Here is a 52481-nt window from a genome sequence, read left to right on the forward strand (position 1 = left end):
CTGTGTGAGGCAGGGTCGTACTCTGCGAATGTTGTAGAGGATGAACCTACAGGATCGGGTCACCGCCTTGATGTTAGTGGAGAATGACAAGGTGTTGTCCAGGGTCACGCCCAACTTTGGAAGTATGCTGGGGTCATTGTCAGTTTGGAAGACCCATTTGCGACCAAGCATTAACTTCCTGACTGATGTTTTGAGATGTTGCTTCAATATATCTACATAATTTTCCTTCCTCATAATGCCATCCATTTTGTGAAGTGCACCAGTCCCTCCTGCAGCAAAGCACCCCCACAACATGATGCTGCCACCCCCGTGCTTCACGGTTGGGATGGTGTTCTTCGGCTTGCAAGCTTCCCCCTTTTTCCTCCAAACATAACGATGGTCATTATGGCCAAACAGTTCTATTTTTGTTTCATCAGACCAGAGGACATTTCTCCAAAAAGTATGATCTTTGTCCCCATGTGCAGTTGCAAACCGTAGTCTGGCTTTTTTATAGCGGTTTTGAAGCAGTGGCTTCTTCCTTGCTGAGCGGCCTTTCAGGTTATGTCGATATAGGACTCGTTTCACTGTGGATATAGATACTTTTGTACCTGTTTCCTCCAGCATCTTCACAAGATCCTTTGCTGTTGTTCTGGGATTGATTTGCACTTTTCGCACCAAAGTACGTTCATCTCTAGGAGACAGAACGCGTCTCCTTCCTGAGCGGTATGACGCTGCGTGGTCCCATGGTGTTTATACTTGCGTACTATTGTCTGTGCAGATGAATGTGGTACCGTCAGGCCTTTGGAAATTGCTCCCAAGGATGAACCAGACTTGTGGAGGTCTACAATTCTTTTTCTGAGGCCCTGGCTGATTTCTTTTGATTTTCCCATGATGTCAAGCAAAGAGGCACTGAGTTTGAAGGTAGGCATTGAAATACATCCACAGGTACACCTCCAATTGACTCAAATTATGTCAACTAGCCTATCAGAAGCTTCTAAAGCCATTACATAATTTTCTGGAATTTTCCAAGCTGTTTAAAGGCAGTCAACTTCATGTATGTAAACTTCTGACTCACTGGAATTGTGATACAATTAATTATAAGTGAAATACTCTGTAAACAATTGTTGGAAAAATTACTTGTGTCATGCAGAAAATAGATGTCCTAACCGACTTGCCAAAACTATAGTTTGTTAACAAGAAATTTGTGGAGTGGTTGAAAAACGAGTTTTAATGACTCCAACCTAAGTGTATGTAAACATCTGACTTCAACTGTACATAGTCATTGAACACTGGTCATTTTAATAATGTTTACATACAGTTTTACCCACTTTACATGTATATACTGTATTCTTGTCATGGATCATCCTATATAACTATTGCTGTACAGACATTTTATATTCACCATTCACATACACACAGCCCCTTCATAAAGTATTCAGACCCCTTGACTTTTTCCACATTTTGTTACGTTACAGCCTTATTCTAAAATGGATTCATTAAATAAAAATCGTCAGCAATCTTCACACAATACCCCACAATGGCAAAGTGAAAACAGGTTTTTACCTTATTTACTTAAGTATTCATACCCTTTGCTATGAGACTGTAAATTGAGCTCCTGTTTCCATTGATCATCCTTGAGATGTTTCTACAACTTGAATGGAGTCCACCTGTGGTAAATTCAATTGATTGGACATGATTTGAAAAGGCACACAGCTGTCTATATAAGGTCCCACAGTTGACAATGCATGTCAGAGTAAAAACCAAGCCATGAGGTCGAAGGAATTGTCCGTAGAGCTCAGAGACAGGATTGTGTCGAGGCACAGATCTGGGGAAGGGTACCAAAAAGTGTCTGCAGCATTGAAGGTCCCCAAAAACACAGTGGCCTCCATCATTCTTAAATGGAATAAATTTGGAAGCACCAAGACTCTTCCTAGAGCTGGCCGCCTGGCCAAACTGAGCATTCGGGGGAGAAGGACCTTGGTCAGGGAGGTGACCAAGAACCCGATGGTCATCTGACAGAGCTCTAGAGTTCCTCTGTGGAGATGGGAGAACCTTCCAGAAGGACAACCATCTCTGCAGCACTCCACCAATCAGGACTTTATGGTAGAGCAGGCAAACGGAAGCCACTCCTCAGTAAAAGGCACGGCAGCCTGCTTGGAGTTTGCCAAAAGGCACCTAAAGGACTCTCAAACCATGAGAAACAAGATTCTCTGGTCTGATGTAACCAAGATTGAACTCTTTGGCCTGAATGCCAAGCGTCACGTCTGGAGGAAACCTGGCACCATTCCTACGGTGAAGCATGGTGGTGGCATCTTGTCTATGCCACTGGGTCATCCATAGATTTATATGTACATATTCTTATTCCATCCCTTTAGATTTGTGTGTATTAGGTACAGTGGGGGGGAAAAAGTATTTGATCCCCTGCTGATTTTGTACGTTTGCCCACTTACAAAGAAATTATCAGTCTATAATTTTAATGGTAGGTTTATTTGAACAGTGAGAGACAGAATAACAACCAAAAAAATCCAGAAAAACGCATTTTAATGAGGGAAATAAGTATTTGACCCCTCTGCAAAACATGCCTTAGTACTTGGTGGCAAAACTCTTGTTGGCAATCACAGAGGTCAGACGTTTCTTGTAGTTGGCCACCAGGTTTGCACACATCTCAGGAGGGATTTCGTCCCACTCCTCTTTGCAGATCTTCTCCAAGTCATTAAGGTTTTGAGACTGACGTTTGGCAACTCGAACCTTCAGCTCCCTCCACAGATTTTCTATGGGATGAAGGTCTGGAGACTGGCAAGGCCACTCCAGGACCTTAATGTGCTTCTTCTTGAGCCACTCCTTTGTTGCCTTGGCCGTGTGTTTTGGGTCATTGTCATGCTGGAATCCCCATCCACGACCCATTTTCAATGCCCTGGCTGAGGGAAGGAGGTTCTCACCCAAGATTTGACAGTACATGGCCCCGTCAAATGATGTGGTGAAGTTGTCCTGTCCCCTTAGCAGAAAAACACCCCCAAAGCATAATGTTTCCACCTCCATGTTTGATGGTGGGGATGGTGTTCTTGGGGTCATAGGCAGCATTCCTCCTCCTCCAAACACGGTGAGTTGAGTTGACGTCAAAGAGCTCCATTTTGGTCTCATCTGACCACAACACTTTCACCAGTTGTCCTCTGAGTCATTCAGATGTTCATTGGCAAATTTCAGATGGGCATGTATATGTATTCTTGAGCAGGGGGACCTTGCGGGCGCTGCAGGATTTCAGTCCTTCACGGCGTAGTGTGTTACCAATTGTTTTCTTGGTGACTATGGTCCCAGCTGCCTTGAGATCATTGACAAGATCCTCCCGTGTAGTTCTGGGCTGATTCCTCACCGTTCTCATGATCATTGCAATTCCACGAGGTGAGATCTTGCACGGAGCCCCAGGCCGAGGGATATCGACAGTTATTTTGTGTTTCTTCCATTTGCGAATAATCGCACCAAATGTTGTCACCTTCTCACCAAGCTGCTTGGCGATGGTCTTGTAACCCATTCCAGCCTTGTGTAGGTCTACAATCTTCTCCTTGACATTCTTGGAGAGCTCTTTGGTCTTGGCCATGGTGGAGAGTTTGGAATCTGATTGATTGATTGCTTCTGTGGACAGGTGTCTTTTTTACAGGTAACAAGCTGCGGTTAGGAGCACTCCCTTTAAGAGTGTGCTCCTAATCTCAGCTCGTTACCTGTATAAAAGACACCTGGGAGCCAGACATCTTTTTGATTGAGAGGGGGTCAAATACTTATTTCCCTCATTAAAATGCAAATCAATTTATAACATTTCTGACATGCGTTTTTCTGGATATTTTTGATATTATTCTGTCTCTCACTGTTCAAATAAACCTACCTTTAAAATTATAGACTGATCATTTCTTTGTCAGTGGGCAAACGTACAAAATCAGCAGGGGATCAAATACTTTTTTCCCCCACTGTAGTTGTTGTGGAATTGTTAGATTACTTGTTGATTTTTCTGCACTGTCGGAACTAGAAGCACAAGCATTTCGCTACACTCGCAATAACATCTGCTAACCATGTGTATGTGACCAATTTGATTTGAGGTTCACCTTCCAACAGGACAATGACCGTAAGCACACAGCCAAGTCAATTTGTTTATATATTTTTTATTCAAACTTTATTTAACTAGGCAAGTCAGTTAAGAACAAATTCTTATTTACAATGACGGCCTACACCGGCAAAACCCGTACAATGCTGGGTCAAATGTGCGCCACACTATGGGACTCCCAATCACGACCGGTTGTGATACAGACTGGATTTGAACCAGGGTGTCTGTAGTGACACCTCTAGCACTGAGATGGAGTGCCTTAAACCTCTGTGCCACTCGGGAGCCCATTGGACAATGCAGTGGCCCAGCCAGAGCCTGAACTTCAACCTGATCGAACATCTCTGGAGAGACATGAAAATAGCTGTTCAGCAATACTCCCCATCCAACCTGATAGAGCTTGAGAGAATCTGCAGAGAAGGATGAGAGAAACTCCACAAATACAGGTGTGCCAAGCTTGTAGCATCATACCCAAGACTCAAGACTGTAATCACTGCCAAATGTGCTTCAACAAAGTACTGAGTAAAGGGTCTGAATACTTATGTAAATTTGATATTTCATTATTTTATTTTTTATAAATTTGAAAAAATATAACTTTTGCCTTGTCATTATGGGGTATTGTGTGTAGATTGGTGAGGGGGAAAAACTATTTAATCCATTTCAGAATAAAGCTGTAACCTAAAAAAATGTGGGGGAAAAAATCAAGGGGTCTGAATACTTTACGAAGGCACAGTATATATTTTTATTACGGATTGTGGTCCGGAAACTAACTTCCTGCAATTCTATCCAATTTGCCATGGTGTTTTGGTACTGCGTATTTGAAAACTGTATACTTAACATAGCTCATTCTATTATTTATACTACTGTACATTGCATTTATTTATTTTACCAGGTAAGATAACTGAGAACACATTCTCATTTTCAGCAACAACCTAGGGAATAGTTACAGGGGGATGAATGAGCCAATTGGATGCTGGGGATGATTAGGTGGCCATGATAGTATGAGGGCCAAATTGGGAATTTAGCCAGGACACCAGGGTTAACACCACTAGAGTCCACAGGGAGTCAGGATACTCGTTTATCCTTCCATCGGAAAGACGGGACTCTACACAGAGCAATGTCCCCAATCACTGCCCTGGGTCATTGGGATATTTTTTTATTTTAGACCAGGAGGAAAGAGGGCCTCCTATTGGCACTCCAACAGCATCTGGTCTCCCATCCAGGGACTAACCCTGCTTAGTTTCAGAGGCAAGCCAGCAGTGGGATGCAGGGTGGTACTTTCTAAGAATGTTATTTAAAAACATACATTCTGTCCTCAGACTGTTAAGAAAACGTTGGTTAAGTTCAGTGTACATTCTTAAAATGTTATTTAAAAACATATACATTCCATTCTCAGCATCAACAAAACATTCTGTATCTTGTTAAGTGGTTTCAGGTGTGTTGGCCTCACCCACTAAATGGCCACACCTGATCTTAATAAGTTCTAGTTTTCTTTGAAATTAGGTTTGTTTGGACAGACTAAAATGAACAACTTTGTATGGGTAAAGAAATAAGGCATGTTAGCTCAATATTGGTGGCGCAGTGGACTAATTCCCAGTAGTGTAAAGTACTTAAGTAAAAATACTTTAAAGTACTACATAAGTCATTTTGGGGGGTATCTGTACTTTACTATAGGTTCAAATCTCACTGATGCTGTCACAATACAAAATGTGTTTGCATGATTCACGCCTAAGCAAACGAATTTCCATGTGTCCTATATGTGCTTGGAGTTCAAAAAAGTTAACCCAAAATATGCTAGCAGTGTTATTAAAAGTGTTATTGAAACATTCAGTGTAAGTTAAGAAATTATTCAAAAACTCCAAATAACCTATAATTTCTGTTCTCCGTGTTAATAAAACCTCCCAGGAAAACTTTAATAGAACCAGAGTAAAACATTCTCACAACCTCCCTGCAACCTAAAAATAAACATTACCAGAACAGGCGAAATGTTCACTTCCGTTCTCAGAACATTTAAAAAACGTTCAGAAAAACGTACATTCCCACAACTTCCAAGGAATTGAAGGGGTTAAACCAAGGCCTCATACCTTTTAAAGGGTTAATAAATTGTGTTATGATAAACTGTAAGGTCTTCTCTTAGGAGACCTCTGTGTGGTGTGTGTGTGTGTGTGTGTGTGTGTGTGTGTGTGTGTGTGTGTGTGTGTGTGTGTGTGTGTGTTTGTGTGTTTACACAAGTTTTGAGTGGTGCCCTGTAGACACTATCAGAAGGCAGAAACCGCCTACGCTCATACTCCTCCTGTCTGGGTGCCACTATGACTGTCTGAGGTTCTGAGAATACAAGGCCAAGGCAGGCTTGATGGAACCCACCACCTGGCAGAAGATGCTTAGACTTATCTGTTGTGAAATGTCACCTTGTTATGAACCTATACCTATATAAGCTGCAGGATGTCTTAGACACCTCGCAGAACCTGGGGAGAGCGATCATATACGGTACTCTGTACCAGCAGTTGTATTACTAAAGGAGAATCTTAATACTTCAGAGTCTGTGTTTCCTTTCTACTACCAATATATATGTTTGATAATTATATAGACCTGATCATCTGTTGAAGAAATTAACCAACTGAATCAAATCTGCTAGCTGGGTATCTTTTCAAGTTATTGTTTTAGAACTCAAGCTGTGGAAGGTATAACTTGTTCACAGTAAAAGGTATTTATATTCTGATCCTTACAAAATAACACCTGTTTTAGTGACTGATGGCACTTTTCGAAAATTCGATGACATGTCCCATGATCAGAAACTTTCTTATCCAAATAGTATATTAAAACACATATCTGCACCGAAACAAATTACAGAAAGCATTGTGTCCTACATATGATAAGGACAGACATACACAAGTAATATAATAATAATTAAAAATAACGTTATTGAAAGAATAAGGTTAGGGAAATATATTTTCATTCAAACCTTAAAACAAAGTGCAAGTTAGAGCCTACATTACTATCATAACCGTAACATCCTAAACAACCGCTTGCCCTCGCATTCAGGTGACAAACAAGCAAACCACATCTTGTTCTCCTTTCTATCTTCCCTGTAACAAAGTAAATAATTGCTCAAGTCGTCCTCAAGTACACTGAAGTTTCACTCTTTCTGTTCTGACAATCAGCCAAATGTTAGCTTGTTCTTTGATCTGTTTGTGCTATATTAGCCAACTCCTATGGTAACATGGCATGACAACTATCATATATAAGAAATGGGATCATGAATGGAAGGAAATTGTGCAGTTATCAACCTGTTTGCAAGGTGACAAAGTTACATTTTACAATCCCATTTTTATAATTTTTTTTAAATATGTAACAATGTAATATATGATAGTCCATAACTGAAATATGTATGATCATGTATTCCTGTAAGTAGTGAGGTCACAAACCAGCTAGACCAGGCAGGATGATTTAATTCAGTAATCCGATCTATTATCATAAGGTTAGGCAATTCAAAGACAAAATACCTAAAGTGCTGCTTGTTCATCCTCGTTGATTCACTTGTGTAGGAGAGGCAGGTTCTTTCTATGCTGAAAGACAAATTCCAGAAAAATAGGTTCGAGTTAAACATGTATTCATTCATCTCCTATAGCTAGTTATTGCCTGTTGACTGCTGCAACTGTACTTCAATTGAGTACAGGCTTGGTATCCCGAGTGGCGCAGCGGTGTCGCCTCAGTGCAAGAGGCGACACGACAGTCCCTGGTTCAACTCCAGGCTGTATCACATCCAGCCGTGATTGGAAGTCCCAAAGGCACACCATTGGCCCAGCGTCGTCTGGGTTTGGCAGTGGTTGTAAATAACAATTTGTTCTTCTGACTTGCCAAGTTAAATAAAGGATCAATAAAAAATAAAAAACGTGAATTAACAAGAGACATAATACAATATGGAAATGACTTAATCGGGTATGGCATCTCCGATGAATGCTAATGACATATGCCGGTACCCTTTTGCTGGGAAAGTTAAACGAGCATTCAGACCAGTCTTCCTGATTGAACTTTCGTAAACTACATTAGAATTCACGAGCTAAAAAACAAGTCACAGAGGTTGCCTGCCCAATACTTAACCCGCTTGCTTTCAGTCAAACCAAGCACTAGCAATGCAAACACAAGGTAACTAGCTAGATTAAAAAACAACATTTAACTTCAGAATTACCAGCTACTGGAGCTGGATGCGAGTTGACTCACTGAGTATCGTGAATACGGCATTAGCGTAACTATGCGTTCAAACAGGGCTGCAATGAAAACGAATGGGCTTACAACTAATCTGTTAGTGTCAAACTTTGATTGACAAGACAATGGACAAATAGTATTTGAGAAAAGTTGAAAAAACAGACCCCTTCTGGCGCAATCTTTACTTTGTTCCGTGTTACGACGTATCGTACGTAGTTGAATGTACAAACAACGACCTAGCTATACGTACTGTGTAGCCAATTTAGATAGCTACAATAATAACAGCCAGTGTGTACCACTGACGTATATGTTTCGATTAGCAGTCGAACCACATTGATTATGAAACATTGAGAATAATGACAAAGATGATGGTAACAAACGCATGAGCAATCAACATTAACCCAGCTAACGTAAGGCTAACTAGCTAGTATGCAGGGTCGTCACTAGTTACCACAGCTGTAAACCCTGCCTATTTCTTCAAATGTTCTTATTAAAATGTTATTTTAAACCTAACCTTATGCCTAACCTTAAATTCATTTTAAGTTTTCATGAATTCTTATAGCCAATTTTGACTGTTTGTGCTATCTAGTGGAAACCAGTATAGTATGCAGCTGCCTGTCAGCTAGCTAACTAACCAATAATATGCAACTATAAAGCTGCCTCTGCTCCATCTGTGAATCAACGAGGGTGAACAAAAAGTTTCAAGTTTTAAAGTCACGTGCACAAGTACAGTGAAATGTTTTTCTTGCTAGTTCTAAACCCAACAATGCAGTATCCAATATCAACGTAGTACTGAAATAACATAAGGTAGAACAAAAACACGACAAATATAAATAAGATGGACATGAGAAAGTAAGAGGCTATGATACAGGGTCAGTTCCTATACCATATTTACAATGTGCAGGGAGACTGGAGTGATAGAGGTAGATATGTATAGGGGTAAGGTGACTAGGCATGGTGTATGATAAACAGTAGCAGCAGCGTAAATGAAGATTGTGTGTGAGTGTAGAGTCAATATAAATGTGTGTGTTGGAGTGTGAGTGTGCATAGAAAGTGTTTTTTAATATTTTTTTATACAAGGGTCAACTCATATGGTCTGTGTAGGCATTTTGTTCGCCATTTAGCAGTATTATGGCTTGGGGATTGAAGCTGTTCAGGAGCCTGTTGTTGTCAGACTTGATGCACCGGTACCGCTTGCCGTGCGGAAGCAGAGAGAAAGGTCTATGGCTTGGGTGGCTGGAGTCTAACGATGTTCGTTAAAGCTAGCAAAGCAAACAACTTGATACAGTTGAACAAAAAATGTATGCAAATGTAGCAACAACAAAAAAGTGTCACATACAGCGGATAGGTGCAGTGAAATATAACGTTAGTCTTTTTACCTGTGTATGAATGAATGATTCACAGCAAAAGACTGGAAGTAAGTTAAACTATCATTCTCACTCGGCATTAACTTTTTTTTTCTGACTTTCTTGACTGAGCTCTGTGTCGTCGATGGCACCAGGTGAATTCAAGGCAACACATTATTGAAAGCTGTAGCTTCACTTTGCATGGTGTCCAGATGAAAATATGAGTAATCAAAAGATCTGTCATTATTTTTTATATCCACACAGTACTGTTAGCCAGCTAACGTTAGTAGCTTAGGACAAGAGGTGTTTTTGACAGAAGAAGTCCCTCTCTCATTCTAGAGTAGGAGGGTACATATGCAAATATGAAATGAATAGGCAAATGCAAGATGAACGATTATTGGTCCATTATAATCAGATCGCTATGTGACGTAATGTGGCGGCCTAAACCTCCATCCCAAATCCGGTGCCAATGCTAAAATTAAACTTTTTAAAGGCCCAGTGCAGTCAAAAAGGTGATATTCTTGTGTTTTATATATATATTTCCACACTGTAAGGTTGGCATAATACTGTGAAATTGTGAACAATTATGATAATGCCCTTTTAGTGGTGGGCTGTTGCGGTGGGATGGAGTTTTGGCAGTAAATTATTTAGTAGACCAACAAGAGAGAGATTTCCAAACCTCTTTGCCAAAAACAGCTAGTTTTCCGTTTTCCACTCCACTCTAAGAACACCCCTAGACAGTCCTAGTTAAATTCTTGCTTGAGAAATTTCTCTTTGATAGCAAGGCACTTTGTTACCCAGAAATGAGTTGATATTGAGATAAAAACGTCTGCATTGTACCTTTAAATCAACTTTGAAATTCGCACGCTTTTATACACGTGAGCCTCGGCGTGCATGTGCAGAAGTAGGAAAGATGGCTGCTTGTGCAATACGACGAGGCTTTCTGACTGTTGTCAGTAAATACAACAAGAAACACACACATAGAATATTGGGTGTTATTGAAGGGAGTAGTGGACTTGAGGTGAAGAGACCCCGGTTACCGTGTTTAGCATGTGGATTGCCCAACATTCAGCAGACGAGGTTCATGTCGTCACGGTAAGGGGTACCTTCTAAGCTAATGTGTCCTAGCTAGCTAGCTAATGTAATTTAGAAAGTTTGTCCACTGTCTTGAATGCTGCATCATTGATGCTGCCATGCCTCCACTACTTTAGCTGCCGTCGCTAACTATAAGATTGACAGCTAGTTAACTAGTTATAACTACCTGGTTGAGCGTACAAGCAATGCACTTCAGTTCTCTCTCATACAGTACCAGTCAAAAGTTTGGACACCTTCTCACTCAAGGGTTTTTATTACTATTTCTACATTGTAGAATAATAGTGAAGACATCAACTATGAAATAATACATATGGAATCATTAGTAGCCAAAAAAAAGTGTTAAACCAATCCAAATATATGTTTTATATTTGGGATTCTTCAAAGTAGCCACCCTTTGCCTTGATGACAGCATTGCACACTCTTGGCATTATCTCAATCAGCTTCACCTGGAATGCTTTTCCAACAGTCTTGAAGGAGTGATTGTGGAGGCCAGGTATTCTGATGCAGCACTCCATCACTCTCCTTCTTGGTCAAATAGCCCTTACACAGTCTGGAGGTGTGTTGGGTCATTGTAGTGTTGAAAAACAGATTATAGTCCCACTAAGCGCAAACCAGATAGGATGCCGTATTGGTGCAGAATGCTGTGGTAGCCATGCTTGTTAAGTGTGACTTGAATTCTAAATAAATCAGACAGTGTCACCAGCAAAGCACCATCACACCACCTCCTCCATGCTTCATGGTGGGAACCACACATGCGGAGATCATCCATTCACCTACTCTGTGTCTCACAAAGACATGGCGGTTGGAACCAAAAATGTCAAATTTGGACTCATCAGATCAAAGGACAATTTTCCACCGGTCTAATGTCCATTGCTTATGTTTCCTGGCCCAAGCAGGTCTCTTCTTCATATTGGTGTCCTTTTAGTAGTGGTTTGTTTGCAGCAATTTGACCATGAAGGCCTGATTCATGCAGTCTCCTCTGAACAGTTGCTTTTGAGATGTCTGTTACTTGAACTCTGAAGCATTTATTTGAGCTGCAATTTGAGGCTGGTAACTCTTATGAACTTATCCTCTGCAGCAGAGGTAACACTGGGTCTTCCTTTCCTGTGGTGGTCCTCATGAGAGTTAGTTTCATCAAAGCACTGGATGGTTTTTGACTGCACTTGAAGAAATGTTCAAAGTTGTTTACATTTTCAGATTGGCTGACCTTCATGTTCTTGCCATAATATGGACTAGGTCTTTTACCAAATAGGGCTATCTTCTGTATAGCACCCCTACCTTGTCACAACACAACTGATTGGCTCAAACGCATTAAGGAAAGAAATTCCAAAAATGAACTTTTAAAATTAAATGCATGCCAGGTGACTACCTCATGAAGCTGGTTGAGAGAATGCCAAGTGTGTGCAAAGCTGTCATCAAGGCAAAAGGTGGCTACTTTGAAGAATCTCAAATATAAAATATATTTTGATGTGTTTAACACTTATGTTGTTGCTTACTACATGATAACATATGTTATTTCATAGTGAAGACATAAACTATTCTACACGGTTAAATTGTAAAAATAAAGATCTTTCAATGAGTAGGTGTGTCAACTTTTGACTGTGTGTGTGTGATCTCACTAGCTAATGTAGGAAAATGAATGCTCTGATTAAGTTAACCATGATTGCGCAACACTTGGCAAGAAGTCAGCTTGGATAGAAACTTGCACAACAGAACTTACAGGAAAGTGCCTAACTATAATATATGATTGGCAGATATGTTGCCTAGAACAACAATGATTGTCACATTGCACAAGCTCCTGTTGTCAGACAAATCAATTTGTTTTGAGTATATCCCAACTTACATATCAAACTCTGTCATATCAAACAGTGTCATATGTTGGCACTTTGTTGCGCTTGATAACACACGCAGCTTATAGAACTTAACATGCAAGCAGAGCTGTGCATATTTCAGTATTCATAACTAGACTCCGAGACAGTTTCTATCTACAAGCCATCAGACAGCTGAACACTTGAACTGGACTGACCACCTTCTCTGATTCTCTGCACCTTAGCACACATTCACTCACTCATATACACACACACACACACACACACACAGTGCATTCTGAAAGTATTCAGACCCCTTCCCTTTTTCCACATTTTGTTACGTTACAGACTTATTCTAAAATGTATTAAATTGTTTCTTTCCCCCCTCAATCTGGACACAACCCCATAATGACAAAACAAAAACAGTTTAACATTTTTGTTTGTTGCAAATGTGTGTATGTATATAAGAAATATATCACATTTACATAAGTATTCAAACCCTTTACTCAGTACTTTGTTGATGCACCATTTTCAGCGATTATAGCCTTGAGTCTTCTTGGGTATGACGCTACAAGCTTGGCACACAAGTATTTGGGGAGTTTCTCTCATCCTTCTCTGCAGATCCTCTCAAGCTCTGTCAGGTTGGATGGGGAGTGTTGCTGCACAGCTATTATCATGTCTCTCCAGATATGTTTGATTTTGTTCCAGTCCTGGCTCTGGCTGGGCCGGGCCACTCAAGCACATTGAGACTTGTCCCGAAGCCACTCCTGCATTGTCTTGGCTGTGTGCTTAGGGTCATTGTCCTGTTGGAAGGTGACCCTTTGCCCCAGTCTGAGTCCTGTGCACTCTGGAGCAGGTTTTCACCAAGGATTTCTCTGTACATTGCTCCATTCATCTTTCCCTCGATCCTGACTAGTCTCCCCTTCCCTGCTGCTGAAAAATATCCGCACAGCATGATGCTGCCACCATGCTTCACCGTAGGGATGGTGTCAGGTTTCCTCCAGACGTGACGCTTGGCATTCAGGCCAAAGAGTTCAATCTTGGTTTCATCAGACCAGAGAATCTTGTATCTCATCGTCCGAGTCCTTTAGGTGCCTCTTAGCAAACTCGAAGCGGGCTGTCATGAGCCTTTTACTGAGGCATGGCTTCCATCTGGCCACTCTACCATAAAGGCCTGATTGGTGGAGTGCTACAGTGACGGTTGTCCTTTTGGAAGATTCTCCCATATACAGAGGAATTCTAGAGCTCTGTCAAGAGTGACCATCGGGTTCTTGGTCACCTCCCTGACCAAGGTCCTTCTCCCCCCGATTGCTCAGTTTGGCTGGGCGGCCAGCTCCAGGTAGAGTCTTGGTGGTTCCAAACTTCTTCCATTTAAGAATGATGGAGGCCACTGTGCTCTTGGATATTCAATGCTGCAGAATTTTTTTTTTTGGTACCCTTCCCCAGATCTATGCCTCGACACAAACCTGTCTCGTTTTTTACGGACAATTCCTTCGACCTCATGGCTTGGTTTTTTTTCTCTGAAACGCACTGTCAACTGTGGGACCTTATATAGACAGGTGTGTGCCTTTGCAAATCATGTTCAATCAATTGAGTTTACCACAGGTAATCAAGTTGTAGAAACATCTCAAGGATGATCAATGGAAACAGGATGCACCTGAGTCCCATAGCAAAGGGTCTGAGTATTGTGTTTTTTATTTTAAATAAATTTGCCAACATTTCTAAACCGGTTCACTTTGTCGTTAATCCATTTTAGAATAAGGCTGTAACATAACAAAAGTCAAGTGGTCTGAATAATTTCTGAATGCACTGTATGTTGTACATTCATTCTACACACACACAACGGCTCCTGCTACCGGTCTCTTATTATACTGCTAAAATTCTAAAAGTTCTGTTACCGAAATCCCTCATTTGTTTAGGAAAAACATTCTCTTCCCTCAACCCTTGCTCTCATCACATGACACATGTATGCATTGAATGCACAGGACCAATAGGGCCTGACCTATATCATAATTGCACCAATAAATTGGTTAGAAAAGGAAAAACTACAAAACACTGTAACACGTGACAGCATAATGGATGCAGAGGACATGACAAATAAAGGGGAATGTTTACTGGTTGTTCAGGAGGTGAAGGGGAAGTCGGATGTGTGGAATAAATTTGACTAGTTGTGGAAAATACTGGAGCTCAAGAAAAGGTTAACTAGCAAGCGCTGCGTGCATATTATGTATGCCAAACAGGTGCTGTTAGATTACAATATCATTTTCCTGACCATTTTGAACAATATAATCAACACTATATAAATTATAAACATACCAGAGATTCTGTAACACTTTTTTTGCAAAGCCTTTATTACAGCAAAGACTAAAAGCAGTCGCATTCATTCAAAATGGAATGGCTATTTATGTACACTAATTATTCAAGGGTCGCTTTAAAAAAAAATTGTTTTACTAAAATCCTTGATTGCATTTCAAATCATGAGTGACTCGTATCCTGTGCGACGACATGAACCAAGTACATTTTTGATTACGCTACTGTAGCCTATAGAAGTATGGTAGAGTGTTGTAAGTTATGGTATTAAAACTAAATCAGGATGTGCTCTTAGGGCTACAGCTCAACGGTGGTTATACAAGGCTGCTATACTAAGCTTACTAATGATAATAACCATTTTTTATTATAATGATCATAATAGTAATAACAATAAGGAGATCAAGAAAAGGGGGGTTATTATTATGAATATAATTTGTAAGTGTAAAAAACTCTAAATAAATGATACCAGAGAGGCTGAAAGTGTAAGGCGTTTTATTACAGCACAGTAAAGAGAAACTGTCAAATTTGTGAAATTGTTTATCTGACTTGTGGTTGCCTGAGTCTTGGCACTTACAGAATCAGTAGGCTATTAAACAGGCAACAGAAACAGGACCTGTCTCACATCTGTAGATGTATATGGATCATTTACAAACCACGGACATTGACCGCTATCCAATGCAGGAGAAAGCGCATTTGTTATAAAATATTATTTGCACCATTGTTCTTTCGTAATATAACCATAAACAATTTCACAGGCACATCTTAGAGATGGATTGTGCCATTCCCACGGCCTCAACAATGATTATTCCACGCAGACCGATGCGAATCAGAGGTGTCTTGTACACACTTTTTTTTCTCCTTGCTACTCCTCGACTAAAGAAATCTCGGTCGACCAACAGCCTATCGACCAAACAATCGACCAGTCGACTAAATGGGGTCAGCCCTAGCTGCAATCGTGGTTGTTTTCAGACTGAGTTCAAAGTTGGAGTGTTATAGAATTCTTCTCGGGTCCAAAAAGAGAACACTCAAACCCGAATCAACCCGTATCCTAATGGGTCTGGATCTAGGACCAGACCCAAGTGACAACATTTAGTTTATCAGCCTAGCTGCTCTTCTGGTTAACGAATAGCTCTATATGTTGGCTAGGCCTTCTGTAAGTCAATAAATGCACTTTATTAGCATAAAATCATATGCTATGGGCTATACAGAGCTGTGGTCGGGTCCACTTGGGTCTATCAGCTGTAGTTCCAGAGACCCGGTGACAAACAGGACCTGACCCAAGCGAAAAGTTAGAATTTCAGGCCCAGGCCCACTCGGGTGTCAGGTATCCGGGTGGACCCGTGAAGACCTCGTGTAGACCTACATGTACACTAAGCCACTTATCTAGAAAAACTGACATTGGAACAGTAGTAGGAAGTTAGCAACATATATCTGGCCTATATTAGCTAGTTCACTTTTTGTCTACGTTCTTCCACTCAGAGCTTTGGGCCTATCTGCTGTTGATTGCATAAGAGAGCAGGTTGGCTTGAGCCAGCACAGAGTAAATGGGTCCAATTTCCTTTGCGCCCCTCATGCCAAGGGAGTAAAGGTGGAGGGCTTTCGTCGACATGGAGACCAGAATGTTAGCAATTGGAAGGCCGATCCAGCACCAGCTTGTAATTCTGACTTTAGTTTATGTAACCCTTATGTAAGATATTACTGTCCTGTTCTCACCTTTTCTCCCTGAATGAGAACTTATTTTTGTTATGATGAAATCTCCATGAAATGATGAAACATGTTAACGATCTAACCCTCCATTTTTAACAATGTATTTGTTTTGGCATTTCACCAGCCTGGTCGTGCTTTCTTGTCAGTGACCAGTATAATAATCCAAGGGACAACCTCTGCCAGTAATCGCCAAGGCAGCTGATGAACATACCAGCCTTCGGGCTGAGCTCTTCCACCTCCGTATCATCTGATAATAATATGGATGTTTCCCCGCCATGTTTTGAAGAATAGATCCATAAATTAATGAGGGACTTGGAACACAACCAGCTGTTGTTCACAATTATAATTCATTGAAGAGTCAAAGGGAATGACGAGATTAGACTTGGTATTTGTTTGTTTGAACTTTGATAAATCGAGATGTTTTATTCAATCTTGTCTGATTTGTGATTGAGATGAAGCTTTAGTCCAAGGGGTTGACTAGGAGGTGACCTGTGTGTTCCTGTCATTTCAGTGCTCATGTTGTGGTTTGTGTGTACTAGGTTCCATTTCCAAGCTGCTCCAACACTTGGCTATGTGAGACTAATGTAGTTCTACAGTGTGATGTACAGGTCTTCTTGGCTCCATAAAGTTGGACCCAAGGACAATCAGACCTGGACCTGATCATTTAAATTAAATAAAAAAGGGGAACAGTCAGACCCAAACCCAACTGGACCCGATGACAACCAGACCTAGACCCGTACCCTAACTTTATTTATTTCACCTTTTTATTTAACCAGGTAGGCCAGTTGAGAACAAGTTCTCATTTACAACTGCGACCTGGCCAAGATGAAGCAAAACAGTGCGACACAAACAACAGAGTTACACATGGAATAAACAAACATACAATAACACCAGACTTGATTTGGACCAGAGTGACAAAAAAAATGTTTATCAGCCAAGTTGCTCTTCTGGTTAACAAATAGGGTCTGGGTCGGGTCTCAGGTGTTCGGGTGGACCTGTGAACACCTCTAGTGTGAGGTGATTTTGCTCCAGTTTGTCATAGTGTGGCCTGTATTTGGCAGGAACAGGCCAGAGGGGAAGGTTCTGGAGACGGTGGGAGTGTTTGAGGCGCTGAAGCAGCACGGCAAATATGAAACAGGCCAGGTAAGAGAGGCAGCGCCGTGCAGTTTACCCACCCAGACCAGAACTATTGGTCCTGGCCTTCCCCCCTCATAATCATCTTTTGCCTCACTGTCATAGGCCTAAACATTAGGGGCCGGCTTGATTCCCAGACACAGATTATGCCTAATTCTGGACTAAAAAAAGATTTGTCATTGCGTTTGCTTTTTATTTCGGGACTAGTCATAATCTGTGTCTGGGGAAGCCAGTCCTCTGTGAATGGACCATAGTCCTAGGTTTATGTGGTCCGGTGTATGTATACTGTAGTAGCCCTTGTCACAAAGTTCTTTCCAACCTCAAGTCTATGTTTCTCCATGTTCTCTCCTCAGCTCTTCCTTCATAGTGTGTTTGGCTACAGAGGGATAGTGTTGTTCCCCTGGCACGCCCGTATCTATGACCGGGATATCATTCCTCCCATGTCTGACAGGTACGTATTGCATCTCCCAGCGGTAGGGCCAGGAGTTATTTTATTGATTTTGTTGATGTGTGTTCTATGTTGATTTTGAATGGGTCATTTGTCTTATTATTAACACCCGTGCTCATTCCCTCAGCAAGCCAGAGCCTCCTGGTTCTCACGGGTCAAAGGAGGTGAAGGGGAGAACTCATACCTACTACCAGGTCCTCATCGACACGCGGGACTGTCCTCACATAGTACGTTTCCGCTGAACACTACCAATGCAATGTTCGTACTGTACTGTACATACTGACTCGGCCTAAATGATGACATCTGCCAGTCTTCTAGATGTTTCTCCTGTTGTGTTGACAGTCTCAGAGGTCTCAGACAGAAGCAGTGACGTTCCTGGCAAACCATGACGACAGCAGAGCCCTCTATGCCATCCCAGGTAAACGACACATGATCTGCTGCTTCCTGGGTAGTAAATGGCTACATGTTTTGATTCAGTTTCAAACAGGACAATTGGCTAGCAGAGTTGTTAAAAATAATCAGAGGTTTTTTTCAATCCCACAAAAATGCTTTGAGTTCTGATACGCAAATGGCACTGTCGTGTGTGTATAATTTTGGCGTCCACGTGATTTTGCATTACTACCCTAGTTACTTCCTTGTACTACTTCTGTCCTTGCCAGCCTCCCTCCTGACTGCCATTCTGCCTGGCTGTCATTGTGTGTGTTTCAGGTCTGGACTATGTGAGTCATGAAGACATCCTGCCCTACAACTCCACAGAGCAGGTCCCCATCCAGCACGAGCTGTTTGAGCGCTTCCTCATGTTCAACCCTGACAAAAGTAAGAACCAGCCACTCATTGTACAGCGTAGTATAAACAGAGTACAAAACATTAGTCTTCCCTGTGGCTCAGTTGGTAGAGCATGGTGTTTGCAACGCCAGCATGGTGTGTGCAACGCCAGGGTTGTGGGTTCGATTCCCACGGGGGGCCAGTACAAAAAAAAAATTAAAATTAAAATATAAAAAAATTAATTTAAAAAAATGCATGAAATGAAATGTATGCATTCACTACTGTAAGTCGCTCTGGATAAGAGCGTCTGCTAAATGACTAAAATGTAAATTAAGAACACTTTCCTAATATTGAGCTGCACCCCCCCCCCCCCCCCCCCCCTTTGCCTTCAGAACAGTCCCTATTTGTCGGGGCAGGGACTCTACAAGGTGACGAAAGCGTTCCACAGGGATGCTGGCCCATGTTGACCCTAATGCTTCCCACAGTTGTGTGAAGTTGGCTGGATGTCCTTTGGGTGGTGGACCATTCTTGATACACACAGGAAACTGTTGAGTGTGAAAAACCCAGCAGCGTTGCTGTTCTTGACACACACAGGTGCTCCTGGCACCTACTACCATCCCTCGATCAAAGGCACTTCAACATTTTGTCTTGCCCATTCTCCCCCTGAATGACACACATACACAATCCATGTCTCAGTTTAAAAATCCTTTAACCTGTCTCACCCCCTTCATCTACACAGATTGAAGTGGATTTAATAAGTGACATCAATAAGGGATCATAGCTTCCACCTGGATTCACCTGTTCAGTCTGTCATGGAAAGAGTCCTTAATGTTTTCTGAACTCGGTGTACATTTCCAGTTATTTTTGGGAATATTCACAAATTAACTTCTATGAAGTATACCATTTTTCAGTTTAAAAAAAAACATTCAGTAGTACTATAGTGTTCAAAATTATTAATATTTCATTTTTACATTCACAGGTACTGTATATCAATATTTATAGTACACAATATATCCAGTTATTTTGTGAGCATTCACAAGTGTGTGTATACGACTGTAAACCGAGTGTGTGTGTGTGTGTGTCTCCAGCCACCCCCGCTCCCCCGTTCAGTGCGAGGGACACTCTGAAGGCATGGCAGGAGAAGAACCATCCCTGGCTGGAGCTGTCCGACGTGCACAGAGAGACGACGGAGAACATCAGGGTCACCGTCATCCCCTTCTACATGGGCATGAGGGTAAGGACGATGTCGCTGTTGGGACTGTGAGGCTCTTTCTCAACAAAAAAATCGGTCCTCTCATTGCCGCTTCTTTTTATTGCACTGATCTGAAAGAACTGACCTGGTGAAAGCCAGTTATGTCAGTTCCTATCAAATAAATAGTATCGTCCCTGAGTCCTCCCACTCTGTGTGATTCTTATGATGGTCTTGAATCTACCTGCGCACAAAGAATAAATAGTGTTTTCTTTCTCAGGATGCTCAAAATTCTCATGTGTATTGGGTAAGTTAATTTTTACAATTCCCTGAAAAAGGACAAATAATTTTAACTTTTACCAATGTATGATGTAGGCCTCATATATCCAGTCAAGGGTACAAATGTAGACCGTAAGAACGGCGACAGAATGTGTACCAAATTCACCAAAATGTGTCTCTCACAGTGGCGGTACTGCATCCGCCTGGAGAACATGGGCAGTGAGGTGGTGCAACTGAGGGAGAGACACTGGAGGATCTTCAGCCTGTCAGGCACCCTGGAGACGGTCCGAGGACGCGGGGTCGTAGGCCGGGTCAGTAGTACAACCGCCTCCACACTATGGAATTACAAACGCTCAATGGTTGTGTCTGAACTTTATTAGCTGGCAAAATACTTACTTCCTCTGTCCTTGTTTCCTCAATTCCTCTCCAAGCCAATTGGATGAGAGGATCTAAGGTCCCTCCTTTCGGGTGACCTCCTCCAATGAGCTTCAAGGGGGAACAAGGACAGAGGAAGCATGTATTTGACACAGCCACTCATACAGTATGTTACCTCCACGACCGAGTAGAGTTCATAACCAATGTTTTTTGTCCCCAGGAACCAGTGTTGTCCAAAGAGCAGCCAGCCTTCCAGTACAGCAGCCATGTTTCCCTTCAAGCACCCAGTGGACACATGTGGTAAGTTCTTCCCAGCTTGCCCTTGGCTTCTACACACAGTAACATGACAAAGGAACTGCATTATTAACACGAGTATTGCTGTGGTAAACGTCTTGCTGTAGGCGGTAGAAGCAGCACACACCGCTGTACCAGTAATGCCGGTTCATGGATGTCCTGGTCTAAGAATGACTTATTAAACCGGTTTTGCTATTTGTACCTGGTCCTTGTGGTAAAAAAATAAGCTGGGGAAACAGGAAATACTGATTGACGTTTGAGTGACTCTTGCACAGATTTACAGGCAAGTAAAAAATCTTAAACGCAAGAGTAACTCAAAGCTTTCCGACGTCAAAAAAAAATATCAACAACCTTTCTTACATTTAGTGCAGAGGTGTGATGGTCAAGATTCTGATGCTCTGTGTGCAGGGGGACGTTCCGCATCGAGAGGACGGACGGCTCCCACTTTGATGTGCGCATCCCCCCGTTCTCCCTGGAGAGCAACAAGGACGACAAGGCTCCTCCTGCTGGCTACACCTTCTGAGGCAACGCAGCAGCAGGGCCACGTCCCTCAGCGCAGTCCAACAGCCAAGCCATCCTTAGGAACGGATCAACCCTTCCTCTGATACTTTTTCCTCGTTGACATTTTAAGAAACGTATTTATTTGAGCACATTGCAATGCGATGTTCAATGAAAAGGGATTCAAAAATGTCCTCCCAACACTTGTAGCTAATGAGAACTTTTGATTTTTAGTGGGAAGGAGAAGGACGAGCGATCGGTCACAGAGGTTGTTGCTTGAGATCGTTCTGCATAGGCAGAATGGCTCGGTGAGCACTGATGGTATTTGCATTTATTATTATGAGGAGTGGGAATAAATGATTCCAATTGTTTCTCTCAGCCATAGTCGCTTGACCCGGAGGTAGACGTCTAAAGCCAGGCTCCCTTGGTGTATTTTATTGGTGTTTCTAAATAGTTAAAATCAGCGGACTTGGTGGGGAAACCATTGAAAGGACTTTACTGAAGTCAGATAGAACGTGTCCAATAGGAGCCCTACTCTTTAAGAGACCTCAGTCAGTCCAGTCTAGACCGTATGTTGCTCTCTGATCTATAGTATTATGCAAATGACTCTGTTGTGCCTGTTTGGCTTGTCTGTCACGTTGAGCCTCCCTGATGGGGCCTGTGGTGAAACATTTAGAAAAGGGAAAGAGAACCTTGGTTATGTCTCAAATGGCACCCTATTCCCTATAAAGTGCACTATATAGGGAATAGGTTGCCGCCATTGAACGGAACAAGGAAGTGAATACAGGAGGAGTCGGTGAGCTACGGATGTCGTAGTGACCCCCATTGATGTTACCCACTGTAGGTTTGTCTGACATGAGGGCCGGCATTCTGTTTCAGGTAGAAATATCATGCATAGAGCAGACATGGTTCCTCATTCTACATGACGGAGAATCATGTCTGTTCCACACAATGTATTTATATCTGAACGTTTCATATTGTTGTGATTTGGCCGTGGTGTGTTGGTGAGGGAGGTGTCTGTGAGACTGACTGGCTGCTATGCTGTTCTAGTCTGTAGTATCCAGCCCTTTGAGTCAGTTCTGTGGGTTGAAATGACTGTGTAGTGGTTGAATGATGTTCTGTGACAGTTGTAATGAAAAATAAATGTACATTATAAAGGAATGGTCAGGTATTTAGTGTATTGATTAGCAAATGGACAGTGTTCGTCTACCCCAGGGTTTTTCAAACACAGTCCTCTGGACCCCAAGTGGTGCACGTTTAGTTTGTTTTTGCCCTAGTCGGATTCAATGGATCATCAAGCTTTGAGAATTTGAATCAGCCGTGTAGTGTGAAGGCAAAAACCAAAATGTGCACTCCTTGGACCGAGTTTGGGAAAGGATGGTCTATCCTTGCAGGAGAGTGGGGCATTTTGGCTGATGCTGCAGCTGAGAAATGGATCTGTGCGCACTCAGCATAAAAGGACACCCCCTCCCCCTCCTGGTCTTGCTGGTCATCTAGAAGCCTCATAACTGAAAGAACCAGTTCCATGGTAACCACAGGCAATCACTCAGATTTGAGTTTTTGAAGCCATCATGAGCCGACAAATGAATTTAATAGTTTCTAATGCATTTGAGTAGGGCCCCTAGCTCAGCTGACATAGCATATACTGTTGCTATAAGTGTAGTTCCTTCCGAGGGAAGGTTAGAGTATACAAATGGTAAATATAAGATTATGCTGAACAGTTATGATCAAAGGGCACACTGCTAGACCAAAACCCATACAAACATGCCCCCATCTTTCCTGTTGTATCTGAGCTGTGATTTGGTCTTGCGCATCTTGAAATCATATGATTTGTGAGGTCCTTTTTTATTATTGAACATGAAATGTTATTTGATGGCGTACTGAATATAATTTTGACTCCCATTTCAAATCTATCAGCTGCAGGGATTTCTATTCATTTTAAATCTGAGAAATAGGCTACTTACATATTTAGAGAAATTACTATACTATTCTATAGTTTCATACTACACTATAATTCTATAAAACAATACTATGGCCCTAAAATAAATATGTAATTCCACGCAGCCAACACCAGAGGTCAATATAACGCAATACAATGATTTGCACTTCATGGAAACAGACCGAAGCTGCAAATTTGTCATTTGAAAGTCTGCAATTACGAGAGTAAAAGTCTCTGAAGTCGTCTTTGCAATGTGCTTAATGTACAAGCCAAGGTCATAATGTTGTTTAAGTATTTCCATGTTATTCATTATTATAGGTTATTGTAGGCACTAGAGTACCTCTACATTAGCCCACCCCATCCCCAGACACCGTTCAGAAGAAAAGGAAAAGATATGGATGTTGGCCTAGCTATAGCTGCAATATCCTCTTGGCAGGACGTCTTTGTAGTGGGGAGCAGCCTGCCCAACCCATCCCTCAGTGCCAGGACTTGAGAGAAGCGCTCACACGCACTGTACTCACGGCGCCTGCTCTGGTCCGCTCCTTCGACAGTGCGCAGCCTATAATTCAGTCCAGACAAGAGACACCCTCGACCAGGTCCCGGACTCTACCCTAGACTACTGCCGAGGCCGTTCTAACAGGACATGCCTCGAAGAACGAATCATAGAATATAGGACCAACGAATCCGATTTCTTGCAAAGGAAAAGGTTGACATAACGTGAATTATTTGGAGAGGCAGAGGTGTATAAACAAACGGAGCAGATAAAGATGCCCTGTCTTCATCGCCACCACCACATTCGTTTAGCTTCCTTTTCATTTTCTGCACAGACGCAGGATACGTGGAATTATTGATTAAAAGGGAAGAGGATTCCAATGTGGACGGGAGGAGAGGAGACACTCGTGACACTGACAATCACATCAATTTAGGAGCGGCCCTTCAGAGGATAGCCGTTTATATGTGAAGGACAGAAATTAAGTCGTCTCCAGGATAGCACTGTGAGCGAGTGCATCCGATCGGAGTTTCCTGGCGATCTGCGGGACTGCTGCTCCACGTATTTGCGGCCATGCTGCGGGAAGCATCCTCCGAGCTCTTCCCGACTTGAGGGGCTTTTACCAGCCGATTGTTATAACAGTGAATTCGTTAAAATTATTTCGTGGTCTAGAAGACGGCTTTTCCCGAGGCTTTTTTGCAGTATTTGTTTCGTCGTTTGCTAAAGGACTCTGCGCAGTGAGAGCTGATCATATTTCACATAGCTCTGACATTTGTATCCTAACAAAATTCTGTGGAAAACATTTAATTATTTATAGACAATGTTCCGTGAATTGCAGAACAAAAGTTTTGGGTTGTGTGTCCCGGGTTGAATAGTGTAGGCCTATGGGGTTAAGTGTTTCTCTGTTTGTGTTTATAGTAAGGCACGTGTCGCAGCCAATTCGCTCAAGCTTATTATGTGAGTTAAACATTGTATTAAAATCGGAATTAATGTGTTGGATGTTGTTTCCCCTACTGGTATTGCACTCTAACAGCTGGACAGTGTACCATTCACGAGGGGACAGGTGTGTTGTCCAAAGAGTCAGGTGGGGAAGGAACCCAGAGGTCCTATCCACTTTAAGCCCTTTATGGGGGGGGTTAATGTTTAGTGCAAAAACAAATATTTTTATGCAAGTCAGCCTTGCATGACTGCCTGGGGGAGCAAGTCATTTCTTACAGCAGATTCTAACATCCAAACATGGGCACCAAACAGACCAAAGGTGTTGGGGGCCAAGAGGCTGGGCCCAGCCCACAGCACGGGTGGAAACGAACCCCTACCAAGGAGAGGGGTGACATCTTCACCTCCTTCATGTTGAGGTCAGGGGACCGGCTGAGTCGTGGAGGGACCCCTCCGCCCTACCAGCGCCGGATAGGCATGATCCAGGAGATGATGCTGATGGCCAAGCAAGGCAAACAGGACAAGGCCACAGAGATGCTGCAGACACTCCGGCAGGTGTGTGTGTGTGTGTTTATATGTAAGTGTGTGTGCGCACGTGTGTTTATGGTATGTCCTTGACTGTGTGCCTGTGTGTGTTCCTGTGTGTGTGTGTGTGTGTGTGTGTGTGTTTGTATGTGGGTGCGGTGTGTGCGCCTGTGTGTTTATGCACCTTTGGGCTCGTGTGTTCATGTGTGTGTATTTCCCTGTGTGTGTATTTGCCTGTGTGTGTGTGCATGCACGTGTGTGTTTCATCTACTATAACCCCAAATCCCATGTCAATTCACTGCAAATCCTAGTCTGAGTCTAGCTTACATCAACTCTGATAAAGTCCTTCACTAGGCCAGGGATACACAGATGGGAGGTGAGCTACAGAGGACAGAGGAGGGCAGACAGATGGACTGATACAGGTAGAGAGGTGTGATCGTTAGAAAGCTGGATGTGCTTTCTCTCAGTTAAGTCGTGATTAGCTCTACCACGGACACGCTGACACCGTGTGCACACCTCACTTTAAGGGACGTGCATAACTAGAGGGACTGTCTGTCTGAGTGAGGCGAGGACGTGGATACTAAGGAAGACCAACTCAAACTACACCTCCATTCTATGTCACACCAGGGTCGTGTTCACTAGACACGAAAGAAACGGGGAGGTGCTACCTGAACTTGGCCAATATGAAACGGTCGTTTTCCGTTGAACAATGTTATGAAATGTTTTGCTTCGGTTGTGCCCTGATGAATATGACCCAGCATTGGAATACAGTCAAATGACCTAAGGTTATTAGGTCAACTTAGATGACAGTCATTTACACCAACAGCTATCAACAGTATCTGCTCTTGTAGTGATACCATAACAAGCCGATGAGATGCATCCTGCAACTCTCCCGTGTGCCTCCAGCCCCGCACCTCCTTTGCCCCTCTGTCAATGGTTTTTGTGAGGAGCATAACTCATCCTGGGCTGTGTCATGTTGCTGAAACAGATGCCCAGAGGCTCGGCTCGCCTTCGCTGCTGATGCAATTAGAGGAGTGGCACACTTTATGGCCCCACTGTGATGCCATTCAGCCAGGCTCGATCGGCCTGTGGGAGGATGGAGAGAGAGAGAGGAAAGTAGAGGTAGGAAAGTAGGGAGAGAGAGAGAGAGGAGGAAAGGAGGGAGAGAGGAGGAAAGGAGGGAGAGAGGAGGAAAGGAGGGAGAGAGGAGGGAGAAAGGGGGGAGAGAGAGTATGAAATGAGGGAGTGGAGAAAATCAAATCCAAGTTTATTTGTCACGTGTGCCGAATACAACAGGTGTAGACCTAACAATGAAATGCTTACTTAACCAATAGTGCGAAAAAAAGGTATTAGGTGAACAATGGGTAAGTAAAGAAATAAAAACAACAGTGAAAAATAACAGTAGCGAGGCTACATACAGACACTGGTTAGTCAGGCTGATTGAGGTAGTATGTACATGCAGATATGGTTAAAGTGACTATGCAAATATGATGAACAGAGAGTAGCGTAAAAAGAGGGGTTGGTGAGTGGTGGGTGGCGGGACACAATGCAGATAGCACGGTTAGCCAATGTGCGGGAGCACTGGTTGGTCGGGCAATTTGAGGTAGTATGCACATGAATTTATAGTTAAAGTGACTATGCATATATGATAAACAGAGAGTAGCAGCAGCGTAAAAAGAGGGGAGGGGGGGCACACAATGCAGATAGTCCGGGTAGCCATTTGATTACCTGTTCAATAGTCTTATGGCTTGGGGGTAAAAACTGTTGAGTAGCCTTTTTGTCCTAGACTTGGCACTCCGGTACCGCTTGCCATGCGGTAGTAGAGAGAACAGTCTGTGACTGGGGTGGCTGGGGTCGTTGACAATTTCTAGGGCCTTCCTCTGACACCGCCTGGTGTAGAGGTCCTGGATGACAGGCATCTTTGCCCCAGTGATGTACTGGGCCGTACGCACTACCCTCTGTAGTGCCTTGCGGTCGGAGGCTGAGCAATTGCCGTACCAGGCAGTGATGCAACCAGTCAGGATGCTCTCGATGTTGCAGCTGTAGAACCTTTTGAGAATATCAGGACCCATGCCAAATCTTTTTAGTTTTCTGAGGGGGAATAGGCTATGTCGAGTGCACAAAAAATGTGGGAAAAGTAGTGGAAAGGAGAGAGAGAGAGAGAGAGAGAGGGGAGGAAAGGACAGAGAAAGAGTAGGAAAGGAGGGAGAGGGCAGGAAAGAGGGAGGGAGTGGCGGTAAGTAGGGAGAGTGGAGGAAAAGAGGGAGAGGGAGAATTTGGAAGAAGAGCTTCTCCTACTAAGGTGCTTTTACCTCATAACATTTATCTCCAGACATAGTTAAGAAAGAGAACTTCACTATGCATCCAACTTCGCGATGTGGTTAAGGCCCAGACCTTTTACACTTTATATTGAATATCGGACAGGATTTCATCGATTGGTTCACTCCTTTTGTTGATATCACCCTCAAGGGCAATTGATTTTCATTACTTCAAACACTAGGTATAATTTGACACGATCAAATTAGTCTCACGTAGCTGTCATATTGTTGCCTTCCCTGTAAACATTTCGAGCTTTGCCAAAATAGAAGCCTGGAAATAGAGGCTATGTACCAATCAGCCCATGTGTTATCCTATCTCAGAAGATGGAGGTTCCAGGTTGAAGGCACCAGCTGTGTAAATGTAAGGCTTTAGGGTTAACCTGTGGATCAAACTGGTGAGGTCAGACAATCCACACCCATTAAGCATTTTTGGTGCGCTCATTGATCGTTTCCCCCGCGTACAAATATCTCAGCATCTGGATTGACAAAAAGCTTTCTTTCAAAAAGCATGTTTATGAGTTAGAAATTAAAATAGGCTACTTCTTTAGGAACAGGTCTTGTCTTTCATTAAATATCAGAAAACAACTGATTCAGTCAACATTCATTCTGGTTATTGACTGTGGTGATGTCATCTATATGACTTTGGCGATATTGCCTATATGAATGCATCTGCCGCTCTTTTGAAGCCATTGAATGCAGTTTATCATAGCGCATTGCGCTTTATTACGGGCAATAGGTTCAGTACACATCATTTCATTATGTATCAGAATGTGTGCTCCTTGAAGTCTCGTAGATCGATGCATGGCGCTCTTTTTGCCTCTTGAATAAACTTCCACCATACCTTACCTCATTGTTAACCTTCAGACGTTTAAATGACCAGACACGGACTCCCTTCATCTCCACCGAGTTAATCTGCTTTGAGTTTTTTTTACGCCTTATGTGGAATGATCCCCAGAATTCCTTGAAGTTGGTGCAATTCAGGCAGATGTTAGAGGGACAATGTGTTTGTTTCAATCTTAACAATGTGCTTGTTTCATATGATTGTGTTTTGCTTTGCGTGTTTTGTGTTTGCTTTCTATGTAATTGTGTATATAGATATGTATAGTGTAATTGATGTTTGTTGATGTGTTCATGCAGGGCTCCTCTGTGAAAGACACTGTGGTCTCAGCATGAGAACTTCACTATGCTTCAATAAAAATAAAAAAATCCCTGCTGGTTGTTGTTCAGAGATCAGAGCCTCTGTTTACAAAGCGTCTCATAGTAGCAATGCTGATTTAGGATCAGTTTTGTATTGTCGACCAGACTGAATTAGATTATAAGGACGGGAAACCTGATCCTAGATCAGCACACTTACTCAGACACTTTGTAAATATAGGTCCAGGCTGAGATGAAGCCATGGAGGGACACACAGTGTATTATCATGTCATTATCAATCTTCTAGCTCTGGCTCTGCACTCGTAGAAAAAAGTGTTCCAAAACGCCTGTCTCCATAGGAGAACCCTTTTTAGTTCCAGGTAGGACTCTTTAGGGTGAAAAGGGTTCTACCTGGAACCAAAAAGGGTTCTCCTATGGGGACAGCCGAAAAAGCCTTTTAGGTACTAGATAGCACCTTTTTTTATAAGGGTGTGGCCCTCAGTTTCAAAATACACCAGCTACACTTACATGATAATGCCCTATCACTTTTATACAACGGGTTACCAACATATTCAAATCATGATTGGCATATTTTCATAAAAAAAACATATTTTGATAAATGTATTCATACTATTTCATCCTTCCACAAGATATAGTCCCGAAACAAATCTAGGGTTGCTACCCAAGCCAGCTGGTCGTTTGTCTATCGGTTCGGTTGCCACAGACGCGACCCAGTAGTTTAATCTAAATGTTCTTATCCCTTGCTCGCTAGCTAGCCATCTACAGTTAACTTACTGTCATGTCAAACAGTGTAGCCAGAATAACAGCGAAGTATCTGCATTTGCGTTTGTTTAAGCTGTTTTCTAGTGACATTTATTTGGATACATCCATAACAATGAGCTGATGATGCGCGATTTCGCCTGGCTTAGAAAATGCGCTCTCTCGTCAGGGCACTTGTTCAGAGGAGCTAGCCAACAACACAGCTAACACAATCACTTCAAACTGATGCTGGAAAGACTGCGAAGTAGCTGCGTTTCATTTAGTTTGACCTGTTTTCTATTGACATTCCTTTGTATATATCCATTAAAATGGATATTAGGTCAACTTAGATGACAGATGGTCATTTACAACAACATGAGAAAAGCTGCCTGCCTGTCTCGTCATGACTCCCGACACGTTCATTACTATGGGACAGCTAGAGATAACATTTTAATATTGAAACAACGTTGCAAACGTCGGAGAGACAGACAGCAAGGTTTATACAAATCTCTGCAGTTGAAAACCAAATGCTAATCTAAAAGAAATGGGAGATAATTTCTAGATGCTTTTTATAGGTCCCGTGTGGCTCAGTTGGTAGAGCATAGTGTTTCCAACGCCAGGGTTGTGGGTTCGATTCCCACGGGTGACCAGTATGGGAAAAATATGTATGAAATGTATGCATTCACTACTGTAAGTCGCTCTTATCCAGAGCGTCTGCTAAAATGTAAATGTAAAAATGTTATAGTGGCGATAAAGTTTATAAATTGTATGGCTGGGCTAATGAGACAGTGGATTGCGTAGTGAGATGGAACAGAGTAAATAGGCATTTCAACATCATAGCTTGGAATAGACACTGGCTGGAATACGGTTTTATCCAATCAGCATCCAGGATTAGACCCACCCGTTGTGTAATATAGTATAATCACCATGCCCTCAGTCCACACAGCAACAGGTTGATTAGAAACTAAACTGTTGATTCTGATGCTGTTACTGTTTGTCTTTCCAGTTAATTTGGGGGTAGAAGACCGAAAGAGAGAGAGAGATGTAGAGAGAGGGAGACTTAGATAGGGAGAGAAAAAAGAGAGTGCCTGTTCTTCAAAAAAGATGGAGAGACTGAGAAGCATCTCAGTTCACTGGCAACCAGGTGCACCCCGTTGTTGCCCGGATACCATGGAATTTCCCATTAAATTGGAATTGATTAATGAAGGGGCAGCTCTGTTAACACCTAATGTACCGGGAAAAACTCTTCATTTCTATTTCTCCTCCTCAGTCCGTTTGCAGGGTTTTTACAGGGAGTCCACTGCTTTGATGATGAATGTGGCTAATATTGATGTGGGAGGAATACTCTAATGAAAGACAATTTATTGTCCTCACTTCCCCCACTAACCCTCCCTCTCACGCCACCACCACCGCCACCACCTTGCAGTTCGAATAAATTTGCGGCTTTAGTTGTCATAGCCATTAATTTTTAATACCGGACTATTGACATAAGAAAAATGCATGGCCTTTTCTTTACTAGAGGGAATTGCTGCTCAAATGTCCTTTTTCTTTCCGTCCTTTCTCTCTCTCCACCTCAAAGTCTCATTCTGCCTTTGCCGTGTTGTTTTTACATTGGCTAGAGCAACAGACTGCCCCCATCGACCCACTTCCACCCCTCTCCCCTCACCAATTTGTGGCCAATCTGTAACTGCAGGTACCTAAACCTGCTGTGCTGTGCCGAAGATAACACCCAGAGATGGCAGATGCATTTCCATTTAGGGGTTATCTATTTGCATAGCTGCTTGATTTCTTATCGCTTCGCTCGGCGGGCACTGGGAGAATTGCCTCCCTCATGTCCTGTGACTCATCCAGCTGTCATGGATGCATACACACGCACACACCCCCTCAAATGGCCGCACGCCACACAGTTCTAACGTTACTCATGATGCTAGGGTAAAAAGCAAAGAAAGCAAAAAAAGACTCAGTGTTGTGTATGTATTGAAACTGCTGTGATCCACCTGTTGATATTCCTGGAAGTGAAGCACATGTGTAGTAGCGACTTGAGTTGTCTCTTCTGAAGTGGTTGGTCTCTCACAGAGGACAATGCAGGTGAGGGGTGTTCGTGACCTGTGTCAAGGCTCTGATTCTCATTCAGACACACAGCACAATGGGGAGCTGAGAGAGAGAGAGAGAGAGAACGTTTGCAGACCCAGTAGCTAACCTCAGAATAGCTGCAAAGACAAAAAAAACAATCCATAGTCTGCCATGGATTGAGCTTCAGATAAATACACTATTTCCCCACAGGTTTCTACGTTAGGGAGTGTAAGCAAATCCAAGGTCTTTGCATGAATTGACAAAGACTTCCCGTGCCTGAAGGAAAAGTCGTGTTCATTTTGACGGTCGGGCTGCTGACATGCGGAAAGGACTCTCCCTTTCCTGGTGCTGAAGTCTACTATCTGTTAGTGTTTGAGTCAATGCTACTGGACCAGCAGGTTTCAGTGTTAAGTTTGCTTTACCACTGGTGCATTTGTGAGTGTTTGCACTTTTGCTAATCCCACCTCCGAGTGCAAGTCAATAAGGATGTGTGCTAGTTTCCTGTATGTCAGTCAGTCACATAAACTAATGTAATATTGATATATCGGGTCAGAGGTGAATTCTGTGTATTTTGTAGGGCCCAGAGGTTGTCTTGACAACGTGGTATAACCCAGAAAAACCCAGGGCCTTGAGTTATTGGCGAGTTAAAGTTTTTCCTGGGCTGGTCACACGGTTCATGAAAACCGCTGGCTCTAATCATGTAACACGGTTCTACATCTCTCTCTCTCTCTCTCTCTCTCTGTCTCTCTCTGTCTCTGTCTCTCTCTCTCTCTCTGTCTCTCTCTCTCTCTCTCTCTCTCTCTGTCTCTGTAGGACTTGGGGATGGAGTCCACATCTCTGGATGACGTGCTGTACCGTTACGCCAGCTTCAGGAACCTGGTGGACCCCATCACCCACGACCTCGTCATCAGCCTGGCCAGATACATCCAGTGCCCCCCCAAGACAGGCCCGGTAGGACACCGAACACTCCATGCACACACCACACACACACACACACACACACACACACACACACACACACACACACACACACACACACACAAAATACGTGTACAGGTGGCTGCTATTTGTGGTTGTTGGATGGGATGAGTTAAATGTAAAGTGCATTGAGGCCTAGTAAAAAAATGCATTTAAACGCAATTTGTTATTAATCCATTATAACATGCTCCTCACAGATACGCACCCCCATCACAACATTACCTCTCAGACGTATTTCATTCAGCGTGCTAGCGCAATGAGGCCATCTCTTTTCCTCCTGTCTTTGGGCCGGAAATTAGGTTATAGATGTGCTCTGAGTGTGTTTGTGTATGTAATGGTGAGTGGATTTGTGTGTACCTCGGTGTGTGTGAGAGAGAGAGAGCAACAGAGAGATACCACCCAAGCATCAATTTGAGCCAGGGGAGTGGAGGGAAGGACATTAATGACTATCAGAACTCTGGGTTGAGGTCATTCTCTCTACAGTACAGTGTATTGATGATCGGCTGGTGGGATGCTGTAGTTGAAATGGAAATGCACTCACATTAATGCCCATAGGGATGTGAGGAAGGTCATGCTCTCTTTCTCATCCACCAGTTCCTCAGCGAGTCTTCCACTCATTAACAACCCAAGTCCGAGAATTCATTAGATTTGGCTTAAGACCCCTCATGGCATGAATAAAATCTCTGCATTTTTAGAAAAACATCATCATGCCCAGAAGGATTAAAATGACCTACTCTCATAAGGATTTCTATCTGTTTTAGTTAAATAGATGTACAATTAGATTGAGATAGTTAGGATGGATAAAGGATTAGACCTTTTGATTACACCCATGCCTAATCCTTTGCTTTTTCTAACAGGCGTGATTCTGTCTTGCTCACCGAGTGAGATGATGAAAAGTGTTAGCGGTGGGTAGATGGATGTGGCGACTAGGAAAGAGACTGAGATTCTCTAGTCATTATGGAAGGAGAGACGCATGTCTTGCAGGGAGAGGGATAGCAAGAGACGGAGGGGAGAGACGGAGGGGAGAGACGGAGGGGAGAGACGGAGGGGAGAGACGGACGGCAGGGGGAACGACAGACAGACAGACCAGCAGTGCCTTGTTCTCCTATATGAGTCACACTCTGAAAATACTGGCAGCCTCAGTGCTGCTGCTCTCAATGGAGCGAGTCCAGCACATTATTACCACACACACACACACACACACACACACACACACACACACACCACACAGACACAGACAGTAAACATCTATATTTGTGTAGTAACCAGTAGTTTAATTTTTTTTAATAGTACTACTGATATTGATTACTGCATTGTTGGGAATGCATTTGCAAGAAAGGTATTTCACTGTACTTGTTCACGTGACAATACAACTTTAAACTTAAAACTTATAGGGAATGTCTCTGAAAGACCGATTCAGCCCACATTCCTCCTGTTACTTCTGTTACTTCTGTTACTTTTTTCCTGTGAGGGAACTGCTTGTGCGCAGTGTTTCACACAGTTAGGCTTTGTGGTAACCCGAAAGGATGAGCGACAGAAGGATGTTATTGATAACACCATGACAACGCATAACACCATGGGTAAACTACTAGTCCACCTGCGTCACGGAGAGACTATTTTGTTTCTGGGTGCTGATGAGAGAAACAGATTTATGTGTTGATGTCGTGGAGAGGGAGAGAGAGGAAAAGCAAGCGAGCACGGAAGGCAGGAAAAAGGAGAGGGAGTAGGTGAGAAGGAGGGAGGGAGGGAGAGAGTGTCTTAGTGTACACGGTAAAAATAGGTCTCAAAACACCATGATTGTGTAGTGAAACCATGAAATGTAGTGCAGGTTAGCTGAGATCTGGTGTTTGGAGTGTGTTTGAATGTAATCCCAATATAAGTGTTTCCTTACACAAAAATAGTTTTTAAACAGAAATGTAGTACTCTGAAACGCCCAAAGTGGCTCTTCAACCTCAATATTGGTGTTTTTAAGGAAGTGTTGTGAACACACTTTTTGGGGTTTCAGTGCGTGTAAAAGGCAGCATCAAAACACCAAAACGTTGTTTTTCATACAATCAATGGTTTACAAATTCAAATGGTTTATATCCTAAATATTGATTGATTGATAAGGGCCTATGGAGAATATTCTTTTTAACTTTATTATTTTATGATTTATTTTGACAGATTAGAATCAGGAGGGGCAGTACGATGGTACTTTTAGTTTACGTTTTACCCACTCAACCACACAGCCACATTGTAAGAAATTATTCTGGGGTGAATTGAATTTATTTATTTTTTAAAAATCTAAACCAACATATATTTAATAAAAATGATTGCAAGCCGTGCAGGGCCCTTGGACTGGTGTTAACGCAGCTGACTTAGACAGGTCACCCCTCTCCCCACTGAAGACCAGGGTTCAATTCCCTGGCACCATCCAACGCTCCCCGTCCAACCTGACAGAGCTTGAGAGGATCTGCAGAGAAGAATGGGAGAAACTCCCCAAATACAATATGCCAAGCTTGTAGCGTCATACCCAAGAAGACTCGAGGCTGTAATCGCTGCCAATACTGCTTCAACAAAGTACTGAGTAAAGGGTCTGAATACTTATGTAAATGTCATATTTCAGTTTAACAATTTTAATACATTTACCAAAAATTCTAAAAAACTGTTTTTGCTTTGTCATTATGGGGTATTGTGTGTAGATGGATGAGGGGAAAAAACAATTCAATCAATTTTAGAATAAGTCTGTAACGTAACAAAATGTGGAAAAAGGGAAGGGGTCTGAATACTTTCAGAATGCAGTGTGTGTGTGTGTGTGTGTGTGTGTGTATACATACATACATACATAGTGTATTCAGACTCTTTGAGCCCTTAGCTCTGCTCTACCCGTGACGACACACAGCCAGCCATATCACGCTGACCGTACTGCACTTCCTTTGAGCTAGTTTTGATTGGGTCTTAGGAGAGGAGACAGCGGGGAGTTGGTAGCTATTGAATTCATTGTCCTTGTCGTGTTTGTTGTAAAGGTCAGGAAGCCAAATAGAACAGCACTTGAGAGAGGTTTACAGTACAGATTGCATCTCAAGGTATGTGTGTGTGTGATGTTTCCTTTTGATACAGTACTGTACAGTTGATAGATAACTAGACTATTGAAGGAAAACCAGAGCCCCATATATATGTAAATAGATGGCTCCGAGTAAAAGTATAACTGCCTACCCTGCTACCAGAACAGGATCTTTCCACAGTACAGTGTAATCCTGTACACGTGTCTGTCTGGCTGTCTGAGACAGAGTCTGCTGGTTGTTGTAGACATATGTAGGCCTGTGGACACAGCATGGAGAGGAATCCCTCAGTAGCCCAGCATATGCTGCTAGTCTGCTGCCTGTATCAGAACAGTGGAGAGGGGACACATCCCAAATGGCACCCTATTCCCTACATAGTGCACTACGTTTGACCAGAGCCTTATGGTAGTGCACTGTGTAGGGAATAGGTTGCCATTTGGGACGCAGAGAGTTAGCTCCAGTGCAGAGTATTGATGGTCACTAACAGACTGGTCGATACCACCCCGCCCACCTCCATGTTCCTGTTCCCCCTACTCCCACAAACTACTGTTCAGACAGAGAGAGGCTTTTAATTCCACACTTTCCACACCATGAACAGGTTTATTACACCGCCAAATTAATATAGATTCATACTTGGAACGGCTAATAACGAATTACTGTAAATATCTCATATTTTATTCAAATGTTTAACAATATTGTTACAGCTAGCACTGGTGTGACCACATCTGCTCAAAGGAAATTGCAGTTAAATAAGCATCTTTTTTAAAGAAAAGAGCTATAAAATCCTGTATGTTGCTGTGTTATTGGCATCCACACACACAATCCACAAGATACGTGTTTGGCGGTACACATGCAGGTTTTATGTTATAGTAACCATGCAGGTTTTATGTTATAGTAACCATGCAGGTTTTATGTTATAGTAACCATGCAGGTTTTATCTTATAGTAACCATGCAGGTTTTATGTTATAGTAACCATGCAGGTTTTATGTTATAGTAACCATGCAGGTTTTATGTTATAGTAACCATGCAGGTTTTATGTTATAGTAACCATGCAGGTTTTATGTTATAGTAACCATGCAGGTTTTATGTTATAGTAACCATGCAGGTTTTATGTTATAGTAACCATGCAGGTTTTATGTTATAGAAACCATGCAGGTTTTATGTTATAGTAACCATGCAGGTTTTATGTTATAGTAACCATGCAGGTTTTATGTTATAGTAATGCAGGTTTTATGTTATAGTAACCATGCAGGTTTTATGTTATAGTAACCATGCAGGTTTTATGTTATAGTAACCATGCAGGTTTTATGTTATAGTAACCATGCCAGTAGGGCGCGCTGAATGAGTGGAGGAGAAAGTGGAGACATCAGTATCGATAATGTAATATGTCTTACCTCCAGAGGACACAGCCAGGGATCTGGGAACAACACACACACACACACACACACACACACACACTGGGAACAGCAGAGCAGACCATTGAACCGCTTACCAGTCTGAACCGGAGACTATTAATTATCTCTCTCCCTGAATAACAAACCCAAGTGGCCTGATATAATGGCTTCTATTTCATTTCTAGTGATCTTACCACCAAGAGCACCAACTGGCCTTCTGGGGACGATGATCCAGGTGTAGAATAGCAGATTAACCAATAGGGCGTCGATATGGTGTCACAGACAATAATGTACTGTATTAATATCTTTCCAGACCTGTGCCACCCTTCACTTTTTTCTTCTGACGGCCATGGTAAGAGCATTCCGTGTTCTCCGTAAATGTCTTTTCTGAGCCGCTGTTTGATATGTCACTATATACAGTATGTTAGTGGGGTGTGTTTACTGGTGTTGTCGTTGTGAAAACCTGCCGTCAATACTTAGTGTTTCTGAAGATTGAAACAGGTGCATAGAGGACCACAGTGTAGCACCTTGACTCACAATATGAATTTATGTTAGCCAATGTTAACCTACTCTGTCTGTTTTAATATGGAAGTGCATTCCCTCCCCAGCAAGGAGTGGGAGAGGGAGAGAGAGTGTTTAGTTCAGTCCCTCAGCTCCTCTCCTGTCACCACAGACGAAGGAAGATGTGTTTGTTTGCTACGACTCATCTCCGCTGGTCCCCTGTCAGCCAATGTTAACCTACTCTGTCTGTTTTTCTCTCTTTCCCTTTTTCTCTCTCTCTCTCTCTCTCTCTCTCTCTCTCTCTCTCTCTCTCTCTCTGTCTCTCTCTGTCTCTCTCTGTCTCTCTCTGTCTCTCTCTGTCTCTCTCTGTCTCTCTCTGTCTCTCTCTGTCTCTGTCTCTCTGTCTCTGTCTCTCTCTCTCTCTCTCTCTCTCTCTCTCTCTCTCTCTCTCTCTCTCTCTCTCTCTGTCAGGGGGAGGATTCTCTGGGTGCCATGGAGAAGGTATGTCGCCAGCTGACCTATCACCTGAGCCCACACTCACAGTGGAGACGGCAGGGCATACTGAAGAGGAAGCCGCTGGCATGGTGAGGAGACGGGGGACACGTTGTGTGTGCGGGGGGGGTCAATAGAGCTAGAGAGAAAGTTTGGTCAAAGGCAGCATACACACACAGAAGAAGCTATGATCATTGTACGGAAGTTTCTCAAATCTGTGTCTCATTTCCTAATGTAATTCTGGATCAGTGGACTGGCTGGCGCACTCTTTTGCCTACATGCAAAAACGGCAAACTTGCACGGGGCAGGCCTATTTTCCGTTAGTGAATGGGATTACTTTGTGCAAATAAAAGGCTTGACGTGGCATCTTGGGCCGAAAGATCAGACTGAATCATCGTTTCTCCTAGCATCCTCTCTGATTTCCCAGTTCCTCCCTCATTGGTCGATGCGGAGGAAGTCACGAAAATGCCACGTCATCTGGTGTGTGTCTAGCCTAGTCCAGTCTAACTCAACTAAAACAAGACATCCTATTTGTGTGTGTGTGTGTGTGCCTTTACTTTTGCGTGCATGTGTATCCGACTGTGTGACTGTGTGTGTTTCTATATAAATATAATCTAGAACAATTCTGTGTATCAATAAAATTCAATCAAATGTATTTCTAAAGTTGTTTTTTTTACATCAGCCGATGTCACAAAGTGCTATACAGAAACCCGCAGACCTTATCTCATCTTTTCATTCATCATCTATTCCCAGCAGCCTTCACTCTGCCCCTAGCTCTAACTGCTCTAACCGTGACTACATTGATGAACGGGAGTAATATTTACTCAGCTAAGTGAGTCAGTGAATGACAGCTCCTACAGATGGGTTTGTGTGCTGCACGCTCCCCATCAGTGCTGCAGATCTTCCAGCTCTCAGGGCTGTGCACTATACAGTGCAGCTGCTGCGCCGCATGCAACTGGTGAAGTAGTGTCTGTGTGGGTTTGTGAGTTGTTGCATGCATGCTGGCGTGCTTCTGTGTGTGTGTGTGTGTGTGTGTGTGTGTGTTCTGGTGTAACAACTTCCAAAGTGTGTTATGGTGGAACTGTTTCCATATAGTATGTAATGGGTCCTTTGATCCTGGCGGTGGTTATTACAAGGAGCCCAGCGGTGATGTGTTTATATCCTCAGAGCTCTAGCTTGAGCCTGTTCCCGCAGGGCCACACACACATACACACACACTGGGGAGCAGAGGGATTAACAGCCCACATGTTCCCCAGCTCTCTGTCTCCAGTCTTTCTTATCATTACAGCTCTGAGCTCTCCCATCACCTGCTATTGTTCCACGGTGTAATCACCATAGAAATAGGATTCCTAGAAGGGACAATACTACGCCTACGCGGTAGCCCACAGAGCAGGGTTCTAATCACATTAGCTCTGTACACGGCTCTGGCCATAGAAATATAATTATATTTAAACATCTCTGACAGTCCAGTGCGATTACCATATAATTAAAATGATGACTGTTCTGGTAATTATACTTCTATGGTAATCACACTGGACTTTGCGAGCCACGTACAGTGCTAATGTGATCAACACCCTGTTTCTGTGACCTACCTCGTGGGCGTCCTCCCTCAGAACGGTGTCTGTGTGTCTGTCTTTCAGGAGAGATGTGTTCTATTTGTCAGTGTTGCTGTTTGTCAGATCGAGTCTGATGTCGTTCGTTATGGAATGGGTACACAGCTGTGCTGCGCAGACAACTAAGGCCAGTTCAGTGTCACCCATCAGTATGTCATTTGAGAAGGTTATTGGGACACGGTTTGCTAGTTATGAAAACTCCGTCTTGTCACGTAGTCTGAAGTAAGTGCCTGGGTTCTATTGTAGAGGAACACTGTGCATGTTAATGCCTGCCGGGTCCTCCTTGACGCCACCATTCCATCGGTAATTACAGAGGTAGCTAGAGGAAACCTCTTCAATATCTCCATCTCACTGACTAACACTCACAGACATGGAGTGCTCTGCATATAATCAGACCTTTTCTCAAATACTATTTCAAATCTTTCAAATACTTTAACTGTTTGCTTTAGTCTGCCTAGAGTGACAGGGGGTGGGCTTTTGGGACTAATGGGACTATTCCATTGGCTCTACTGTGCAAGGAAAACTCAGAGCGAGCCTAGCTAAAGTATTTGAAATGATTGCAAATAGTATTTGAACCCAGGTCTGCATATAATGTGTTCTGTGGATCACTTTAGCTTTATCTCCGTGAATCTTGTCTCCGTGCCTCTGTCTCTGTGGTGGAGTCGTCAGGGCCCTTAATGCCTTTTTCCATGGGTTTCATTAGCTGCTAGCTAATTAGCATGGGAGACAGGAGCCCTGGAGGAGAGGGCTCATCTCCTCCTCCTCCTCTGCTGTCTCATACACTCTGCCTCAGCTCTGGATTGGTCATGACCCCAGCACGCACCGCACACACGCAAGGACACACACGTGTGGATGGACACACACATATGGCCATATGCATGTATAGACATGAACACACACGCAAGCACCGTACACATAAACACACACACGCACACACACACACTCCTGCTGCTTCCAGGGGAAACTGCTCGACTGAGTTGTGCCAGCCCCCAAACTCCATTTCCAGTTCAAGTGCGTCTTGATTAAAAAGTACTGGGACACCTAATGAGTGAACTTTCCCTAGTTAGATACTGAACCGCAGGCTTGATGAATGTTGAGGATGGTTTTGTAGTTGGGCAGTGGCTGACTCCGCCTTAAACACGGAATTAGAATTTGTCCTGGAATGGATTAGGATTGTCAAGGTATGAAATGTTGAAAGACGACTATAATTTATAGAAACAAGTTGTGCGTGTACGTGTACGTTACCAACCTTAAAATGATTAAATTAAGGTCCTGTGAGGCTCCGTTGGTAGAGCATGGCGCTTGCAACACCAAGTTTGTGGGTTTGATTCCCACAGGGGACCAGTACGCAAAAGTACAAAATGTATGCATTCACTACTGTAAGTCGCTCTGGATAAGAGCGCCTGCTAAATAACTATAATGTCCTTAAGAAAAGATGATAAAAATATATACTAGCTGTTGTCTGATAACGTACTTTAGAATTTAAAGGCTTTATGCAGTCTTTGCATTGGAGTGAGGATCTACTGTACAGCCAACTAAAGGAACAGCGCTGGTCCCTGCAGCAAGACTGTGTGAACTGACAGTGATGACCGCTGGAAGCCGAGAGAGAACAGATGCTTGGTGGCCACCAAGTAAACAACTGTCAAATTAGAACTAGCGCATGTGTGTGTTTGCGCGCGTGTTTGCGCGTGTGTGGCCTACACGTCAGGCCTACACAAAACGATGAGTGGCGGCTGTAATGATCTGAGAAGTATGTGGTGACAGAGATAATGAAGTGAATGGAGCAGTAATGGGAGCCAACCGTAGCTCTGCCCGTCTCCCATAGAGACAGATGACCAGGACAAGGTGACACACACACACCCACACACACACACACACACAAACACACACACAAACAGGGGAAAAGTGACATCTTTGCCGTCAATTTACTAGCTGACACCTAATACCACACTCATTATATTGCAATGGCACTGCTCTCACTAGGGTTGCGTTATGTCACTGAACAATGGTGTCACCAAGGGTCAGAGATTTGTATGAAGCTCACTTGACAGGGATTTTATAGTGGATCTGCAGAGTGGAGTCACCATACCAGGGATCATCAACTAGATTTTTCTTTCTTGAGCAGATTGATGGTTAGGGGACTGGAACATAATTACAAGTAATTTGTTTACTGCAAATTGACAGCAAGAAGCCCAACAGATATAACATTTGACTAAAACATAATCATTTCAAACCTTGCATACAATCACATGCTGTATCTCTCTATTATGCCTGGGAATACTTTGGAACAGATTTCCAAAATTAAAATAACTTGAAACAGATTTGCTGGTGTTTTTACAGACGTTTATGTCTTATATTTATTTTCTTAGGGGGTGGGGGGCTCAGAAATGTTGGGGGGGGCAAATAAAATCACCTACGGGCCACCATTTTGGGAACCTTGCACAATACTAATCAATAACAACCTGGACTGGCCTGACACCAGGAGCTTTCAGTGTGTCTAAGTCTCAGACGGCTCTTTCACTCTCGCTCCTCATTCGTTAGTCCTTGTTCACTGCCTTTCTCCCTCAATCTATTCTCTTCTCATTTGACCGGTATGCACAATGCGAGCAAAAAGACGGGGTCACATTATAATGGTTATGATATGCAAAAGAGTTTGCACCATTAATATTCATTCTCTCAATTTGTATGTCTCTCTCTCTCTCTCAATCTTCTCCCTTCTGACATAAACTGCTTGGCACTATGTCCTTATTTATCCCATTTCCTCTTCAGACCAGCTAACATTGCTCGTCTGCTCCTCTCATTTGCATGTGTGCTATCAGTATCAGATCTATCTTTTACACACCTAAGACTCTGGATAGGCTGGGAGCGTTAGACCTATGCTTTCATATCTAATATGTCATCTGTGCTCACTGGATTTGCGAAGGAGAGATATGCTGTAGATGGGGGACATGATAGCAAAAGCAACCTTTTATTCAGATATTGTTGATCATGTGAGGCACGGTCCCCAACCGTTCAGTAACCGATGTGTAAAATGATATATTGCTCTCGCTCTGGATGACATTTGACTATAACGCCCCCGTAACATTGTGAAAGATTGTTTTAACATTGAACTGATTTCAGAGACCATTCAGTTATGACTGAGACTTCTACTGCGACACATACTTCACTTGAGCGAAGCAAGATTAGAGAGAGGGCAAGGCGGATGAATTGATTGACGAGATGAAACCTATTGTCTATCCTTGAGGGGAAACGGTGAAACAAGCTTCCTTTTCAGAGGATCTTCTTCCTTCCGGGCACTCAACAGTGTCTCATTGCACTGACTTGTGGCTGAATTCACAAATGGACTTGTGTGGAATATGGTGCAAGCTCCCGTCAGCCATTCACGCACCAATCCAATGCTTTTAAATGCACGTAGGGGATTGAACAAGTGGACACTTCTGGAGAAGGGTACGAGAATCGGAATGCATAAATAAAGTCAACTTGCTCTCCTTACCTCTTTCACAGTGAGCACATAGAGGAAGAGGGGAGAGTCTGCTCTCTCTCACCTCTCTCACAGGAAAGAGGAGGCGAGAAAATAATTGCTACTGTCATCCACTGTGTGTACACCTGCTGTGTTGGTGATAATTGATGAGAGAAAGAAAGAAAGAGAGAGGGGGGAGAAAATGGAATAGAATATAATATAATAGAAGAAGAGAAGAAGAGGTGAGAGGGAGGAATAGATCCAGTACAGGGATAGAAGGAAAATATATCAGGGACATCAGTGATTAGATGAGAGGTGACTAGGAGGTGAGAAGGTTAAGGCCTCTATCAGAAAAGGGATGGCCAGGGCAAACAACCTTGTTGAACCTCAAGTGTGCTTGTCTGTTTATATATGTAATCATTTTGGATGTCGTTCATTAAATACAGGGAAAACTGAAAGCATGTTCACTTCTAAATTCTTTAGAAGCTTTCACTTTGTCTCCAGTTTCATTGCAAGGAAACAGTTTAATACAACTGTTTTGATTTACTCTGTTATTATCATTAACACACATGGATGTGATATCATGTATTTGTTATTGGGGTTGAATGTTTTTTACATTAGGAACTCAGTGAATGTAAAACGTTGGTGGAGCGGGGTGCTTGCAACACCAGGGTTGTGGGTTTGATTCCCACAGTGGACCAGTATGAAAATGTATGCGATTATTACTGTAAGTCGCTCTGGATGTTTTTTTTTTTATCATGTAAAGTCTAATTCTTGTGGCCTCATGGACATTACACAGGTATTGTTTAGGTTTAATTTCTTGTGGAATATTTGTATGCAGGGCCTTGGCTTGATATTTGTCTCACCCGCATCGATGGTATTGCATGATGATGACCTCACAGCCAAGTCACTGGTGTCCCCCTTAAATAGCCTCTGTTCCAACACAGCTAGCTTTCTGCATGCTAATGACAGCTAGCAGTTAGCATGCTAATCATAACACTCAGTAGAAGATGAAAACTTATAGTACTGTCGTTCTTTTGCACACCCCACACATCCGTTTAACATAAAACTGCCTATCAAATGGGTGTAACTTAGCTTTAATGTATGTTAGTCAATCTACTCTAGATCGGTCCCCATGTGGTATGTAGTATCTATGCCCCTAAGGTCCTGACTCCTGTGTCTGAGAGAGACAGGACTCGGGCTCAGCGTTTGTCTAGTCTAAAGCGTGGGATTCTGGTTGGAAGCCAATCTGAAAGTGTGGGATTGATGTCCTGTATGACGTTTCCTCTGTTTTTGTTTAGGTTCTGCTCTGCTTTTTAGATTTGTTTGTTAAAACTATCAGGGGAGAAGTCACAGGGGGAATCCTGAGAGGGAGCCAGGGATTCATCATGAGGTCATAACCCAGGGACCATTGACTTCGACCCATAGACCAAGAATTACTAGAGCGGATATTTAAGTCAACATTCCGTGTTGGGTGGGCCGTCAGCCATGTGACTGTACTATCAAATGTACACCGTCTGAAGGATTTTCCCGTTCTAGTAATTCCATTTGTTTGCTTTGACCCAATTCCCATAAAAAGTCATTAGCTAGAGAGAACTTTTTTTTAAAGTAGTTAATATTAATAACAAAACAAAATCTGGAATGATTTAGCAGCATATGTGGGACTGCACCATGTCTCAATGTTGTTGACGGATTAGAGCAGAGTGCTTGACCCATATAATTATAATGGACATTCACGTTCATGTCAACGTTCTGTGATAAGTCTCCTTCTAGTAATTCTATGCCTGGACCAACTAATAAATGAGTCTCTGCTTTGGCTCACATCCTGGCACTACACAGCTATTGGGAGGGAGATTTACTATTGTTATGGTACATTTTGGGGGGTGTTCTTGAGTAATAATTGGGGTCCGGACCTCATTGTGCCTCAAATGCATTGCGTTGTTTTCATTTGTACCTGGAAGGCGTTCAAGTCTGATCTCACTTTTCCTTTTATTGGGATAAAATGCAGAGCAGGCCTTCATTCAGTTCAGTTCATTCACTGCCAAGCACTAGACTCCTGCTGTGCTTCTTTTCAGCATGTGTTGTGAATGCGTGTCTAACATTTTCACTTTGGAACATTTGTTTGTCTTCTACCCCCTGAGGTCTGGATTATCCGGACGTGCTTCTTTCTTTGTATCTATCCCCACTTTCTTTCTAGTTCTCCTTTTATTCTGTGGTCATTGTTAGGTTTAGAGTGTTTGTTTACACATCCTACACACCAAACTACACAGATACTGTTCTGAGCAAACAACATTACCTCATTTCCAATCAGCGTTTTACTGCTTGTTGTAAAGTAAGTAGCCTTGGGAAACCCATAACAGCTCATAGGAGTGGGAGCCTATTTCCTGTTTCTATAGCATGAGGCAGCTTGATGTACAAGTACACCCCCCTGGGCAGTGCGCTAGTCTATCGCAGGGCCTTACCCTCAATCTGTCTCTGGGCATCGAACTTTCAACCTTTCAATCTCAGGGCAAACACTCTAACCACAAGGCTGCTGAGTTGTTTACTGTGTTTTGACTGACGGCAAAAAGACCATTGTGTATCTCCTCTGAAGTCATCCGAACTCACATCGCTGGAATCATTATGTTATTATGACTCATAATGACCAAATTGAAAGACACTCCACACCTGGGTGTCACCCACAGTATTAAGACACAAGCTTATGCCAAAACGCGTGAACACTTTAGCTCTGACACGTAGACCCACTTGTTTGGTTCGATGAGGTCCACAGAGAATCTCCCTGTTCACTCTCATCGCATTTGTTTGTGTGGATCATATGGACAGATTTGCAAACGGAAACGCAACACAGACTGGCAGACTGCTAATTATGTAGAAACTAAAACATCTCTCTCTGTCACTCTCCCCAACTCTCCTCTAATTATCTCTGTGCAAACCTTTCCATGTAAGCGGGTGAACCCATTTCTCACCTCTCTGCCCCTCAGCACATGAAGTGTCAGGAAATGGTGACAACAACAGTATTACAGATAGTAATGTAATTGGTCTACCTACCTGTCGCTATGCCTGGGGCTCCTGCTGTCTGTCATCGCTGTCCTTGTCTCATCACAGGCTCTTATAATGGGGTAGTTGTGTAATACCCTTCTGTCAGGGGGATGTTTCTCATTGAAAGCTCAATGCATCACCCTTATAGTTTTATTGACTATATGATATATGGACCTTTGCCATGTTTCATGCTAGGGAAAAATACAATTTGCATACATATTTTGGATTGGAGATATACAGATTTACCTACAATTTGGTTAACGCACGCATCCTGACATGTAACTGATTACGTCTCCCCCCCAGTCTTAAGGTGATGCTGTCGACCCCTCCCCCTAACGGGGCGCTGGACCTGTCGGGCATCCCCCTGACGGTGCGTGACATGGAGCGCCTGTGTGCCTACCTGCAGCGCCACGCGCCCATCATCTGCAGCCTGGAGCTGGGCTTCACCGAGCTCACCGACGATGCCTTCCTCCTTCTCCTGCCCACGCTAGCCGCCCTGCCCCGCCTGGAGACCCTGGCCCTCAACGGCAACCGGCTGACCCGTGCCGTCCTCAAGGAGCTGACGGACAGCCTGAAGGATCCGGCGAGCTTCCCCAGTGTCACGTGGATCGACCTGGGCAACAACGTGGACATCTTCTCCCTGCCCAAGCCCTTCCTGGTGAGTCTGAGGAAGCGCTGCCCCAAGCAGGGCAACCTGCCCACCATCCTGGAGTTTGGTGAGAGCCAGGCCAGCGAGCCCGAGGGGAGGGTGGGGGATGACGATGACAGGGATGACACCAACAGGACAGTGAGCATGGATGAACTGAGGTCGGAGATGGAGGGGGAGATGGACGGAGAGACGGAGATTGAGGAGATGATGGAAGAGTTGCTGGACTTTGACCTGGAGGTGCAGGGGAAGGAGGACGAGATAGAGGACAGCATGTGGACAATGGGGGAGCAGAGGAGGGAGGGAAAGAGGAGGGAGGAGACACGGGGACAGGGAATTAGGAAGATGGTGGAGAGGGCAGAGCTAGAGGAGGAAGACACACGGAGTGAGTCCTCCCACTTGTCGTGCTCCAGCCAGTCGCAGCATTCCTCTGGAGTGGTTGAGCTGATGGAGGATGAAGGAGAGGAGGGGACTGATCACTTAGACCACCTAACCTGAGCAAGAACCCCAGTCCACTCTGCTTGTAACTTCCCTTCCCACATTTTGTCTAGAAGGAGAAGAGAGCAGTACCAGCAAACAGTGAACGTTGTTATAACGTTAGATAACGTTATTGGAATGCATAGGTAACCGGAACTTGTTTTCTGGGTTGGACATCTGGGGCAGGGACTCTGTCATCTCAACCTACTGGAATGGATCCGGAATAACCAACTGATCTGGGTGGACTGTTTGTCCATAGATGTACAGTTTAGGGAGATGACAATCCAGGTTGAAAGAGGAGGACGTTTGTGATAACTCTTATTGTTGTTTCATTATGAATTAGGATTATAATCCTCTGTAGTAAAGAGTAATAGATATATTATATATCAAATGTAGAAAACATATACATTTTCTAATGTACATGTGAGTATGTCAAAGCTGGCATGTATGAGATGTTTCATTCAGGTTTTACTCCCTGCTCATCCTGTCCTATAGATGGATGAATGCCTATGTGCCTGTCACTTGTTCCCCCCTTGGTGGAGAGACTGTGTATGACGGACGGACGGACGGGTAGGTAGACGGACGGACGGACGGGTAGGTGGACGGACGGACGGACAGGCGGACGGGTGGACGGACGGACGGGTAGGCGGACGGACGGACGGACAGGTAGGCGGGCGGACGGACGGACAGGTAGGCGGGCGGACGGACGGACAGGTAGGCGGGCGGACGGACGGACAGGTAGGCGGGCGGACGGACGGACGGACGGGTAGGCGGGCGGACGGACGGACGGACGGGTAGGCGGGCGGACGGACGGACGGACGGGTAGGCGGGCGGACGGACGGACGGGTAGGCGGGCGGACGGACGGACGGGTAGGCGGACGGACGGACGGACGGGTAGGCGGACGGACGGACGGACGGACGGACGGGTTGGCAGGCGGACGGACGGACGGACGGACGGGTTGGCAGGCGGACGGACGGACGGGTAGGCAGGCGGACGGACGGACGGACGGACGGGTTGGCAGGCGGACGGACGGACGGACGGACGGGTTGGCAGGCGGACGGACGGACGGGTAGGCAGGCGGACGGACGGACGGACGGACGGGTAGGCGGGCGGACGGACGGACGGACGGGTAGGCGGACGGACGGGTAGGCGGACGGACGGACGGACGGGTCGGCAGACGGACGGACGGAAGGACGGACGGGTAGGCGGGTAGGCGGACGGACGGACGGGCGGGCGGACGGACGGACGGGTAGGTAGGTAGGTAGGTAGGTGGACGGACGGGTAGGTAGGTAGGTGGACGGACGGGTAGCTGGACGGACGGGTAGCTGGACGGACGGGTAGCTGGACGGACGGGTAGGTGGACGGACGGGTAGGTAGGTAGAGACAGACGGACGGGTAGGTAGGTAGAGACAGACGGACGGACGGGTAGGTAGGTAGAGACAGACGGACGGGTAGGTAGGTAGGTAGAGACAGACGGACGGGTAGGTAGGTAGAGACAGACGGACGGGTAGGTTGGTAGCGACAGACGGACGGGTAGGTAGGTAGCGACAGACGGACGGGTAGGTAGGTAGCGACAGACGGACGGGTAGGTAGGTAGCGACAGACGGACGGGTAGGTAGGTAGCGACAGACGGACGGGTAGGTAGGTAGAGACAGACGGACGGGTAGGTAGGTAGAGACAGACGGACGGGTAGGTAGGTAGAGACAGACGGACGGGTAGGTAGGTAGAGACAGACGGACGGGGAGGTAGGTAGAGACAGACGGACGGGGAGGTAGGTAGAGACAGACGGACGGGGAGGTAGGTAGAGACAGACGGACGGGGAGGTAGAAAGACAGAGACAGACGGACGGACAGACAGACGGACGGGTAGGTAGGCGGACGGGTAGGTAGAAAGACAGGGACAGACAGACGGACGGGTAGGTAGGCAGACGGGTAGGTAGAAAGACAGGGACAGACAGACGGACGGGTAGGTAGAAAGACAGGGACAGACAGACGGACGGGTAGGTAGAAAGACAGAGACAGACAGACGGACGGGTAGGTAGAAAGACAGAGACAGACAGACGGACGGGTAGGTAGAAAGACAGAGACAGACAGACGGACGGGTAGGTAGAAAGACAGACAGACGGACGGGTAGGTAGAAAGACAGACAGACGGACGGGTAGGTAGAAAGACAGACAGACGGACGGGTAGGTAGAAAGACAGACAGACGGACGGGTAGGTAGAAAGACAGACAGACGGACGGGTAGGTAGAAAGACAGACAGACGGACGGGTAGGTAGAAAGACAGACAGACGGACGGGTAGGTAGAAAGACAGACAGACGGACGGGTAGGTAGAAAGACAGACAGACGGACGGGTAGGTAGAAAGACAGACAGACGGACGGGTAGGTAGACAGACAGAGACAGACAGACGGACGGGTAGGTAGAAAGACAGACAGACAGACAGACGGGTAGGTAGAAAGACGTAGACAGACAGACATACAGACAGACAGACAGACGGGTAGGTAGACAGACAGACAGACAGACAGACAGACAGACAGACAGACAGACAGACAGACAGACAGACAGACAGACAGACGGGTAGGTAGAAAGACAGACAGACAGACAGACGGGTAGGTAGAAAGACAGACAGACGGGTAGACAGACAGACGGGTATGTAGAAAGACAGAAGAAGAGCAGTAGACACAGACTGATTTGGTGTGTGAACAAGATTGCATCTTTCTCTCTGATACGACAGCATGTCTGCTTCTGTATCTCTGACCAGCGCTCTCTTCACCAATCCCACCTACCCATTATTTTTTTTAATGCATATGCATGCTTCAGTGGGTCGATTTCCGATGTGATGTGTGAGTGCACTGAGAGTCCCTTCAAACAAGTGCTATTGGCGGAAAGAATTGACGGAAACCAAAAAAAGAATGGTTGTAAGGTTGAATATGAAAGGGAAAGATGCTGACTATAAGGCTCATGATTGTAAAGCATGTGAGGGGGGAGTCTGTTGCTGTGAGCTAAAGCAGTGTTTAGGCTAAGGAAAAGGGCTTAAGCGCTACGGTGACAGGAGCTACGGTGACAGGAGCTACGGCGACAGGAGCTACGGCGTCAGGAGCTACGGCGACCGTTGTAGTGAATAGAATAATTCAATCACGATAGTAGTTCGATAGTAGTTCAGAGCAAAGTGCTGAATAACAACCCATCTTTAGTAGCCTCGCTTTTTCCCTATTTCCCATTTGTAACAACGGTCTAATCAATCGCTTTAAGAATTAGGATTATGTGCTTCATCTTCTTTGTTAATTGTGTATATGAGGTACCTTATGCCTTTAAGGGCATTGACATGGGGTTATGTGTCAGCTGAGGGGATTGCAATAGGGTCCAGATGTTCAACGTCAGTTCTCAGAAGTGTAATTCCTCAACACTATTATGACCCCCCCCCCAAACAAAGATAGATGTTTGTGCTGATAATGTGGCTGTTATACTGTATTCAAATGAGAAGACTGAAGATATACTGTATTTTAACGGAGCAATTAGAACCGCCATTTCCAGGGTCTCATCATGTCCAGAACTCGATCCACCATTGCACACTGTTGACTCGCAAGCACTTCCTGAAGCGTGTATTCTGTTCTCAGGTCTACTCCTATCTGAGACATGTCTTGTTCATTCAAGTTTTTCTTCGTCCGGAGACGGTCCAGTTGAACACAGCGTTGTGTGTATGTGGGTCTATAGGAGATGTAATAGACGAGTACACTGTCTGTATTTGCATGGTGTACCACTGTGTCTCTGATGGATTTCTCTGTGAGAGTGCTTTGTCTGTCTGGGTGCAGTCTCTTGTGTATCGATGGCTGGTTTTGGGACGAAAGACTCAACTGGAGGAAGTTTCACTGGAACTCGGTCCATATCTGTCATATTGAGATGTGACAATGCAGTTTGTTTCTTTGTATACTTGAATGTTTGGTCATCTCTGGCACCTCTCTCGTCACTGCCCACAGCACTGCAATTTCCCCTCCCAAACCAGTGAATGATTATTAGTGGAATATTAAAACAAAATAAGCAAAATGTGCCTGAGTTAATGGAGCAAACCAAACGGTTAAAAAATACAAATAAACAAATGGTGTGTACTGGAATTTCTATATGAATGTGTACTTGAATTTCGCTATTATGATATTGAGTATATCGTGTATTCATAAGGATCATCCACAGTTCAAGGATTCTCTGTCTCTGTCTCTCTCTCTCTCTCTCTCTCTGTCTCGTTCTCTCTCTCTCTCTCTCTCTCTCTGTCTCTGTCTCTGTCTCTCTCTCTGTCTCGTTCTCTCTCTCTCTCTCTCTCTCTCTCTCTCTCTCTCTCTCTCTGTCTCTCTCTCTCTGTCTCGTTCTCTCTCTGTCTCTCTCTCTCTGTCTCGTTCTCTCTCTCTCTCTCTCTCTCTCTCTCTCTCTCTCTCTGTCTCTGTCTCTGTCTCTGTCTCTCTCTTTCTCTCTCTCTGTCTCTCTCTCTCTCTGTCTCTCTCACTGACTGTCTCTCTCTGTCTCTCTGTCTCTGAAAGGGAAAAGGGTTGTACGATTCTAAAAGCATGTCTGTATGAAACTTTGAGTTCTTTGCTCTCAAACACACACACACACAGTTTAGGTGATGAATTGAAAAGGAAAATCAAGTGACTTGCTGTCTTGCCAATGCCATGAAATAAAAACAATAAATACTGTATTCTGGAAAACATTCCTGCTCCTTCTTTTTCTGCATGTTTTCTTTATTATAATATCAGTCTTTTCCCCTCTTCTTGGTTTCATTGTATTGTAACCGATTATGAAGAAAATGAGCTGCAGCAAATAATCCCTAATTCTCTGCCTGAAAATATTTAGGAACGCTGCCCTGGACTTCAGCTCCAGATTTCCTCCAAAGCACTTTTACCAGAATAACTTCACATATATTTTGTTTCAGTGCTGTTTCTTGGATAAATAACTAGAGCAGTCTGTCTTTCCCACTCACACAGACAATGAGCAAAGACTTAGACGTATAGTATTTAGTTGGTAACCGAGTTGGAGGTGCTGCTCTGCTGACCCCCGAGCAGACCAGTTGTTCTGGGATTCTCTGCACTATCCATCTAGTCCAGAGGATGTGACACAGTGCTTCAGAGTCAGGGTTTTGTGAGGCAGTCTGG

At 44.0% G+C, this 52481-nt stretch overlaps 2 protein-coding genes across 3 annotated transcripts; both read left to right on the forward strand.

The window, feature by feature from the left end:
* The first annotated feature begins 10482 nt into the window (after positions 1–10482).
* Positions 10483–22684, forward strand: LOC106580781 (polymerase delta-interacting protein 2). 2 transcript variants are annotated; one of them, XM_014162187.3, is made up of 11 exons: positions 10483–10716; positions 17603–17684; positions 18029–18126; positions 18251–18350; positions 18466–18541; positions 18832–18939; positions 19977–20122; positions 20358–20384; positions 20542–20667; positions 20952–21031; positions 21434–22684. In XM_014162187.3, the coding sequence occupies exons 1-11, from the start codon at positions 10535–10537 to the stop codon at positions 21546–21548; spliced, it is 1140 nt and encodes a 379-aa protein (XP_014017662.1). In that variant the 5' UTR covers positions 10483–10534; the 3' UTR covers positions 21549–22684. The 2 variants fall into 2 exon arrangements, with proteins under 2 accessions (XP_014017662.1, XP_014017663.1); XM_014162188.3 differs by having other exon boundaries at positions 10485–10716; positions 17609–17684.
* Positions 22685–22880: 196 nt separating this feature from the next.
* LOC106580782 (leucine-rich repeat-containing protein 75A) lies at positions 22881–48324 on the forward strand. The gene is made up of 4 exons (XM_045703595.2): positions 22881–25443; positions 32511–32648; positions 38084–38196; positions 46520–48324. Exons 1-4 carry the CDS (start codon positions 25189–25191, stop codon positions 47358–47360), a joined length of 1347 nt encoding a protein of 448 aa, XP_045559551.1. The 5' UTR covers positions 22881–25188; the 3' UTR covers positions 47361–48324.
* Positions 48325–52481: the final 4157 nt, after the last annotated feature.

This window comes from Salmo salar, chromosome 20, assembly GCF_965601325.2.
Source record: "Salmo salar chromosome 20, fSalSal1, whole genome shotgun sequence".
Lineage (NCBI taxonomy): Eukaryota > Metazoa > Chordata > Actinopteri > Salmoniformes > Salmonidae > Salmo > Salmo salar.

Excerpts from the sequence above, each read along its gene's own strand:
- LOC106580781 (XM_014162187.3), top strand. The coding sequence starts at position 10,535 with ATGGCTGCTTGTGCAATACGACGAGGCTTTCTGACTGTTGTCAGTAAA. Across the intron at positions 10,717-17,602 it reads ACGAGGTTCATGTCGTCACG|GAACAGGCCAGAGGGGAAGG; the intron begins GTAAGGGGTACC and ends TGTATTTGGCAG. Across the intron at positions 21,032-21,433 it reads GCACCCAGTGGACACATGTG|GGGGACGTTCCGCATCGAGA; the intron begins GTAAGTTCTTCC and ends CTCTGTGTGCAG.
- LOC106580782 (XM_045703595.2), top strand. The coding sequence starts at position 25,189 with ATGGGCACCAAACAGACCAAAGGTGTTGGGGGCCAAGAGGCTGGGCCC. Across the intron at positions 32,649-38,083 it reads GCCCCCCCAAGACAGGCCCG|GGGGAGGATTCTCTGGGTGC; the intron begins GTAGGACACCGA and ends TCTCTCTGTCAG. Across the intron at positions 38,197-46,519 it reads AAGAGGAAGCCGCTGGCATG|TCTTAAGGTGATGCTGTCGA; the intron begins GTGAGGAGACGG and ends TCTCCCCCCCAG.